Here is a 70238-nt window from a genome sequence, read left to right as displayed (position 1 = left end):
CATGAACACATTCTTGTTGAAGTAAAAATATTTTTAGCTTCTCAAGCATTTTTAGAGCTTTATGGCACGAAAACTTTTTGTATTTTCGTACTATCATCCTTAGGATTATTTCCTTTATCTTTTTATCTAATTGTAGCAATAATTTCTTCTTCGCTTAAAGCATACACGATTTGTTGTTCATTTGAATGATTGAAGAAGACATTAATATCAATTTGATTAGTATAGTGAAATTGTCGAATCTGATCACTCAATTTTGCGATGACTCCTTTATTTTCCTCGTCCACTTCATTTGTAACTTACAATTCATCGAAATTGGGGGTCCTAATTTTACAATGCTTAAAATTATTGGCAATTGTCTGTGGCTTCACATTAGTTGACCATGCATCAACTGTATTTATAGTTCCATCAATGACACTTATCTTTACTAGTTCCAAGATAAGATCTTCTATCCATTTCAAAAGTAGGCAATTAAAGGACTAAACTGAAATCCTAATACTACTAAAATATGAATTGAAATCCTAATACTATACTACTAAAGTATGAATTAAAAAATAAGAAATCAAAATTATACTTTTTGTAATTACACCTCCATTAAGTTATAACCTCCTTATAGTAATAAAATTAGCTGGTCCCATCATTATGACTATAGAGAGGTTTTACTGTATATATATATAACAAATTTAATAATATAATAGTTTTATTAAACCTAAATTAATCACACATTTGTATTGATCATATATTAAAATAAACCGTCATACCACAATTGAATGTACAAGTGTTGAGACAATATAATATATATATATATATATATATATATATATGACATAATAGAAGTAAGTGGATCGATAAAATGTCCGAACTCTAAAGAAAAATAATTATTGATGGTCCAAGTCCAAGACCATACGTATTGATAGATACAACTGCTATGTATTTGATGAATAGCTAGATCGACCGAAAAAATCATAACTATACTTAACAATAAAATAATAGGAAAAGCCCACATATGGCGAAGATTTTTTGTTGCTGTCGGAAAAAGTAGAAGTCCCACTCCTATTAACATAGGAACTGATATATATATATATCACTATTGTCTACATATATATTTTGTATCAACACCTATAAATTCATTGTGGTATGACGGTTTATTTTAATATATGATCAATACAAATGCGTGATTAATTTAGGTTTAATAAAACTATTATATTATTAAATTTGTTATGCTATACATCACTTGATTATACAATATGTTATGTTTATCAATTTACCATATTATATTTATTGTTTATTAATTGAAATGCTATCTTATAATATTTAATTATTGATTACATTTGGAAAAATATGAAGCTATTATGTTATTGGATTTATTATATTATATATCACTTGATTATACAATCTATTATGTTATTAAATTTGTCATGCTATGTATCATAATAATTTATTACTTTTTAATCAAAATGCTATATACTTATATATTTAATTATTGATGACATTTGGAAACAAAAAAAATCCAAACATATTATATATATAAGAAAAACAAAAGTATCATAATATTTTATTATTGATTACCATTAAAAAAATTTCATCCAAACTAAATCAAACATAATATAAAAATGAAAAAAAAATTAAATTATAATAATGCATAATATGTTTTTCGAACATAAACGAACGAATAATCGAACGATTATTCGCGAACGGATGGATCAGTCGAATGTATAATGTTCGCGAACATAATCGAACGAACAACCCCTGTTCGAACTCGATTGAACATATTATCGAACGAATATCAAACTATTCGCGAACAAATGTTCGCGAACATTATCAAACAATAATCGAACAAACAACAAGTTGTTCGCGAACTGTTTCGTTCGTTTGCAGCCCTAACTGATCCTAGCCCTTCATTCGTTGAGCGATCTCAGCCCTTGGACGTGGCCACCTATTGACCATCCACGAGGTGCGACGAATCGAAAATGATAACCGTCGTCGCACGACGCTCACACGTGAACAATTGTTATCATCCATGCGTGACGAAACATAACTGACAAAGGTTGCCGCATTTAATTCAACTGACCATGTGGAAATTCCATTTATACCCTGACTTTTTGTATTCTGAATTTTGACAGGTGGCACAAGTAATAATGTCCAAGTGTGAAGAACATCCACCAGACGTAAGGTCGATCGTGGAAGCCCAATTGAGTATGCACTCAGAGACTCACTATTGAAGCCGAGCTTGGTGTCAAATCGAGCAATAGTCTTCGAAGCCCCAAACGAGCATCAAACACTAGGGGGTAAATGTTGAGTGTGGTTTTTCCGCCAAGCTCGGGCCAACGCGAGGATATAGCTTAGCCTAGAATGACCTTAGTAACTATGATTGATTGACCCAACATAATCTCGTCAAGTCGTAGCTTGACCCAGCACAAGCTAGTCGCGGACAATATTAGGAAATAATCAATCAATCCCTAGATTACTTCAGATCTCATATATCGTGGGAATGACTGGATCAACGGTTATCATTGCGCGATCATAGCGCTCAATCGCAAGGATATCATAATTGTGATTCAAATCATTTGTAATCCCCTTAATTTTGCTCTTTCCTTTATGTAAATCTTGTATATATACCCCCTAAAACGATGAGGAGGGGGACACGAATTCTGGATTACAACTATATTATAAGCTCTCACAACATATACACAAAACACAGTGGACGTAGGCAGTTAACTTCGTCGAACCACTTTAAAAGTTCTCTTTGTCATTTACTTTCTGGCATTATCATTCACTCATTGTTGATTACCCGTAATCACACCCACATCAGTTCCGATCCTGACAAGGTCAATCGGATCTCGTTGGCTGGTACAGATTTCTGTGTTATATATATACACACACACACACACACATTGATTACCCGTAATCACACCCACATCAGTTCCGATCCTGACAAGGTCAATCGGATCTCGTTGGCTGGTACAGATTTCTGTGTTATATATATACACACACACACACACACAAGGATGTAAAAACTGGAGGGTTAACGTTCATTTATAAAATGCAAGCTCGAGCTTTATGTTTTTAATACTCGAGCTTACCCCGGCTTTTGTCCGGAGTTTGTCATATAACTTCATAGAAAATAGTTGGTTGTAGTTTTTCAATTGTTATGTATAATTTTCTAGGGGTTATTTGTGACTTTTATAAAACTTCATGTAATAATTCTGGATCTAGACGGCCACATAAGAGACCTTGGAGATGAGTTCCAAGTTGGTAAGAGCTCCAAGTTGCGAGTTGGGAGATGATTTCTTTCGAGATGGTGTATGCACATAAGAGACAAACTACAACGGGTTTAAGTTGTAGGTGGAGAGGTTCTCAAATCTTGGCGAGAAAATTTGGCATGGTTACTATGTGACTTGGATGCTAGAAAAATTTGACATAGTTACTCTATGACCTAGATGCCGTGATGGTGGAGTGTTATCTTCATCATGTTCATCGCAGTGAAGAAAAACTCTCACGTTCATCGCTGTGATGGAAAACTTGCCAAGGTAGAGATTGTTGGGATATTGTGGCTCACTTTCCTATTTGTTTCCATATGAAATTATTTGTCTTAAGGAAAACTACTTAATAAAGAATACAATTGTAAATAGGAATAGAATTTAAAGGTTCTATTAGGAATTGAAATATGAATCCTATTAGGAAAAAAATATCTCATATACTACCTATAAATATAGGGGTGAGAACCAATTTAAAGTTATGAGAGAATGTGAGAATACAAGGTATTTGATGTAAGGGTTATTAAACACCATGGGTAAAGTGTCTTAGAAATTGGGATTGTTTCCGCCTAGATACTAGGTTGAGCGTGGTTAGAAACTAGGGTTGTTTCCGCTCTGTTAATTATGTACTAGGTTTATGGTATTGTGTACTCTTGTATATCGTGTTCATGAAACTATAGTGGATTTCTCTTATTCATGGATGTAGGCAGGTTATGCCGAACCATGTAAATATCGTGTCTCTTTCTGTGATGTGATTTTATTCCTATGTTATTTATCTCGAATGTTGTACGGGCTAAAAATCATTTTGGGTCTTATCAGGCCCAAACATGAAACACCTACTATGTGTTCGAAGCCATGGCCCAACTCTGGTTGGGCCTACATTAAGACCCACACTATGGGCCAACCCACTACACCAACCTGGCTAGTTATAAAGTGAATCATCCAATCACTAAGGCCTCACCCCGAATTGGGCCTTACCGATTGGTTTACTTGGGCCTAAGCCCATCGACCCAAGATCACTCCAAGAACCTAGAGTTCTACTTAAACCTTCTTTCATCCACTTCCTATTTTCATCTACATCCTAATTCATCTAATATCCTGAATCTTGCTTGAATTGCGACTTTTACTCCTACGAATGTAAGTAAATCAAGTCTTTCCTATTTACTGGAATTCTACCACTATGGAGTCAGAGTCTTGCTAGGATTCAAAAATCCTATGAACACTATATAATTAGAGGTCTTGCCTCTGATCCATAATTCAATACCACCTACTGGCTCCCAAGAACTAAACACCTTCGTCGTAGCTCTAATTTCTGATCAGACTTCGGTAACCCTTCCTCCCCTTAGCCCTCACTAAATGGTCTTTTTCAGCCTTGCTAACTTAAGCGTCAGAGTGCCTACGACAGACACACCACACCGGTGTTTTACGTGAGCTTCACGCTTGTTCTTAGGTTCAGTAGATCGTCAGTGGCCTCAACCTCATAGGATTAGTCCGTCCATAACCGTAGATTTTACCGTCTACAAATGTATGTTAATACAATTAAACAAAAAAAAAAAATGATTAAAATAGATATCAATTCTTTGAAGAAAACAATAACACTAAATTAATATGTGAAGCAATTAAAAACTTACAATTTTATATTGCTTGTAACTTGATATATCCTATTGTAAACCTTCTTCTTCCATTAAACTATCTTCTTGTTCTAATAATATTTTGAATAACTAAACAAAATTAAAGTTTACAAAATAAAAGTGGGGTGTCAAAAGCATTTATAAAGAATGTGAAATTAAAGATAAATTTAATAATTTAATATAGAGATAAATTTGTCATTATAAAATTTATCAAAAAGTGGGCTTCTATAGTCCAGTAATGGGCTGCCAATAGATCCACTCTAAATTTAGTTTTGAAGTGGACTTATTGGCACTCCACTAATGAACTGAATGAGCCATATTTCTTAAGACACCCTATTTCAAATTTTAAAATTAAAATTGTTTTTCTTCTAGCACCCCATAAATTCCATAAATGTCTTTCATTCAAATTTTGTTTTTTTTCACTATTTTAGAAAAGTTAGCATTTCATTCCCTTGACTTATGTTACATACCGCACCATCATTATTCAAAAAATAAAATTTTAGATAATTAAAAGAAAGTTTAGAAAAAATTGAAGCTAAAAATGTAATCTTTACAAATAATCCCAAGAGCATATATAATATAGTTAAACAATACAAAAAATATATGGATTAAAATAGTTACCAAACTTAGAATAAAAAACAATAAAACTATATGTGAAGTAATTAAAAAGTTACAATTTTATATTGCTTGTAACCTAATATATCATATTTTAGATCTTCTTCCTCCATTAACTATCTTTTTGTTCCAAAAAGGATTTGAATAGCTAAAAAACAAAAAAAAGTTAGGCTTCTTTTGTCCATTAATGGGATGCCAATAGATCCACTCTTAGTTATGAGATAACTAAATGCTATGGGCTTCTATTAAAGATGGAAACTTAATAGATCCCTTTTTCCTAATCCACTTCTATGTAAACCCTATTACAAGGCTTGACACAACAAAAGAGAGAGAAAAACAACTAGAGAGAGAATACCCAATGCAAGCTACCACACACATTGAGGATGAGAATACCCAATCCAAGCTTGTTAATGGTTCATTTGTTCATTAACTCCTTTTGTGTTTTGTGGGAATATTGTAAATAGTAAAAAAAGAAAAAGAAGGTGGATTCAAATTAAAAATCCTAGGCTCCGTTTGGTTGCCAATTGGGAATACTACTTTTAGTATTCCCAAAAAAGTTAAACAGTAAAATACCCAAAAACTTTGATTTTTGGGAATACTACTCCCAATATTATTCAACTTTTTTTAAAACCCTTAAATTTGATAATTTAATTAAATACTCCTAAATATTTTTTAAAAAATTACAAAGACACCCCAGTAATTCATATTTACCAGATTCCGGCCACCACTGCCGGAAAATAGCCGGAATCTGTTAGGATGGCGCACTACCGGCTAAATCTGGCCGGTAGTGCGCCGATCTAGCCTTTTTCGGTCAGATCCACGGTGGATCTAGCCGGAAAAGGCTAGATCTAAGGCCAAAGATCTGGCCGTTGACGGCCAGATCTTTGGCCGTAATGGTTTATAACGACGGCCAACAAACGGTCGTCGTTGACCATCAACGACGACCGTTTGTTGGTCGTCGTTGACGAGAAAATACGGCCAGATCTAGCCGTAGATCTGGCCTTTGTCGGCCAGATCCACCGTGGATCTGGCCAGCAAAGGCCATATCAGCGCACGATTGGCAAGATCCAGCCGGTTATGCACCAATACGGTGAACCCGGCCACCCTCTGGCGGTGGTGGCCGGCTGTCCGTATTTGACATTGGGTTGGGGGTGTTTTTGTTAACTTTTAAGATTTTATTATAGGGGGTGTTTTATAAATAAACAAATATAGGGGGTATTTTATTAATTTATAAATCCTACATCGTAATACCTGCCCAATTCAACTTTTTTTTTACTTTTTTCAGAAAACTTTTCCCAAAAACACCCAATTGTGAACCAAACGAAGCCCTAACCACTTAACTTGTGGCCAGATGACAAAACTATAGGTTACATAAAGGTCTTATGTTTGAATCACACAAAGTGGTCACCTACCACATTTGTGACTTACCTATCACCTAACATATCTGTGTCTTACTTAATCTATTGGGCTTGTAGAATGTTTAATAGACCCTAAGGACTAGTTAAGATGATCATAAACAAGCTCGGACACCCTAGAAAAAATTAAAAATCCTCCCATAGGTAACAAATTGTCAAAGGATCAATATTTGACTCGTAGCTATGTTGAAAAAAATTGTCCTAACCCAAAATATTAAAGCCTAGATTCCCTAACCCACATCAGTTAAAGGAAAATCAGTGGATAATTTTAAGGAGGCGTTTGGTTGGAGGTAATGGAAGATTACTGGGGTTATGTCATCTTATATTATTTGATTACCATGTTTGGTTGTCAAGTAATATAAGATTCCGGTAATCTTGCATTACCAATAGTTGTTAATGTTGGTAATATTGAAGGTAATCTGATTACCTCTATTTTCTGAAGTACTGTAAGATTACATTGGTAATCTTATTTTCGTTACACTTTTACCCCTTATTAATAAAAATTTTGGACAATAATGCCCCTATTTTAAAATAAATTTACATTAATATACCATTTCAATTTTACCTTTGTTTAATTAAATTTTTGGACAATAATACCATTATATTTAAAACAAATTACAGACCACCACTGCCACCCAGCCACCACCACCGACAGCAGGCCAATCACCACAGACCACTGCCGGAAAGTCGCTGGAGTCCCCAAAAAATACTGAGATTCAATGGGAGGCTCCAGGAGGCTTCAATATGGCCGTTTTCGGCTATATTGGTGGCCCAAAACGGCCATATCAAGCCAGATTTGGCCGTTACCGGCCAGATCCCTGGCTATTAGCGACTAGATCTAGCCTGATGTGGTCGTTTTCGGCCATCAATATGGCCATAAACGATCATATCGGAGCCTCATGGTCATGGTGAGCTACTCACGGTGCTTTTCAGAGACTTCCGACGATGGTTTGCAGTGGTAGCAGGCGATGGCAGGGGGTGGGGCTGATTTCATCATAAATTAAAGTTTTATATAAGCGGGAGTGTTTTAGCTAAATTTGAAATATTGGGGGTTAAAAGAAATTATTTAAAAATTAATAATAAAAATAATATTATATTAATATTAAAAAAATGGACAATTTAATAATTTAAATAACATATCCACCAATTTATTCTCCCTAACCAAACATATTAATATAATATAGCCACCAACTAACTAAACACATTTTCTTAAAGATTTCCAGTAATCTTCAAAGTAATATAAGATTCCAGTAATCCAACATTCCTAGTAATCTAGCATTTCCTAAACCAAACACCCCCTAAAGGAAATCAACATGCCAACAACAAGAAATTTGTTTGGGACAACCAAAACATGAGACCCCAATTAAAATGGGAAATAGACCTAAGTATCATCTTATTTCCTCTCTCATGACACAAACTTGATTCTTATGAAACACAATTTCCATCGTCCTTAAATGTAAAGAGAACATTCAATGCCACTATACTCGTTACACCAATTATGACAATTTTTCAAGCAACATTTTCAATGGGAATAAATTGCCAAGAATATGATCATAAACATCCTAAAAACGTCTCCCACTTTTGAGGAGGCCAATATTGTAAGGTTTTTCAAAAGAGGCCGACTAAGGGTAAGCCTAAAATCTGCACTCACCCTCTTTTTCATCAAATTGGTTCATTTACAAACTTAAAAGTATCAAACGATGTTAACGAATCTTGTTTTTTTTTTTTTGAAGAATAACAAATCTTGTTTATTGTACCCTCTTTACATTTTTGGCATAAACACATATTAATAAGATTTCATTAATAATTATATTATAAGTCCACAGAGTTATTCCGATGTATCAATAAACCTGAAGAGCATATTATGATTACTTCAATGGTGAAAAACAATAAACATGGACATATATAGAAGGAATTGGAATAGGGTTTAGGGTTTTTGTGTCAATTTTAATACATCACTTTGTTGTATTATATTTCATTGTGTCATAAAAACATTATATTATAATAAAGATACTGAATTTTGTGGAATTTATTAAAGATATTAGGAGAAACATAGTATGAGAGTTATAAAGTCAAATTGAAGATTATTATATAAAGCAACATGAGATAGATATTTAATAGGAGAAAGTGTGACATTTAATGCCTTTGGGAAGTGCAAATGGACATAATTCCTCCAACATAGAGGACCAACCGATATGGGGTTTTTCATATATCCCCCTGATATATTAAAGGCCCCCGAATTTACAAATTATTTATACCTCCCTAACTTATCATTTCTCATCAGGGGGTATCTCTCAGGGGTTGGGGAAAACAGAAAACCCAATAAACTTGTATCGAAGCTCTCTCAACATACCCATTTTTTTTAATCATCACATGCCGCAAATATCTAATAATATTCCGAATTATTTAAAATAAAAAACTAAAATTAAATTAAATTAAAACAACTTACCATATATAACATAACATTAACATCCAAAATTTATTTACCCAAAAATATTATTCACACTCTTCTCTCCCCCGATTACAGGTTCTCTTCTCACTCTCTCTCTCTCTCTCTCTCTCTATTGAAAATTTTCGATTCGATCTGAAATTCTAATCTCTGTTGATTTGCGATTCGCTGGCGGTTCGGATTCTAGGGTTTCGTTTCATCGCGGCGTGTTTGGTGGACTGGCGATTAGGGTTTTGCGGTGTTCAGATCTGAATTTGGTGGTCGTTTCGGTGTTTGATTGCGAGGATGTTTTGGCGTATGGCAGGATTGTCTACTGCGTCTCCGGTGAGTTTTCGTTTCTGTTTTGTTTATGTTTTGGCTGTTTCGTTGCTTGATTTGTGATCTGTTTGTGCATTTGTTGGTGCCTTTATGTTTACGTGGAAATAGAGTTCGTTGTTTGGATTACATTGGTTATGGATTGAGTTTTTGTATTTTGGATATGTATATTTATATGCGTAACTATTCTACTCGTTTTGAATTGAATGAATGATTAGTTAGGTTGTGGTGTGTTTTTGGAATAAATAGGAATCGACTTTGTGATCAAGGAAGTGTTTCTTTCGGCAAAACTGTAATGTGATAGTGATATGGTGAACTAAGTTAAGAGTGTTATCTGTTTGGATTTGATAAAATAGTTTATTGTTTTACTCTTTTTCATAGGATAGCTCGTCTCTTTTAGGAGATAGTAAAGACAATTATGAATTTTGAGAACATTAGAAATGTGTGGGTTAGCTGATGATGGGCAATTTGGGCTCCAGTTAATGAAGTTTACAGGGTTCTATAATGAAGCTATTGGATTGCTTAATTTAGATGCTAATGTGTGAATCATTCTGTAGGAGAACATAGGAACTTTATAATTTTGCGCTACATGTTGCGTGGCTTGCAGAATTAGTATTGTTCTCATAATGAGAGATATGTAGAGATAAAATTGTAATTGGTTCCTTCCAAAGAAATTTAATTTGCTACCAGGATCAGTAACTACGACTGTTCAGCATTTCCAAGCAAAGAAGATGAGAAATTTAAGAGATAGATTTAAGAAAGAGAAGGGAGAAACTACAGTAATGATTGAAACAATTTGAGGGAAATTGACTGATGCTTGAGTATTTGACCACCATTGATGCTGCATACTATTCCAGAATGAACTTCCAGTAACTTTTTTTTTCACGTTGTATTTTAACCCATTTATTAGTTTAAAGAAAAGAAAATTGGATAAAAAGAGTCAATTTTTTTCGCACTACACTTTGATCCATTTTGTCAGTCTCTTGGTTCTGGAAACTATCAACCTTCAGTTTTTCAGAAGAAATCTGTGAAGAGAGGAGATGTTTCAGTTCGCTTATCTTTTTGACTGATGTGTTGTCTATAACTAGAAAGCTAAAATTGGTCAAGTGGGATGAAGATTTGTACTTTGATGTTAGATCTATTCATGAAAAAAATCCAATTTCTAGAGCATCTCACATTCTTTGAAAATCTTTTGCTAAATGAGGTTTTAAAAGTACTGTGTTTCGTGCAACATGGTTTGGATCTTTTAGACTATTTCATCATAATGTATAATATGCCATCTCAGAGACTTCATCCCAAACCGGCTATGTATGAGGAAAGCTTTTGCTTGTCTTGTTATGATGGAAGCAAAACTTGTGGTTTTGCTTTAACCTGAGTTTTTCTTCATTCCATTTTTGGTCATAACACCTGCTTGTCTGTGTTATATTTATAACCTTGCTTATTCAGTTTTGGAGTTTCTAAAATTATTTATCCAAACTGTTTTTAGGATTTTTTTTTCCATTCATTTCGCCTTTTTTTTTTTTTTTGGGGTGTCCTAAATGCAGGTAGAGACAATTTTGGATAAGGAGAATTTCACATTGGAGGAGCTTCTTGATGAGGATGATATAATTCAAGAATGCAAAGCTTTGAATGGCCGACTTATAAATTTGTAATATATTTTTTAAACTTCTTCATGTATATGACATCTTTATGTATTTTGTCTTCATTTCTTTCATTGCTAATGAGTGATTGATTTCTTGGAACTTCTGCCTTCCGTTTATCTTTTACTTTTCCTTGTGAATTGTGTCTTTGCATTGTTATTGTCTCTCTGAGATCATTACTCTTCAATATATCATGATACATTAGGGTAATTAGCAAAGATTGATTTTGGAATACAGTTTTAAAAGTGGAAGTGTTATTCAGGGGTTGATTCATTTTCTCATATCTTTTAGTTGAGTTTAAAGTTAAATCAGTATAGACATAAAATAACAGAGTGAAGTATAATTAGTAGTGGTTTTTCTACAGTTCGAAGATCTGTAGAAATTAATCGTAACTATTAGGCTAACATGGTTGATTGTACTAAAAATCACAAATGAATAGCTATTTTAATTTAAGATATACGTCAGGAAATATTTGTTCTGAAATCTTAAATTGGCAACATAAAATGAGCACAGAAAATTTTGAAATAGGTGAACCATATTTTAAATATTGACTAGTTTGATCCAGGATTTATATTATGAGATTGCTAGAAATCCTTCTCTAAATTATATGATGATTTGGTGGACCTCAATTGAAAAAAGTGAAATGTAGCCTTCCTCTCTTTAATATAGTTGCAATTGGCCTCTTGTTTCCAAAGGAATGTTGTCAGAAAAAAATACTGTAATTATGGTGGGCTTTGTTGCCACAAATTATTTTAGTATCTGCAAGAGTTGGTTACAAAATGGTGTCTATTTGTCATGAAAGATTTACAATGAACTAGTTGTGTACTTCCTTGTGTGCTATGGCTGTGATCAATTAGTTTCTTTTCATTGATTTGCTGCTTCATTTACTGATGATTGCTCTATTTTCCCTTAGTTGATTGTTTCACTCAGTGCTTCTCGCGCACTAGGATGTTGCTCCTTAGCACCTTTAATGTAATTAATTTTAAAAATGAGGTATTTGAACTTACAGGATCTAAAGCTGCTTAATATTTTTCCCTTTGCTTTTGCTTATTTACATGAGGGATATTCCTTTTTGGAGTCTCCTAGCATTTTTGCCCGGCTTAAAATTCTAATCCCTTGCCAATCTTCAAGGCCTTTCTCTCATCTTATGCTTACTCATGAGAGTTTCTGTGTTTAGGATATATTGTTAACGCCTTGGTGCTACATGGATGCTGACTGCCCTTGGATAATGACTTCTAATATTTTTATTGACAATAATTATCTTAAGTATACAAGGAAGGATATCTTATTTATTTTCTTTTCTTTNCTAACCCTTCAAAAGAAATCAATACACTGAAATGAAGAAAAAAGATGCATAACATACAATACAAATTAGGAAAACATCTAGCCAGTATAGCCAAAAGAAATAAAGCAAAACCGGTAGGAAGAGAGTCCCACCACTAGCAGGAATTCAAACTCAAATCCCTATTGACTAAAGTATGTGCAGCAAAGTTCTCTTCATGAAAAGTATCGGTGAATTTAACCTTCATGGGATTAATCAACACAAAGCAATTGGACAACTTCACCAAAAGCTTCCATGGAAGATTGTACTCTTAATTGGAAAAACATTGGATGGAGGACATAGGACTCACTCTCAATCCATAAATATAGCCAACCAATTTTTATACCCCAAATCAATTGTTACAAGAATATCCATAAGCTCTGCATAAAAAGTAGACAAACCCAAAGCCATACAAGAGCCACCAAGACTTTACCTCTGAAATTTCTGAATACCAACAGAGGAAGCCGGTCTACATTTTATTCAGCAGTGACTCAAATTATTTTTTTATTTTTTTAAAAAAGAAAGAAATAAATCTATCAACTACTCAGCCCATCAATAGATGAAATACCAATCAACTGCAAAATTAATATTCTCAAGTTAAAGAGAAGGACAAGCATGTGAAAAAACCAACTAGAATACAAACCTTAAGAGATATTCAGCACAATGAATTCCTGTGTCTTTCGAAATTAGGTAATCAAGAAGCACTTGATGATCATAGTGTAACTGCATAAAAGATAAGCTCATAATGTGCTCATTTTTCCATTTTGATAATTTAGAAGAAATGCCATATTATACAAGACTCGCCTCTGCAAGAAATAGATGGAATAGGTGTACAGGATTGAAAACGTGTGACAGGTGAAAAAGAATATCTTCCTTTACATCCTGAAAACTCCAATTCCTTCTGTCAACACTACATCCAATCCAAAAGTCTGTTAAAAGAGTACCTAATACGTTCATTCAATGAAAAAGCATCTAGAATTTTTTCCTCACTTTTTCTTTCCACAAAATGGTACATTAAGCAATTGTAGGAGCATTTTGAACAATTCATCGTCCTGTAGTTTCAATGGACAGATAAAACAGTAGAACTTAGAACACTAAGAGAGCATAAGTAGGAGAAAAAATAAAACAAGTAAAGCATAATATTATGCACCACTCAACAAAGAGACAGAGTCAAACTGACAAAAATAGAACAACTGCCATCACATATGCCTTTTGAGTAGAATTTGCATATAATTTGATCATATGATGATTTTTTATATGGCCAAAATTTTTCAATGTTTCAGACAGATGAATAAATTGCCTCAATATATTTATTAAGCAGAAAGTACATGCTCTTTCACATGAATTAGCAACCTTGACTCAAGTCACACGACACAGCCACAATTTGGAATTAACCGTGACCACCACTTTCCTCACAATAGATATTATTTGAGATGAGAAAAAAACACAAATGGATATTATTTGAGAAGCATGGATTTCTATCAGCGGCAGAAACAAGAAATTATGTTTAGGGGCAAGGTGGTTAAAATGTAATGTTTAATGAATGAGGGAGACAAAAGTACACAAAATTTATTTAGAAATTGCATTTACGGGGGACAAAGGTAAAGTTTAACAAATAAGGGGTGCACAGAAAAAATTATAACTTTTAGAGGATGAAATTGCTATTTTATAAATGAAATCTTAAAATTTTTGTAAGGTCTGCAGTCCGCCACTGATTTCTATACAACTAGACAATATTATACAGCTCCTTAATGTAGAAGATTATTGGAAAAAAGGGTAGGAAATGTGATTACAGTAATTAAATTTAAGGCAAAAAATTTATCAAGAAATGTCATACAATCTTCGTATCTCATAGAAAAGCAAACGGAAAATTGCTTTGGGGACAGAAGACAAACCTCATGCATATATAGCTGGAGGAAAGATAAGGAGAAGTTAATACATTTCTCCATGTACGTTTCATGCTCCACAAGTTTATCTAAGGGAAGATGCCCTTGAAGCCACTTATAAAGCTCTAGCAAACCTTTCTTTCTACCACAACAATCTAAATCAGAAATTGTGTCAAAGGTCAAGCAAGAGTCAGCAGCTGAACATGCACAATGCTTTTTGGTGTCTTCTTTCAGGCTGATTAAAGTGAAGGAACACCTCAGGAAAAGGAAAACAGCTTGTCTCTGTAAGTGGCGTGAACACATATTATATAACTCTCCATCAGTACAACTCATTAAAAATGGAGAGCCTTCTAAACAATCATCCTGAACAGACTCAACTTGAGTCATAGGTTGCTGCAACAGCTCTTTAAAGTAATTATGAAGAAGCTGCAACCATGAAAGAAGAATGCAATGATCTAGACGAGCATGGAAACTCAGCCTAATCAATAGAACCTGCAAATGTTTAGTTGGACTAATAAGAGTTATATTATATAACAGAAATAACTTGTCCTGAATCAGCGGCATAATCAAATAGATTTGCACTTATACTAGCATGTAACAAATGTAATCAAAACAATTGTTACCATTCATTTTATTCAACAAGAAGATAGATGAAAATAACTATTCGCTCTATTCATGGTACATGAGAAGGTAAATGTTTTGGATCCTTCCTTAAGAGTTTAAGAAAAGGATAAAGAATTGAAACTTATTTTATTAATATAAAATTTTCAGAATAGGTAATGATGTTCAGAAAACAATAACTTTAGAAAAACAATGGCACAGCAAACAATACAACATCCAAAATAACTGCTGCATTGCATACAGTAAAAAGCCAATCAGCAGATTTACGGATGCTACCTTGAAATAACAATATTTTATATGTAAAATGTTTCTCCAATTTTGTGGCACTAGTGTCTAGCTCCTTGCTTTCTTTTATTTCTTTACTCCACAAATCAGAAAATATCTTAAAAAAGTCTTTCTAAACGCAACTAACCGCGCTCTTAGAAGCTTCCAACCACCAATACTTCACTATATTCCAACATAACCTTTTCCCAACCAAAGTTATTGAAGAGCATTTTAAAGACCCAAATCTCTAGATTAATCAAGAAAAATACTAGATAAACTCTTACCAGCAACTTGTGTCTAAAATACTGAGAAATGCGAGTTCTAACACATTCTCCTGGTTCATTGAGGCACCAAAACAAGAGTTTTGGTACAAGTTTGTTGACTACACTAAGAATCAGATACTTATCCAGGGAAGAACCCATATCATCCACAGAACTGATATGCTCAACCAATGAACACAAGAACTGAATAATATTCCCTAGAAACACAACCTTTGACTGCTCTTCATCAGCAGTTCTAAGATGTAAAACACCTGCAGAACAACTACTTTGAGTACCACAAACCAAATCCATGGAATCCCAAGGCACAGTTGAAAGACAAGAATAGACTGAATGTAAATACGCTTCAGTGAGACTATCATCATAGTCATACTCTTGCTTCAAACTTTTCAATATGTTCCGTAAGATTCGAACAATTCCAGCCAAACTTGACCACCCAGCATATTTCAATCTAGGTTTTATGACACCTACAAAACTAGATGAATCAAAATGTGAATTGCCCGATTCAGCTCTAAAAGGTGCTGAAGCAATGGACAATATATTGATAATTGCCAATTCCATGCAACAAAACAAGGAACGAATAAGAAGATTCCAGTTGCTTCCCTGCAAAAGAAATAATACTAAAACCATGAAGCTACCATCACAATAATCTTCACATGTACAAATACAAAGTAAAATATGATATATTGGCATACAGATGTAGAAAGAAGCTCAGAGATAACCACTAGAATGTTGGCAGCCAGATGTTGAACAAAGTGACTCTTAACACCAAGCAAAAATACCTGCAACAAAACACAAAACATGGAGACCTCAAATGTGGTTGTGAACCATCGGTCACTGTTTTCATATACTATAGAATTTACAATACAGTTATTTAACTCTTCAATTTATCACTATCTGTTTACACACTTTTACAGACAACAGAATAACATCTCCAGTAAATATATGCCTGATACTCCCATTTTCATTACGTTTATGGATGCTAAAAAGAGAACACTGTTAGAGAAAATGAAAACCTGCAGACTGGAATGTTTTAACCAATCGAACTACCCTGCAATCAAGCAACAGGTGGCAGCTGACTCAGCAGTACCAACGAAGCAGGGCAGCTTTACACCATCCTACTACAGCTGTGCTAAAGGTTGCATTTGAGGAAGACTTATCTGTATGGAACAGATTCAAGAAAGATCCAACGTGTGCATAAATAAGACCTCTTCTACTGATGAAAAAAAAGATTCGGCTCCGTGCAAATATTGTCTTGAAGTTCTATATTTAGCTTCATTTTATCTGTTGAACACTAGCTCTAATTCCTAATATAGCAGTGACTAAAATCTCATTAACACTATTATCATCTATAAAGGTACGCATCACAAGGTGAACAAAGTATCCACTCTATAACTGAATTAATTACCATGTCAGCTATTATCTTGGATAAATAGAGATGGTCGTCAGAATGAGTTTCCAGTTCATCGGAAGAATCACAGTCAAGTTCGCGAGTCCATAGCTGCACTTTTTTCAAAATCTGCAACAGAAGTAACCCTATAAATATTTACAGAGGTATATAAATGTGTTGAAAGCAGAGATGTTAGGTTGGATAAAGAATAGAATTCCAGGAGAACCTGAGAAAGTGAAGCGAGAAGTTCTTTCTCCTGTTCTTTCGTTAAAGAAACTACCTCCGATTCCTACAAATACAGTTGTAACAGAATTTAAAGAGATGAACAAAATTTAAAATATTGACAATAATAAAGTGAAGAGATATCATAGAACTAACGGCGTAAGGACGGACAGAATCATTGATCAGACGGTACAGCCGCAAGTATTCAGAGCCACGAGACATTTTCAGCCTTTTTCAGCCTTCAAATTGGCTTCGAATTTGAAATGTTTCAGTTAAATGGTGACTGACTGCGTTGAGGCTTGAAAAAAAATATGTGATTCAAGGTGAAACACGCATACAACAAAACGATGCGTTTTGGTGTTTGTTAACGGCTGCATTGGCGAGTGAACCGCTAAGAGTAAATTTCAACAAATAGCCAGAGCTGCGCAATCCTTTCTCTTTTATGCCGCCATCACATGAACCCTCTGCTGTAGCAACTCTCATTCAAATATGCAGCTCCATAAGCTCGCTAAAAAGAGCGCGTCAACTTCACGCTCTCATCCTTACTACTGCCACACCCATCAACGTCCAAACTCCATATCTACTCAACAATGTAATAACAATGTACTGGCGGTGCGGCTCACTGAGAGACGCACAACGGGTGTTCGATGGAATGCCAAGCAGAAGTCTGGTTTCATATAATGCCCTCATTGCAGCCTATTCTCGTGATCGTAATTGTGGAAATATGGCCTTCAAATTAATGTCCCGAATGGAATATGAATGCATGACGCCTAATGGCTCGACTTTCACGAGCCTGGTACAGGCGGCTTTGTCGCTTGAGGATCGGTTGATGGGATCATTACTTCATAACCAAGTAATGAAACACGGATTCTTGAATAATATCTGTGTTCAAACATCTTTATTAGGGATGTACTCGAGTTGTGGAGATTTAGCATCCGCCAAGAGAATTTTCGCTTGTATAAATAATAAAGACGCCATTGCTTGGAATAGTATAATTTTTGGGAATTTTAAGAATGATATGATAAATGAAGGGCTTTATCTATTTGGCGCAATGGTGAGGTCGGGGGTAACTCCTAACCAATTCACATATTCAATGGTTTTAAATGCTTGTAGCAGAGTTGGAGATTATAATTGTGGAAAATTTATTCATGGCCGAGTAATCATATCAAACTTAAATGCTGATTTGCCTTTACAAAATGCCTTGCTTGACATGTACTTTAATTGCGGTGCCACTCAAACAGCCTTTAGTGTTTTCAGTCGCAGTGAAAATGTAGATTTAGTTTCATGGAACACAATGATTGCTGGGTATATGGAAAATGGAGATGGGGAAAAGGCAATGGATATGTTTGTTCAGCTGCTGAGACTGTCGTTTCCTGAACCTGATGAGTATACTTTTGCGGCCATCATATCCGCAACTTGTGCTTTCCCGGCTTCTTATTATGGGAAACCTTTGCATGCTTTGGTTTCAAAAGCTGGATATGATAGGAGCGTTTTTGTAGGAACTGCACTATTGTCTATGTATTTCAAAAACGGTGAAGCCAAATCTTCTGAGAAAATATTTCACTTGATTTCAGAAAAGGATGTTGTTCTGTGGACAGAGATGATCATTGGTCATTCTAGAATGGGTGATGAGGAATGTGCAATTAAATATTTCTGTGAAATGTGTCAAGAAGGCCACAAGATCGATAGCTTTGCTCTTAGTGGAGCTTTAAGTGCATGTGCTGACCTTGCAAGTTTGAAGCAAGGTGAGATGATTCATTCCCAGGTTATGAAAACACGATATGATGTTGAGATGTCTGTTTGTGGGAGTCTGGTGGATATGTACGCCAAAAATGGTGATCTTCAAGCTGCTCAGTCAATATTTAGTCAAGTTCGGGATCCTGATTTGAAGTGCTGGAATGCAATGCTTGGTGGATATAGTCAGTTTGGAATGGCAGAGGAGGCATTAAGTTTCTTTGAGGCGATCCTAAGACGAGGTCTAAGACCAGATCAAGTAACATTTTTGTGTCTGTTGTCTGCTTGCAGCCACAGTGGGTTTGTTGAGAGAGGGAAGGTTCTGTGGAATCATATGAAGGAATATGGCATAATTCCGGGGCCAAAACATTACGCTTGCATGGTAAGTTTGTTAAGTCGAGCAGGACTGCTAAATGAGGCAGAAAATTTGATTATTGAGGCCCCTTATAATGAAAACCTTCTGGAACTGTGGAGAACTTTGCTAAGCTCATGTGTCAATAATAGAAATTTCATGATGGGAACTCATGCAGCAGAGCAAGTTTTAGGATTGGATTCTGAGGATAGTGCTACATATATCTTGCTTTCCAATCTTTATGCTGCTGTGGGAAGATGGGACGGTGTTGCAGCAATGAGGAGAAAGATGAGAGGTTTGGTGCTGGAAAAGGATCCAGGTCTGAGCTGGATTGAGGCTGGAAGTGATGTTCATGTGTTCTCTTCTGGCGATCAATCACACCCCAAGGTTGGCGAAACTCAAGCTGAACTACATAGACTACAAGGGAACATGCGAAAATCCATAACAGATGAATTTGATGCCAACTGTTATTAACATGGTACGTAGGGAAGGGACAAGTTGCAAGTGAGAAGCCGGTAAAATCAATAACTGGCAGAAGCACTAAAGCTCCTCTTCATGAGTCGAAATTGGTGATGATCATCTGAAATTCCTGCATAATCAGAGCCCAGGCCCCAATTCAAAAGAAATGAACAATTGACCTGCCCTTAGATGCTCAGCTCACCAGGGATATGAATACGTACTCCCATGTTTTGGAAATTCTAAAAGGTCCCTTTGCTCAGCCAATGAAGCATAGTTGAAGTGCAATGAGAGGTCGATTGATGCAGTCTAAAGAAATATTTTGAGAGAGCATGCAATCAAGGACACACATGTCCAGTCCTTCTGGCAACCCGCCACTACCAGATCCAATTCTATCAGTGGCTTATTCTATGACGTAACCATCAACAATTAACTTTAACCAAATTGCAGATTTGGTACCCAGGCATCTTTTTTCAGCTTTCTTGTCAGATTGTTAATTAACTTCACAATATTTACATTTAGTTTTTTATTTTATAAAATTACAGCAAAATATATAGTAAACACTGATTTCAATCATTGGTAGGCCATTGCGAAAGCGAAATCCAATAAACAAATAAAATCAAATACAGGTAAAACTGACTAATGAGCGTTTATTTTGACATCTTTTGTATCTAGGTAGATACCCGACTACAAGATTCATCATGGTAACAATTACTGCACCTAAAAATGTATTCTACAACATTACAGCAACATAGATCTCATTCCAATATTGTGCAACATATCCACAAAGGAATGAAGATATTTAAGACATTACAATGCACAAGTAACCCAAGCCCCCTTGGATTCAAAAAATTAAGCATTGCAGATCCATAAACTTGAGAGCAAATGAAGCTGATATTAAGACAATGCCAAGGGCATAGATGCCAATTTGACATGAACAATGGATTGCTTTAGAAGCAAGTAATCATCTAAGCAGGAGAGGTGTTACTCCTAATTTCAAAATCTGAAGCCACACAGATTAGCGTCGGGTAGTTCGCGGTTTGGGCCTAGATGGTCTCTGCAAGGACAAAGAAGACAGGTGAGAAAACTCAGTAGTTAAAAAATGATAATGTCTGGACTAATCTTGGTAGAAAGTAGCTGCCTTCTATCTACAGACATTATAGCCGCAAAGATATAAATTAACCCTAAAAAACTGGGTCCAATACAAAAATTTTTTCCTACCGAAACATAAATAATTGAACTTGAACACCCCCCCACAAAAAAAAAAAAAAAAAAAAAAAAAGGGAGTGAATGTTTACTTACAGATGTGCCAAAGCTCGCCCCAGATGCTGTTGAAACACCTGGTTATCAAACAACAAAACAGGACAAAATTTATCATTAACTGCCAAAGTTAACAAGGGTTCCCAACACAAGTATAACCATTTAAGAAGTGCACTTGATATTCAACAGAAAAAACCCTTTCCTTCTTTCTTTAAGCAATAATATTGTGCACATACGAGATAATTAAATTTACCACCCTGGGGTTTGGGTCTACCGTGGTCCAGATCCTGCAAGTTTAAACTACTGGGATAGACTCCCCTGATTCTAATAGTCATTAAACTACGTAAAGGCATAACTGGTATATTTTATGTTCTATCATTTTTTCAGAAAAATTAGGTCAATGTCACCTTAAGAGCATCTTCGTCTCTGCATAAACAAAAAGTTGTTTCAGAGTTAGGATTTAATTAACGGTTGTTAGTTTGAAGGGGGTATTTCCTAACATTTGAAAGGTGAGGATCTTGACCTAATGAACCAAAAGCTCAGGGTAGATTAAGTCTTTCTCTCATGCAGATATTAGACAGTAGTACTTTGTGAGAACAACTAACATGACGTATGGGGATTTTCCTTCGTGCAAGTAAAACTTTAATGACAGTATCTTTAAAGTATTGATTTAATATGTCATTGTCAGTTTCAACAACTAAACAAATGGCTCACATCATAAGTAAAATCAAAACTCAAGATATTTGGGATTTCAGTATTTCACAAGCCAGCTGGCAAAATCAAATTCCTAAAGTAACCAGGTGGTAAGTACCCTAAGGTTGTTCAAATTCAGATAAAAACAACAAAAAGCAACGGATATATAACTCTTGGAGAACATCTTACACTTTTTTGCTGCACAAAATTTCAATCCTCTTCCAATTTAAACAATGGTTGCCAAATTTAGTGCTGTCCCAAACACACCTACTTTTGTAGTTTTCAGATATCTTTTTCTTTTTAACCTTTAATGTTAAAGGGGACTAGACATAGGATGCTAATTTTCTGATATCAACAGAATATGATCTATCCAAACAGACTTCTTCAACACAGTCAGCTGAGATTCAGCAGTAACCCCTAGCCTTTGAGAACAATGCTTTATTTTTTAACACAGAGAAAAAAAAAAATGCTGATTTAAATGTAAGAGACTTCAATAGAAGACTATATGATAAAAAAATATCTGAAGCAAACAGCGTTGAAGAAAGAGAACCTCCAGCAGCGGTGGTAGATGGAGCAGGAGGTTTGGAAAATGGAGAAGCAGCAAATAGAGATGTTGATATCTGAGGTGTTGCAAACAGAGAAGACGACATAGAGGAAGCTGAAGTAGAGGCCGGCGTAACAAAATGAGAGAACCCACCCCCTGATGAAGCTGCTGGTGATGTCTGTGGAGCAATTGATGCCCCAGGCATTGTACTTGTAAGCAACCCTACCACTTGTGTTGATGGTTGTAAATTTGTAGGTAAATGCAAAGTTGGATGTACCCTCTTAGCAGCAGCTTCTTGTTTGGCTGTTTCTCGTCGATCAGCCTCAAGAAAAGGGTCATTAAAATCTCCTCGGCGACGCTGATCAGCAAGATAAGCTGTTTTCATAGTTTCAACATACTGATGAATGCTTTCCACCTAAAGAAAATACAAAATATAATAGATTACAAATCAAGAGTAAAATTGCACACCTAACCCAAACAAGCTGAAACCACATAATCTGTTAAGGAAGCTCAATCTACAAAAGCAGTAAGTAATGATATGAGCCATAAAATGGCAGCATCTTTTGTTTGTGTGAAAAATTTGGCATATATTTGAACCACTAACCAAATAATTTTTTATACACTAGAAATATACAGTCCTTTAGCAGTATTTTTCAAGGGATTACAACACTTTCTCAAGGTGTTAACTTCATTAGTTTAAGATTTCAAATAAAAGAGGTATACAGCCAACCAATATTCCATAAAACAATCTCTCCCAAAATAGAGTTATCCAGCACAATGGCTGATAAAAAGAACTCAATTTGATTCATCAAACTCTTAATACCAACCTTAGATATCAAAAAGTATTTTGTTCTCGACAATTAAGCTTTTGTCCCTCACGTTGAAGCATTTTAAATAATTCTAGGTTGGTGTAGCATATAGGTCCCTTACAATATTATAGGCTGTGAAAGTACAAATGAGTATAAGCCATTCTTAGCTAATGAGAATTAGGGACACTATTGTCTTTTACCTTGGAAGCCACATGAACAAAAAAGCTGTGCACATTTGACATCACCATTGGAAGGGAATGCAATAAAGATGATCCAGGGTTGGAAGAGTTCCGGTCAGAATCTAATAGGAGCAATTGCTCTAACTCTTCAATCCATTGGCGGCACTCACACAGATATTTCTCAAATCTGGCAACAGTTTGCTGCAAAAAAGGAGATGGTTTCCTTGGAAGTCCACAATAAAAGTCAAAAACAGGCACCACTGAGGTAGCTGTTGATTGGCCAGTGGAACTTGGCGCTGGCGCTGGTGCTGGTGCTGGTGATGGTGCTGCTCCAGGAGTCTGGAATGGTGTGGTAGCACTAGAAGCACCTCCTGATTTAGGATGAAGAAACCTTGGGCGTACCATAAGGAAAGAACGAACAGCTACCTCTGTGTTCCGTAACATATCTTTCACAGAAGCCATCAACTCTTGCAGCTGAGCTTTCTGTCGTTCCATGGAAGTGCTGATTCCCCCAAGTTCCTTTAGAAAAATAAAATAAAATAAAAAAATCCCTTATTAAACCATTAAGTATAGCTTTACAATTAATATAATGCATTTAAAAAGCAATAGCACTGCCATTGACACCAAGAAAGAGGTAATAAAAAAAAAAACTCTGGGAATTGGGAGATTTTTGCTGCTTAGGGAGAGGTAATATATCGTTAATGACTTAATGATTAGCTCATAAACACAAGATTAAAACTTTACCTGAACAAGAAGAAGATTGGAAAGGTAATCCCTAATACTAAATCATTGAACCTTAGTCTTAAACTCTGCGTTTGTCCATATTCAAAACCAAAAAGGCATTATGGTTGAACACTCTTGTTTTATAGAAAATGACAACAATCTAAGGTACAAAAGTCACCAGGTAAGCATGTATTCTTCCAGACCAATTGATCTCAACAAATAATCTTCAAGAGTCAACAGTCATATCAAAGTAATTTGATATAGACTTATTGAACTAATTATAGTGTTTGCAAATTAGACTGCAGGTCTAATGTATCTAATGTGTTCAGTGAAAAGAGGTGGACAGCATGTAAATACACATTATCAAGATATAAATACAAATAATGAATTGTCATGAATTAATAATGCAGCATACTTGAACAATATGGTTGGCATCAAGCTCAAACCCTTCATTAGAAATCGAAGAATCATAAAGGCGGCTACATTGATCAAGCCTCTGACTCTCATCCCTGTATTCCAGAATCCGCTCCCTACATGCATCACCTCGAGACTATCAAATAATTATTCTAATTAAAAAACCTAAAAATAATTCAACTCAAAATAAAAAACATTTTTTTTAACTTGTATAAAACCATAAACACCTCGGTTGCTAACAATGTATTAGAAAACAAATGTTTTTTTGCCCCCTAACCCCAAATAAAGTTTAGAAGAAAAAAGAAACCAACTTCCCTAACTTAAGCATACCAATTTGCTTAATTTCACATTAAAACAAGAAAAATGAATGAATATTAGTGGAAAAAGAAAACGCACTCGATCTGAAGTAAGAACTTTTGTGAATCCGGATGAAGATCCGCCCATTTGGTACCATAGCTCGCCGGAGACTTGTCGTTGGTAAAAAGAAACAATTGCTGCTGCTGCTGTTGTTGTTGCTGCTGTTGTTGCTGCTGCTGCTGCTGTTGTAGTGACTGTTGTTGTTGCTGCGGAAATAGTTGCTGCTGCTGTTGTTGCGGCTGTTGCGGCGAAAAAAAGGGGCTACTTTGAAAAGGTTGTTGCTGCTGCGGCTGAAAGAGTGACTGAGGTTGTTGTTGTTGTGGGGTTGAAAACATTGAAAACGCCATTTTGTTTTCAGTTTTCTCAAATCACAGTAGGGCTTTGAATTGGGGAAGCGATTGAAAAACCCTCTTTAAAAGTTAAAACCCGCCTTTCGTCATTGTTTGGGAACGGGAAGCTTGTTTTGAAGGGGTGACATGTAATAAGGGAAATTATGAGACTTTTTTGGTAATTTACCTTCTGTTTTTGTCCACGTTATTTCAACTAAAACCCTACAATTAATGATGTTTCATTTAGTCCCAAATATTTTTAAATTTACAGCTCGAAAACAAATTGAAAAAAAACAAAAATCTGAAAATAAAAGAAAATGGGCGGATCTTCATCGGGATCCACTAAAATATTGTAATTAGCTTAAACATTGAATTCTACATAATTTGGAATTAAAAAGAAAAATTTGGAGTTTATGTGGTATTTTTAAAAATATTATGGGTGCGTTTGGTTTAGTATTTTGGATAGGATTTTAGGGATAGTATTGGGTTATTGGATAGGGGAGTATTACGAGGTAAATTTTAAAAATTTGTGAAAAAGCCCTAAGGTTTACTAATTTAACTAAATACCCTAACATATAAAATGACAAAAACACCCCCACCACCTGCAGTGTCAGATTCCGGCCACCACCGCCGGAATCTGGCCGAAAAATTTCGTTACGGCACAGACCAGTCGGATCTGTGCCGTAACACGTCGTTATGGCCTTTTCCGGCCAGATCCATGGTGGATCTGGCCGGAAAAGGCCAGATCTACGGTCTGTTATGGCCGTCGACGGCCGGAAAAGGCCAAACGAGGGCCATCTTTGGCCGTCAACGACGGCCAAAGCTGTGGCCGTCGTTGACCTTCGCTAACGGCCATTTCTTTGGCCGTCGCTGACGGCCAGATCCGTGGTGGATCTGGCCGGAAAAGACCACAGCGGTGAACTTCCGGCCATTTCTGGTCGAAAGTTAGGCCGTTTGTACAGATTCCAGCTATCACCGACGGTGGTTGCCGAAATCTGACAAGTTGGGTTGATGGGGGTGTTTTTGTTAATTTTTAAACTTTTTTTCAGGGGGTATTTAGTGAAATTAATAACCTTATGGGGTTAAAATGTAATTAAAAAAATAGGGTAATATTTCTGGAATAGTGTGCCAAACATTATTTGGAGAATAGGATCCAGAATAGGGGTGAAAATATTAAGCCAAACATGCAGTATAATATTTATATTCTGAAATTTGTTGTTCAACTAGTTAGGTAGTTTGGTCATTCGTTTGAAATTTTTAAATTTATTATTTAAAAGGTTTTTAGTTTGATTTTTTGATCTATCTCCACAACTATATCAATAATGAGTAGTCACTAAAGGTTTATTTACCTGTTAACTTCAGGATTCAGAGGACTAATTGAGATATATGTAAATTGATTCAAACACCTCAAATAATAAAAAAATAAAAAAGGTTTATTATTCATTTTTTGGGCCGCCCCTTAGAATCAAAACTGCCTTAGGCTTCCAAGAAAAGAACTCAAAACTCTTCTTTGGTTTTGATGTAGTCTCACCATTTAGTTATAACCAGTTTCATTTGATCATTCTAACCGACTTTCCCAATGCATTCAGATTAAGGATAAAAATACAATTTCAGTAAACTTTTTGGACTTTCCACGAGCTGCGACTTGATCTACAGCTCATATATTAGCCCAATTTACACTATAAAACCGACACTTAATTAATTATATAGAATCATATTCATGGCAGCACATAAATTTATTTGTGATTAACAATTACTTACTAGTCCAAAGATCAATTAAAACTCTTGAATATATTATTAAATAGGTTATATATTCAATTTATTTCTTACTATTAATAAGAATAATTACTAAATGTATCTAGAAGCTTTAAAACCCCATTCAATCAGAGAATCCTTAGATTTGATTTGACAAGAAGACATAGAACTTGAAAGTTGGGCTTGAGAATTTTGATCTTATGGCAACCAGTTGTCAATTTTCTGTAAACTGGCAACAGAAAATTCAAAATACAACAGTTTCTGAGGTCTCCTTTCGCACAACAAAAATTAGTAGTTGGCAGTGAACAAACTCAGCTGAATCAACAGTTGGGCATATTGTAAATATATACACACGGTGAAAGTTTACCACTAACCAGACAAATAATACTTGTTTTACAGAGAGCCAGAAATGGGGTATTCCCCTGTAATCCCAAAAAGGGTCAGAAAAATAAAGTAGAATAACTATCATTACTAAGGAAAGATTCAACGATTACAAAGCAGCGAACCTGCCATGTCAGTGAGTCACACAACAATGCATTTGAACACAAAATCAAAGTAGTGAATAGAGATTAAAATTTTACTTGAGACGTTGCTCCTTAGTGTCTCTAGCAAAGTGAAAAGCTTTTAGTTGGAATGAGGTTGTTCCATGATCATTCTGATTATTAGTGATTTTTTTCCATGAGTATACAAAACTCCAGTTATGCTAACTGGCTGACTGAGAAAAACATTTACCATTGAAGAAGGTGTGATGTTTAAGGAAACTATCAATAAAAGATGTTTGATATTCAAGCACCGAGAGAGAAGAACACACTGATTAGTACTTGCCATGTCCACTGCACAAAAATGGTACAAACAACCAAACCACATGGCATACAGTCACAAAGAAGAAGAAGAATAATTAAAAAGAGAAAAAGTCATATAGTTCCTTTCTTTCAATTTAAGTCCTAGTTTACCCTTCACTCACTAATTAACTAAACATATTCCAACTAAAAAAGAAGAAAAACTAAGTAATATTACAGAAGAAGACATCACTTGAGACCATTTCCAGGGGTAGAAATTGCTAGATCAGGCCAAGCAAAGCAATCAGCACCAACAAACCCGTTAGTAGTTTCTCCACTCTCATACTGCCAAGTGTTTCCAACTCCAGTTGCACCACCAGTACCAGTACCAGTACCACCACCAATATTAGCTGTGGCAACAGTAGCACCACTACCAGCCTCTCCCACACCAGTAAAACCCCAGATTCCTCTCCCAAGCCCACCAAAGCCCACATCCCCAACAATCCCAGAGCCCAGCCCAAGACCAAACCCACCCAAAGCCAGAAACCCAGGTGCCTGAGTGTTTAACAAAGAAGTAAAACTCCCGGAACCCTTAACGTCACCCCCACAAAACTGCGGATGATTTCCCCCGAACGGCAACAGAATAGGAGTGGAAGTCAAAGGATAATCCTGTGCGAGGGCATTGGCGGTGATGATGGAAGAAACAGCGTTGGCGGTGGTACGAGAGCGTTTAGCGTTCTTGCGGGTGCCGCCACCAACAGGGATGTCACGTAGAGTCCCACCTTGGGTCCAGTAACGGCGGCAAGCCTTACAGAAGTGACGTGGCTGAGAGAAGTTGTAGTTGTTGTAGTAACAGAACTTGGTGTTAGTAGAGTCACAACGTGGACATGGAAGTTGCTCTTGTTCCGGTGGAAGTGGAACTGCAGCGTTCTTGGCTACTCTCCTGCTGGGGGTGTTGCTGAAGGTCGCATTGACGTTGTTGTTTTGACCGGAGTCTGATGGCATTTCTAATGATATTTTTTTTTTTTTTTTTTTTTTTTTTGTTTTTTATTGAGAAGAAGTTGGTGAAAGAAGAGAATGAAGAGAGAATGAGATTTATGGAGAGAGAAAGAGAGAGAATGTGGGAAGGGAAGGAGAGTGAAGCATGTTCTGAGGCGTATATGACTATATGAGCAGAGAGTGAACAGGCTTTTTACAGTGTTCTGTTAGGCTGTCTTAGGCACGACATTTCAGTCGGCTAGAAGAGGGGCGCGGGCGGGCTATGGCTCGCTCTGTTTTACCACTGTTTTGAGTCGGCTCTACTCAGCTAGGTATGCGGCTTGCGTTTTATTTATTTATTAAGTGGAGGGAGCACCCCTAGTATGAATAGTCAAACGTGGGACCCTGATCCTGACCCTGTTTCCTTTGTATTTCATTTCTTCTTCCTGTTATGATGTAATATTATTATTAATTTACACTTGAAAAAGAATAGGAGGGAACAAAATTTAATCATTTTTTATTTTTTTTCATTTAATTTAATCTTATAATGTAATTAATAATACAACAAACAACACTTTCTAGATTCTTATCTTATATCGATGATAATAAGATAAAGAGTCTTATTAAATCGAGCTATAGGTATGTACTAGCTACGTTTCAATAATGCTGACAATATGTTTATTGAACCTCTTATTTGTGTACATACATAGTAATAGGATGTCCCTTCTTGGAACTGTTAATTTTCATGTATTTAATAAGAGTAAACTGTAAAGGATTTTTTTCCACCTAATAACACAGTCTCACCTAAAAAAATTTAAAATATCATTTTTTTTCATTCAAAATTAATATTCTTTTATTACCTAAAATTGATTCTGACCAATTTCGATAACAAAAATTATCTCTATCATTACTATTTGAATTTTCGGTCTCATATCTACAAAATTCTTTTTACTCTAACACCTAATTTTTTACGGATTATTGAACCCCATAAAACATTAATTAAGATAATGATATTTTAAAACTTTTGAAAAAAGTCGTTTACTCTATTTAATAAACAACTGTAATGTCTTGTCTTCCATTTCTTTATATAAATGGTTGTAGTTGCAGTACGTAACAATTATTATAGAGATCAAAACATAGATTGTAATAAAATATTAATTTAGAAACAAACGTGTTAAGTCATCCGACATAATTAAGAGTATTTGATTCTCTAAAAATGATTTAAGTTATAGGCGGCATGTATTTGCATTGTCGTTTTAGTTAAGTCAATATGAGTCTAATGTCTTAAAACAAGTCTTCTATAAAATTATAATCTATATCATTCCATTATCCAACTTTTAAATTATTTTATACATCTTTAAAGAGAGAGCAGATAATATAGGCGGCGTTATGTTATGCATGCATGAACCTAATAAGCTAAAGGTATAGGTCACAAAATTTTCTGTCCTATAAGATAAGAATATCATAGTCATACAAGAAGAAAAAATAATTGAAATGATTGTCGCTGGTGTCTTTTTCACCGTCATTTAGTCTACAAAAGTATCGTTTTCGCAAAGACTGATTAGATAAACAATTACGACTTTGTGGGTTGGTATGGTATTTGTATCCCTCTCATGGAATTATGTTCTGAAACATTTTTGACATGAAAGTTGCAGGTGGAGGTAGCAGGCGGAGGCATTGGTTATGTTTGAAAGAGAGAAGCGGCAAAGCAAAAAGTTTTGGTATGTAGCGTGAAAGAGGAGGATAGAGATTGAGGAGGATTGATAGTGGGTGAGACAGGACCGACAGAATCATGAATGTCGGACAGCGTGGGCTACAATTATTGGTCTTCCCTCTGATTTCGGACGCGTCATGTCCGCATCAGATTCCTCCTCCGTACACTCCTCTAATCTCTTTCCGGATTTCCCGCTTACTGTTCACATTATCTTACATACTGTTTGGCTTTCTTTTAAACAAAATCACCAGTTTATAACTTCATCTCCACCGTTTATTTCTTTTTCTCCTGCTTCACCGATCACCACTTAATGTCCACTGTTCACTTTGAATGGATTGAATTTGATTTTAATGAATTGAAATCTGAAATGTGTTAGGTTATGGTTTTCAATTTACTTGTCTTCATCATCTAAAGGAGAAGAGTCAAACCATGCGTATTGATATTGTGGATTTGCTGGAGTCACAATGTGTACAAAGAATTTGGATTGGTGGCTTGAGGCTTGATTTTTCCTTTATAATTGACAAATGATAAATCCACGTCTCCTTTCATTTCAGTAAGACTTTTATGTGTAATTAATTGATCACCAATTAACAGGGTATAAACCGACAAATTAACCTATTTCTTTTTTCAATCGCACATGAGAAAAACTAAAATTTCACGGGTAGAGTTTAATATTTTTTCAACATAAATTATGAAAATAATTGAAACATCAGGTTTAAATGAAGAAAATGGAAGATTTTCTCTTATAATTAAGTTAAAAACTTGTATAAAATATGCGACTTATTACAGTCCATGCATTGCACACAAACCATCATAAGGTCCACTCATTCAAATGTCTTATTTTAACCACTCATTCTCTTCATCACCTACACTGCACATCATTGTTTTTGCAATATCATTCTTTTCATCACACACGAATGGAGAAGTTAATGATGGCAAGGGGTGTTGGGACAGGCCAGCGTACCTCAATTAATTTCTTAAAACCCAAAAATTGTAGGTTGGATAAGAGTTTAAATGATTATTATTTCTATTAACAATTGAGAAGTAACTCAAAAACTCATAATCTCTTGGTTAATGCATTCAAAAATACTATTAGACTATAAAAAGATAGGCCAAATATAATAATGATGAGATTTACTGTAAAAAATAAATTGAAAGAAAAAATGCGAGGAACAGAAGTTATTCATGTGAGAAGAATTGCATGAGTAGAGAGAGTAAAACCAAAAAAAGAGTCCAACCTTAGATTAAAAGGTGGGGTCGTGGAAATAGACAGAGGCAAGCGTCAGGCAAAGAAGGGTGGTGTCAGGCGGCACGCGATGGATGGGTTCAGTAGCAATCCAAGTGTCTCCGCCACTTTATCATGTTTCATTTTCATTAACACACATATCCTCAAACCTCTTCCGCTTCTTCCTTCTGGCTTCTACTGACATAATTGCCTCCTCCATTCCATCCTCTGGCCATCTCTCTTATCACTTCTTTTCAGTCTTTTCTTTTTAGCTTTTTCCTGTTGCTTCTTCATTCTGATTCCTTCACAGACGCAGATATCTCTACTTTTATCTATTTAATTCCAATTCCATGGTCTTCATCTTTTATTGCTATTATTACTTCAATCTTTCAAGTAATTTCACTCTCTCTGTCCACATCAAATTTACTGCTCCACATTTTACTTTTGCTTATACACCAACTGCTTCAAATCCAATTTTTATTTCTAAAACAATAATATAGGTATTGTCCCGTAAAGTTTCCTACGAATTTTGTCATTTATTTAAGAGTAAGCGAATTTTTTCCACTCAAATAATGATTTGATGATATTTTCTCACCTATAAATTTTTAAAATACTATTTTACAACCTAAATTTATATTCCGTTTTCGATTCCGACATCGTTGCGACCCTACACTACTACCATTCTCTTTTCCTATCATCACTGACCAAAACCTCTCAAACCCTACTCCCGTCAATCGTCAGCAATCTAACGATTAGGGTTTGCATAGCTGCCTTCTCAAGTTAAATTTCGATCAATCCTAACTAACAAAACCCAACATTCTACCACAAAAAGACTCATCGGTCTTCCTTCTTCAAAAGCTCTAATAGCTTCGATTGATTTTACTCTCTATTCGTTGTCAGAATATAAATTTGGATAATAAAAGGTATTTTAAAAGTTTGTAGATGAATGTAATTAAACTATTATTTGGGTGAAAAAAAGGTCATTAACTCTTTATTTAAAAGAGTTATGCTATTGATCTCCCGAATTTTATGTATTTTATCTCAGTAGATTCCTCTTTATTTTTTTTATTTAATTACAATACTATCCTGCATAAGAAAATTACTAAAGAGGGTATAAATTCTTTTTATTAACTTTACATGTTAACCTTTGTACTATTAATCTAAAAAATTTCTTTTGTCTCTTTTAATCATAAACTCTAATATAAACCCTAATCCTCGTTGTTCTTCTTATTTTGTTTTAGTTTTAGTTTTTTTTTTTTTCTTCTATTATACAAGAGAAAGTTTTATATGAAGGTTTTTATGTTGACTGTTGATAATCTTAATAACATATCCGTTAAAAGAAAGAAGTTCAAATCCTATAATGTTTCAAATTAAAAGCAAGAATTGATATTGAGAGATAGAGATGAAGAATATATAATTGATAAGGAATAAGATTTGCAGGGGAAATACAAATAAAAGGGTTATATTGGAAATAGGTGGGGTTTCTTTAGATATTTATATATACTTCAAAATTTTAATGTGATGAATTTAGAAATGAGGTCTAATAAGATAAAAAGCGGAGAGCTAATAGAACTACTCTATTTAAAATTCAAAAGTTCTATATTTTGTTTTATTTTATTTTTTTAATATAGATAGGCTGATAAAACGAATCTTATAAATCTAATGTGGGAACTAATGTTTATTTTCTAATGAATTTTCTCTATTACTAACGTTGTCTAGAGGTGTGTTGGAAATGTCACGTTATGTTACTGAGAGAGAAAAAATTTGTGAAATTCATTTATCAATTTAGTATTGCTAAAGAAGAGAACTCTTGAACCTTTTCGCGTAGCCCTGTCCTCTACTATAAATTGGTGATGCTCTTATTTAAATATGTTATTATTCTGTCTAGTTAAAATGAGACAGATCGCCACTATGCAACATAAAATTTATTCATAATAATAACATTTTAAAAGAATTATTGGTAGAAATAGCAAATTCTTAAAGTCTCTGAGTTAGCTAGATTTTAGATCAATCTATATAGTATTCGTGTGGTCAATTTAATTAAGCCTTAAGCAGCATACCCTCTTTGACAGTTGCACTTGAACAAGTAAAAAGCATTCGTGTGGAATTCATTTTTGTAATAATCTAAGCGGATCAACTACCACCACCTATATTAAATTTAACAGCTCGAATTTGATTAAATTCTTTAAACAAAAAATTCAACTCAAAACTCATTAGAAACTTGAAATAAACAGACAAAACAAAACGTAAAAAATAAATCCCCCACAGTAATAAAAGGTAGTTCAATTAATTAAAACGATGTCACTTCTGGAAGAAGCAAGCAGGAGAGAGGAACATAATGCGCACAACATTAGTTACATTATGATCACAACTAGATATCTCGAAGCTGTCGAAGATTGACAGGGGATATGTATTTTTTGTCTCCATCGAGGAGTTGTTTTGCAACAATAACATTAGCGGCTTCACTTGGATGATAAGGGTCCCAGAATACGTGCTTGGACCGATCTTCACACAGACTAGACGTTGGTCCACAAGGAATTATCCCTGCAAATTGCCCCCCATTTCCACAACAAGCTTTACTTGATGTTGTAAATCCTGCATCAACCGCATTCATTTTTAACCACTGTCATTATTATTAACTTCACAAAATGTTGAATGAAAAGTGCAGCATGTCTTTATTTTGATGGGCATGATGGACTTACCGTAAGTTTTGTAATTTGTGATAAGTTCCATAACGAGATCATAAACATTGGCATGAACAAATGTGGATCCAGGGAGTTTTTTGTTTAGTTCTTTGAGTAGATCCTTCAACCTGCCATTGTACTGTAACGCTAGCTTATTAGCCAAATCGACACATTCATTTTCGTTCAGTTGGTTTATGGTCTTTTGATAAGGTATGCAACCTATTGGACCAACGTTTCCTATCACAAACTTCCGAGCATCCATTTGGTAAAGCCTCTGTCATCAACAATATATCAATTATGACCATCACCAGCAGGACTAAATTAATAAAAGATCGAAAAATTTAATAAGAGAGATTGGTTTCATCTACTTACTGTAAGTTGAATCTTTAAGTGATCGATCATGTCGTCAATAAAACCATCTGGGCTTTGAGATATTCTAGCTCCGATAGAAAGAACTGGGAGAAGATAATTGTTTAGAAAATCATTTGCTCCAATTGTGATAGAGAAGATGGATTTCTTCATAATATAATCTCTTGCCTTGCTTGGACCCAATAATTTATCAAACTGTTTTCTCGTGATATTGAAATAATCAACCTGGATATCCATTCCTACCCTATTAACCTGCAACATATATAAGGTATAACATTATTATTAGATTACGAAAATAGGAAGTTCATCACGTCATATATAGAATGAAGTAAAAATGATAATATTATATAGAATGAAGTGCAGACAAATATTCTTCCAGTTGCATTCATGATCCCTCCTCCTCCCGAGGCATAATTCACACCATATAATATAGCTTTTCCAGTGGAATTTGGAGCCAAAAAGGGAACCGCATAGTTTGGTTGTCCCAGTTCTTCTCCTGGAAAGTGAAAACAATAATAAATGAATTAAATACAAACAAGGAAAACTCGAATAATAACATGTTTTCTTGATATTTAATTAAGAGCTTACCTATAATATCACCAATGGTTCTTCCATTGGTATACCTGCCAGTAGGGTTTCCATTAGATGCTTTAAAATCAATTCCATTAGGACGAATATTTGCCTTAGATAACGTTGGTAAATAGTTATTATTTCCAGCATCAACTAAGGAATCACCAAAGATAAAAGAAGCCCCGAGTGATCCATTATCATTAGCTGCTTCTGTCAAATAGCTCAAGCTGACGAAGAAAAGAACCAAGGCCGCCTTGTAATATTTCATATTCATGTCTAGGCTAGCTTCTGTATTGGATTTGGTTATGAAATAAAAAAAAATAAAAAAAAAAAACCCTTGTGAACATGTTAGTTTTCTGGTGTATAAATACTTTGCTCCTCGCAAATAGAAACAAAAAGAGAATCCATGGATAAAACTTGTAAGCTTGTGTTTAATGAGGTGCGTTTGGTTTGACCCAGATAGGACTAATTGCTGATAGAATTTCCATGTGGTAGTTCATCAACATTGTGTATTTTCTCAACGTGTTATGAACTTGTGGATTTTGCTTTTGCAATAAGCAAATGTGTCACAAGGTCAAAGAAAGCCCTTTAATACATAAGTTACAAAGTCTTTTTATTATAATTTTTTGGAACAAGTAGAGTGCTTTAAATCAATCATCGTGACGTACTGGTAAAGCTGAATTTAGATTTGAGAATGCTCTGGCTTCTAAGAGAACATGGTGGCTTTGGGTCTAGTAGTTGAAAAACACTGAACAAATTCTTACCACTATCTCGTTCTAAGCACCTTCCCCGTATCATATAACATCAAATTAGCAGTCTTCATTTCAATAAATAAATTATCAGAACAAGATCAATTTAATATTAAGTTAAACCCGACAGTATTAAGGGACATCATAGCCAAATTGAAGCAATAAAATGAAGTTCAAATTTGAAGTATTGAATTTCGATAATAAAATCATTAATTTTAAATAGATAAATTGGTGGATGTGAAATCTCATAGCCCTAGATTTCTGTCACAATTAAAATCATAGAGAGTTAGAGACATAGAATAGAATGGAATTGGGCTGGAAGTTGATATAAGTTGATGTGACAATGGTGAGGTTACCCGATAAAAGCCCAAAAAAGTAACCATATAAAGCAATATGACAAAGCCCAACTGCCCAAGAAAACTCTTACAAACAAGTCTGGAAATGAGCCCAACAGACGCCTGCTGGCATTCCATCCTTCCTTCGACCTATCCGAAAGAGAATCGATACTTATTCTTCTTGACTGTGAATATCGGAATAGGGCGAACCGTCCCATGGATATCTTTCCTTCAGAACAAACATATTCAAATTAGGCTCGGTCAACTAGAATGTGTACTTATTATCTCTTTTGTCGGAGACGTTCAAATCGAAAACGCTTTAATAATTATACAAACTATTCGAAACCTCCTTCCTGTTAGAGTTTTGTTCTTTTTTAAAAAAGTATGTTTTTTTTTTTTTCGGATTATTCTCTCTCGCACATCTGTGAATGCCCAATTAAAATAAACGTTCTTGAGTACAAACCCCATTTTTCACCACTCACATCATCCATTTTTTTTTATATAAATACAAGTACACATCTAACATGGTGCCCTTTAAAAAAGTTCCAAAAAACAACCAACTTCTATCTCTACCTTTCCCACTAAATCACAGGAATAACATTGGTTTTTTGGGAGATTTTTTTTGAAAGAATTTAGTTTTAAAAGGTATATGAAATGTCAAAAATATGTTTAGTATATAAAAAACAAAAAAAAAATTGTGTTAATTCAAATTGGGTTGAAAATTCACTTTTTTGGAAAACTGATGAACAAATTTGAGCAAAATTGAATAAACTCGAGTCGTTCAAGTCCATTTACTCGAGTCTAATCGCTCTAACATCGCACGCTTGTACAATAGGTTAATATCCTTATACTCCACTTGAGCAACTAGACTCGAGCGACCGAATTCGAGTGACTCAAGCGACTGAATTTGAGTGACTCGAGCTTTTGCAATTTTTCTAGAAAATCAGTTTTTCTGATTCAAGTGTTAAAAAGTGAGTTTTATTTTTCTTTTTCCCCTGTATATGCAATATTTCACTTATATTAAAAACGCATACAAACATGATATCACTAAGAAAGAAAAAAAGAGGAGAAAGGAAGAAATAAAGTGAAGTGATTTGAAGGAGAAGGGCAAAATCATTCAGAATTTGCATCAAAGGTCTTACACTCTTACTTACAAAGACAATTAGAGATGAGTTATTTTTTTAGTTGGATTCTTAACATAGGGTCATCATAAATAATTATTTCTTAAATTTGCCCGAATTCATTGTATTGGTAATTTGGTAAGGGGGTTTCTAATAGTTTCTGATAGTTGCTGGGTCATCTTGTGGTTAGCAATATATTAGGGGGCTGAAGGGTCCTAAATAAAATTTGAATTTTTTCGATCCAAATGAAATTGAAGGTCTGTTTGGTTTGGTTAATAGGAATGGCAATTACAGTAATTTACAGAACCCAATGCAACTTTCCAGTTTGTCCCTGTCCTTCCTCCGAATGTTGGTGGCGTTTCCATAACCAAATGACCAGGCCCCTGCTCCTTATTTAAGTTGAAAAACTCGACCGTTAGATAAACACCAAACAACAGCAAGAGAAGGAGAAAGTGGGAGTGAAATCTCATAAACGCAGCGATGAATAAACACCCTCAAACCCACCACGCCGATGGCCAAAACCCCCCTGCTATCTCACTCTATGAACAGTCGAGGGATCAGAGAATCAAAGAGAACCTCCAAAAGATGCAAAAGCTTGGCCTTGGTGACCTCTCTCTCAAGCTCAAGTCTCTTACTACTCCTAAACGTACACCCAGAAACACGACTATCTCTCATTCACCGCGAAACACTGGACCCGTCCGTCGTTCTTCCAGGTCACTTTATTACTCATCTCACTATCTTTCACTTCATTTTCATGTTTGGTTCCTTCAATGTTTTCTATTTTTGGGTTTAAATGTTGAAACAGTTGGAAGACAAAATTTTTGAAAACAAAATAATAGGTTTTTTGGTTTTTCTTATTTGGTTATATTAGCGACAAAACAAATGATATTATAGTTTTGCCGATTGACTGGCTTTCAATGGTATTTATTACTTTTTTCTGTTTCTGTTGTGGGTGGTTTAGGTTGCAAAATGTGACACCGATTAGCTACTCTGAAGTGGTGTTGTCCAAGAAGGATAAGAGTTTGGAGGACGAGGATGTTAAGTTAAGAGAGGGTCCAAAGCCAGAGGTTTATACAGAAGAGCATGAGAAACTGTTGGGTAACACTGAGAGAAGGTGGACATGTTTCGTGGATGGGTATGGAGGAGATGGAAGGAGAATTTATGATGCAGTGAAAGGAAAAACTTGCCATCAATGCAGGTCTGGTTTACTGCTCTGTGCTAAAAATTGACGATGTTATTTGTGGATTCAGTGCTTTGAAGCTTATTAAAAATATGCTTTCTGTAACAAGAAAAATATTGAAAAAGTTGTGCAAACATATTTTAACCTTGTTAAATTTGACTTTTGACAGCCTTATATGCTACTAATGATCTGAAGTATACTTTTGACAGCCTTATATGCTACTAATGATCTGAAGTATAAAAATTGCTAAGGTTGCTTTAGAAGAAAGAGAATTATTGATGACAAATTGATTCATTAGTTTGCCATATTTCCAAATCTCTGATTGTTTATGGTTAACAATTTTTTGAGGTTCCTAAGGTTTTAAGTACTTTTATTACAACTAAGTCATAGATATATTTTACTAAAATGGGTCGTAGTGAAAATTCAAAACACAAACTATAGAATTTATATGAAAAAGAACATCGGCTTTTTAGGAAGAAAAAAGTCGCAGAGATTTTAACTTTTGAATTCATTCATCTATTTCTTTCTTTCTTTCTAAGAGAAAGATTGTTCTTTTATTTTATTCCTTAGCTAGGAAAGATTCAACAAATCCCACAATCGTGTAAGGAAGATATTTTTATCGAATGTCATATTTGAGAATCTATTTCCCATGGCTTTTGGAAAGAGAAGTGCACTAACCTTCTTCACTCATGTGTATCGATGGTGGGAAAAAGATTTATCAACATTTTACAACAGATATGATAGGGTGATTTGATAACATGGATCATGACTTATTAAACTGCGTGGTGGAATAGTATTTTAGGAGTATTTAATTTGAGATACTTTGTTTAATACTAGAAGTTGCCATTTATTTCTGTTAGTGTGAATATTGTACACCTGTTTACATAATTTAAGGTTAGTGGTACATGAGATCTATACCCTTGACCTAAATGAATAAAATTGGTTTTAACTCATCCAGAAGGTGAATGCTGTTTTGCAGGCAGAAAACTCTTGGTCATCGTACTCACTGCAGTCAATGCAATAAGGTCCAAGGACAGTTCTGCGGAGACTGTTTGTACATGAGGTATAACTTCTTTGTTTTCTGTCTTGCACCTTTGCATCTCAAATCTCAATACTATGAATTCCTTAAATAGGGCTTGGTGAACTGATGGAATAAAATTTTGAAGCCCAATATTTATGTCTCATATTTTTAAGCATGTATTCCTATTATTGATTGATTCCCAATGCCATAAATGTACTAAGTCGTGAATTTTTTTTCTTTCACTACTATATTTTTTTTCTTTAATTCGTAGATATGGAGAGCATATTCTTGAAGCCAAAGAGAATCCAAATTGGATTTGCCCTCCGTGTCGTGGCATATGCAACTGTAGTTTCTGCCGGCAGGATAAAGGATGGTGTCCTACTGGCTCTCTTTACAGGAAGGTATTCTCTTAATGAATGTGATATTTCTCAGATGCTTTATCCTTACTTTTGAAACACCTTAGCTGAGCCGTTTTGTCCAACATCCAGATTTCGAGTCTGGGCTACAAATCCGTTGCACACTATCTTATTCAAACTCGACGCTCACAAACAAATTTGGAAAAGGATCCAGAAACTGAAAATCAAGTTTCTGCAAAGCGATCACTTCCCTTTCCAAACACAGAATCAAAGGATTCTCCGCAGTTTGATGAAAATCTGCTTGGAACAGTTGGGCTTCTAGCTGAAGACAGGAAAAAAGAGGATGTAAATATTGAAAAACACAACAAAGTGCAAGTCAATCCGATCTCTGCTTGTAACTATCAAATTTCTACAAAGAGATCATTGCCTTTTTCAGATTCAGAAGAAAAGTCTGTGAATGATAATATCTCTGTGTTTCAATTGGAAGACAACCTAGACAAGGGTGTCAAAGGTGAGCAAGAAAGGAAATTGAATGACACTGATGAAAAACATTATTATACCAACAATATTCCATTGGAAAGTTGCACCAAAGCCAAAAAGAAACGTGCTGCCATTGAGCCAAACCTGGACAGTATTGCTGGCAGATTAAGGCGTAGAAAAGTTAATGACCATGAAGACATGGATTCAACAGCGGTGAACAAAATGAATTTGGATGTTAATCAGGCTGTGAGCAACATTTTGTCAGAGAAAGAATTGGAGAAAGAGAAGGAAATGCAAATTACTGATGATAACCATGGTTGTCCAAAGCTTCAGAGCAAACCTGCTGTTGCTATTGGAAGCGAAGACCGAGATTGTGAGAGGTTGGCAGATGTTAATGATAAAACATCTAACATAAAGTAAGCTGTTAATGATATCTTATTAGAAAAGGAAGAAAGCACAGTCCACAACACCTATCCAAGACAGTATTGCTAGAAGATTGAGGCCTAGGATCAAAGCAGCATGAAGATGGATGTTAACTTTTTCTGTTGATGGTAACACTATTCTTAAAATCCTGTTGCCACTGGATATAGTGTTTAGGGTGTCTGCATGACTGGGTCATGCTAAACTCATATTTTGTTGTCACTAAATTTGGATAGAAAATTGACTTGCAGGAATGTCAATTACTTATTGTTACTAATAAGTGCGTTTCTGGTCATTTCAATAATCAATCTGCCTGGCCTCCTCTATGTGGGTAGAATACAGATTTAGGATTGACAAGTTGTGTATCAATGCAGCAAAAAAATTATAAGCACATTAGGGGTTCCTAATTAAATTAAGTATCAGGTTATAACATGCTCCAAGGAGACAAGTATTGAGTGTATAAATTTGCAAGTTTTGTGAATGTAACAAAATATAATACTTGACCAAATATATTCACAATTTGAATAAACCAAGCTCCGACTTGCAAAATATATTTGTGAGTAAACTTGTAAACGTGTTAACATTAGGGGTGTTTAGAAAAATGCAAAAACTGAACTAAATCGGTAACCAAACCAAATTTTTGGTTAATCGAAAAGCTGGTTCGGTTTTGGTTCATAGAAATTGAAAAACGGCATTTTTGGTTATTGGTTTGGAAAAAAATGCAAACTTGTTTTATTAACCGGTTTACAATATTATATATATATTATAATATAAAAAAAAATCCTTAAACCTAAATCTCATTTACATATGTATGAATATTTAATTTTTATTTGTATATGTATTGTTGATGTTTACAATTTAAATCAGGAAAAATAAAAAAAATAAAAAAATTAGTTTAAGTCTTAAGGGAAAAACCGGTCAAAACCGGTTAATCGGTTTTTTTTAAACGGTTAATCGGTTTTTCAGTTAATACTGATTTTTTCCTAAACTGGTTCAGTATCGGTTAAGAAAATTCTTGAATTGAAAAACCGGTCCGGTTCAAGAAAATATTTAACCAATTTTGAACACTCCTGGTTAACAACTTAACATGCCAAGATTTGCACATAAAACCTGACTTTCTTATAAAACAAAAATAGCAGCCCAAGAGAATCGTGATCATGGATATGGGCCTATCCCATAGTTGCCAATTTCGAAGGTGTTTTGGTTTTAGAAATTAAAAGCAAAGCAAAACTACTTATTTAAAGTAGAAAGGTCAATGACATGACCAAACACAGAATGAAGTAATGTTAAACACAAAAATAGTATAAAAAATATGTTTGACAAACGCACGGAAGGGAACCCTTGTTCTAGTTGTCAAAAACATGTTTTAATTGCATGTGTTATGAGAAATATGTTTGTAAAAAATGTCATTAAAAACATTAAAAGAGTAGTTCAAGTCGAGTACTTAACCTAAGAAAGTTAACGATGCCAGCATATTGTAATAAAGAATATGAAGTATGAAAAGGCGAAGCATCAAAAAAGTATAATGCATATTCATCCAATTGAAATCTTTTTGGTATGAATTGGGGGGTTATCAAAAGAAGAAAAAAAAAAAAAAAAAAAAACAAAGGTAAATCCATAAAGCAAAAGACATGAATGATTACAAAAACAAAACTCATCCCACTACGCAACTAATTGTGATTTCAATCAAAATGACTTTTAACAAAGGTTGTGTTCTTATTGCCCTTAAAGTTGAGCATTTCAATTACATTGCACGGACAGAGACACCACATCCTCCCACTTTGCCCATCCTCAACCGCTTTTTTTCTGCTCTTTGTTGCAGGTAGAGGTAGGCATATTGAAAATATTCTGAATTTAAATCCTTACGACTATTAATAAAAGGTAATTATTAAAGGTTTATCTAACCGTTAGCTTCAGGTTTCGGAGAATTAGTTAAAATACGGATAAATTGACCCAAATAACTTTGAATACCAAAAATGAAACAAAAAAAAAAATTCACTCAGCATAACATAAATAAGTCTATTGTTCATTGGAAATGTTAATAAACAAGCATATGGAAAACGTTTACAATTAAAAATATCCGTAGCTGTGGCTTGACTAAGTTACAATGAGTGAGTAACCAAAAGATTTTTGACTGGTTCATCAAATCACCATCATATCATATCTCACTGCCTGTGTTCTTCATCATCATCACAACTCACAACTCACCGTAACCACACGTGCTGTCCACCTTCTCTTTGATTGATGGATTATGCCGTTGACTTACCTTATCATTAATGTTTGTTTCCCGGGAAATTCAGAATCTTCTCATCACATATATGAAAGGAATTGGTCATATTTTCCATCATAATTTTTGTTGATATCTTTCTTCCGAGATTATGTATCCTTTTTCTTAGGACGTGAGAGGCATGGCATTGAGACGAATTCAGTTTTTAAATAGTATGTGAATCTTTGTTAAGATTTTGTTTGATGCGCTTTCTTTTAATATGGTTTTTATTAGTTTAATTATTTATTATAGTGTCCACCAGTGGCATTAAATATCATCGTGAGAAAATTATTGGTTTATTTTTTTTTTAAATAGTATTATGATACTTGAACCACTTGAAAACATATATTATTGTTTAGTTTGATAGATTAAAAACATTTAAATTATTGGATTTTGAAAAGAAAAGAGCATGAAATTATGAAAGAAAGGTTTACATAGTCAATAAAGGATGGCAATAATTTGAATTTAGAACAAGTAGGAATAATCTCCATAGCTTGGGATCAACGCACTACTTAACAATAGCAAGCTTCTTCCTTTTAAAATTCATTATGATTTGCCAAAAGTAATTAGTTANTTTTTGTTGATATCTTTCTTCCGAGATTATGTATCCTTTTTCTTAGGACGTGAGAGGCATGGCATTGAGACGAATTCAGTTTTTAAATAGTATGTGAATCTTTGTTAAGATTTTGTTTGATGCGCTTTCTTTTAATATGGTTTTTTATTAGTTTAATTATTTATTATAGTGTCCACCAGTGGCATTAAATATCATCGTGAGAAAATTATTGGTTTAATTTTTTTTAAATAGTATTATGATACTTGAACCACTTGAAAACATATATTATTGTTTAGTTTGATAGATTAAAAACATTTTAATTATCGGATTTTGAAAAGCAAAGAGCATGAAATTATGAAAGAAAGGTTTACATAGTCAATAAAGGATGACAATAATTTGAATTTAGAACAAGTAGGAATAATCTCCATAGCTTGGGATCAACGCACTACTTAACAATAGCAAGCTTCTTCCTTTTAAAATTCATTATGATTTGCCAAAAGTAATTAGTTAATTAAAGTTAATGTCAATTTGATTAGCATAATGTTTTCGGACAAAACAAGTCAATTTGATTAGCAGAATGTTTTCGGACAAAACAAGTCAATTAAAATCATCAACACAGTAGTATATTGATTACAGTTCAGTTGAAAAATACAACTCAATCTCACAACATTTTCTTACAATCCTAACGTGATAGCAGAGTTAATATTGTCACGTCAGCTTTCATCATATCCAAGACATTAAATGATTTTGACTAAAAACAAACGATCCTTCCTTCATAAAAACAATCGTCTCTTATGAAGAAACAACTATTCCTTCAATTAGGTATGACCATTTCTTCAATTATAAGGAACAACCGTTCTATAAGGAATGAACGACCATTCCTTCAATAAAGAATTATCATTCCCTATGAAGGAACAACCGTTTTTTAGGTCTAGTCAAAATTATTTTATGCCTAAGTGTGGTGGAACTGACGTGACAATGCCAATTCAATTACCACGTTGGGGTTGTAACATAAATTTGTGAGAATTAGTTGTGGACGTAATGTTTCATGTACAACTGTTTAACCTCGGAATATGAACATAGTTATGTGATAGCTCTTTTGAATTTCCGACTTTACTGAGCTAGTAAGCTTTACTCAACTTGCACCATCCAAATAAAAAAAAAAAAAGTGTGATTTGGCTCACCCCAAATTTTTTTTTTTCTTTTTTGGGTTAAGTAGCTCACCCTATTTCTTTTGAGTCAGTTTCTGGGGTTTTGTGCAGCTGTTGAGGAGATGGAATCCAAAGGCAATATGTTTGAATTATGTATTAATGTTAACAAGTAAGATCAAGAGCTTGTAATAAAAATGAAGAAAAGTGCATAGGAGAAATAAAGTTGATAGACTTTTGGGGTGAAATATGTAGTGGGTGTCATTGCTTTTAGCTTTGACAAGAACAAATGTAGCAGATAAAGTATTATGAGATACCAGATTTTATGTACATTACAATTTGGAACAAAACATTCTACTTTCAATTTCAATAGGGTCAATAACAATAGAACGTCTGAAATCTTTTTCAAAAAAGAGACAAAAGAGTCCCCACTGCACCTAACATCTTTAATATTGGATTAAAGCCATCACATTTTTAACTACTTTCATTAATAAGTGAGATGCACTTTATAAATAAATTCATCTAATTTATTAAATATAACCTGCTATTCTAAGAGCTGTCAGTCCTATTTTAGGTCCAAGACAATGTAACATTCCATTTTTACCAATCTTCATATTCATCTTTTCATGCCAAACTAAAATCGAATGTTTACCTCATAATTATTATTATTATTTTTTTTATAATCGAGGTGTTTGAGATAACTTACGCATAGCTTAACTAATCTTCTAAAATCTTGTAAGATTAGAATTATCGACTGGATAAGAGTTTTAATGGTTGTTCTTATTAATAACCAAGATAGGACTCAAACTCAAGACAATAAAGTTTACATCATAATTTTTATCCTGGATGCTTTAAAACTTTTTTATTAGAGGCTAGCATCTTGGAATATAAATTAAACAAACAAATTCTTATTGTTTTTTAATCCCTCTTGCTAGAGTTGACTATAAGTGTCGATTTCTATTTGTTTATCAGTTAATAATGGACTAAAATGTTTTTAAAAAATATTGAAATTAATTTGTATCCAACTTGATGTTCCCATCTATAATAAAAAAAAAGATATTATTTGCAAAAAAATTTGTCTTCTTCCGGAATTTTTTTTTTTTGACAATTTTCTTACTCCTGACCTGGCCAAAACTCAATCAAAGCTCATAAAATACACACCACCTGCCACAAGCTAGAACCAAAAAACTAATTTTATACTAAACACCAGAAAATTCTGGATTTAAGATTTGATAGGATTACGCAGATGACATGAAATTCACTGAGAATTATCGTAAACATTCATGCAGAAAAGGCGTATAGTCAAATCATGATAACATTTACATCTTTTTTTGCTCTGACCTGTGTGTATAAATAAAACTAGTTTGATGAGTCAAATGAATAGCAGTAAAAAAATGGCAACAATGACAACAATGGAAACAGTTTAAAAACCAACTGGTGTTTTGTAATTGAAGCAATTGAATTGAGAGATTTAAAGGTGCCTAGTTGGACAGAAAACAGCTTTTACAAGCCAGCTGATTATTTGACTTTTAGCTATGACTGTTCAATGTTCATAGGAGAAGAGAATAGCATAGATGGGTCCTACCATAACCCATAATAATATAAAATAATAATGAAAATTTGCACAATAAATAATAACTGAATAATAAATTAGGAAAACAGTAACAGCACTTAGCGTTTTGGTTTGTGAAAGTCAATGTCCTTTCTCACTGTTTGTTAAAGAGAGGTTATCGTGGAAGATTTCGGAGAGAGAAATAGTCAATGTGAGTGGTGTTATCAATACCAGTATGTTTTTGGATTTTCTTCCTCTTCTTAAAACTGAATGAGCTTCGATGCATGTGCAGTGGAGAGGCTTTTTCTTAGCTTTTATTTCTTTTGCAGTGAACACATAAAAAGGGACAATTTTTCTTTTATTTTTTCTATCAAACCATTTTCTTTTTTCTACATTCATTTTTCAGAGTGTTCTCATGTTGGTTGTGAGTGTTTCTCTGTAAATTTTGGGATCTGGGTTTTGTGGTCTAGGGTTTGAGACTTTGACTCTCTTTCTTTCTTCCTTTGGGGGTTTGACTTTCTTACTTTCTGGGGCATTTAATTTCAGTGAGTTTTTACCTGAAATTTGTTGAATTTGATCCACTGACTCACTTGTGTCAACGTTTCTGGTTTGGGTTTTTCTCTAAATGGAATTCTTGTAGATGGGTTTCTGAAAACATTTATTTTTAGGGCTTTCTTGATCTGGGTTCAAGATCCGTTATTTTTGTTTCCTGGGTTTGTTTTAGATGGGCTAAAAAGCGAATTTTTTTAGTTTTTGTTAAACTTTACCTGATTTTCTTTTCTGGGTTTTCTGTAAAGTTAGATTCTTGATGCCAATGCATCTTTCACTGTGGAAACCTATATCTCACTGTGCTGCTCTAATCTTGGACAAGAAGAGCAGCAAGAAAAAAGATGGGTCTGATTCCACAGTTGATATTAAGAAGAACCCATCAATTCTTCGTAAACTTGAGGAGAACAGGCTTAGAGAAGCGCTTGAAGAAGCCTCCGAAGATGGCTCACTCATCAAATCACAAGATATCGAGTCCGAGTCTCTTGCCAATCAAGAGGAGAGCTTAGGCCGATCAAGATCTCTTGCAAGACTCCACGCTCAGCGTGAGTTCTTGCGAGCCACTTCTTTGGCTGCGGAGAGAATTTTTGAGTCAGAAGATAGCATTCCTGACCTCAGTGAAGCTTGGAACAAGTTCTTGACAATGTATCCCAAATATCAGTCATCTGAGAAGATTGATCATTTGAGGGAAAATGAATATTCACATTTATCACCTAAGGTATGCCTTGATTACTGTGGATTTGGCCTTTTCTCTTTTGTCCAGACTTTGCATTATTGGGAATCTTCTACATTTAGTTTGTCTGAGATAACTGCTAATTTAAGTAATCATGCTCTTTATGGTGGTGCTGAGAAAGGAACTGTTGAACACGATGTAAAGGTTAGGATAATGGATCATTTGAACATACCTGAGAATGAGTATGGTCTTGTTTTCACTGTGAGCAGAGGCTCTGCTTTTAAATTGTTAGCTGAATCCTACCCGTTTCATACCAACAAGAGATTATTGACCATGTTTGATTATGAGAGTCAATCTGTGAATTGGATGGCTCAGAGTGCTAAGGAGAAGGGGGCAAAGGTTCAAAGTGCATGGTTTAAATGGCCAACTCTTAAACTTTGCTCTACTGATTTAAGAAAGCAAATTTCGAGTAAGAAGAGGAGGAAGAGGGATTCTGCAGTTGGCTTGTTTGTGTTTCCAGTGCAGTCTAGAGTTACTGGGGCTAAATACTCGTATCAATGGATGGCACTTGCTCAGCAGAATCATTGGCATGTCTTGCTTGATGCTGGGTCATTGGGCCCTAAAGATATGGATTCGCTTGGATTGTCATTGTTCCGGCCAGATTTCATCATCACATCATTTTATAGGGTGTTTGGATATGACCCTACTGGCTTTGGATGCCTTCTAATTAAGAAATCTGTGATGGGAAACCTTCAGAATCAATCTGGGCGTACAGGGTCTGGAATGGTGAAGATTACCCCTGAATATCCTTTGTACCTTAGTGATTCTGTTGATGATCTGGACAGATTGACTGGAGTTGAAGATAATGAGGTTGTTGCGAATGGTGATAAACCATCCGAGATTCGCCCAGGTACTCAGTTGCCAGCCTTTTCTGGTGCATTCACATCTGCTCAGGTGAGAGATGTATTTGATACGGAAATGGATCAGGACAACAGTTCTGACAGGGATGGAACAAGCACCATATTTGAGGAAACTGAGAGTATCTCTGTCGGGGAAGTAATGAAAAGTCCAGTTTTCAGTGAAGATGAGTCGTCAGACAACTCATTGTGGATTGATTTGGGTCAGAGTCCGTTGGGGTCTGATAATGCTGGGCACTTGAACAAACACAAAATTGCCTCTCCCTTACCACCCTTTTGGTTCAGTGGCAGGAAGAACCACAAGCGACTCTCTCCAAAGCCAACATCAATGATGTATGGCAGCCCAATTTATGATGACAAAGAGGTAAACCTGGGGCCAAATGGTGACCACCATGTGCTCTCATTTGATGCTGCCATTCGATCAGTTTCGCAGGAATTGGACCGTGTGAAGGAAGTTCCTGAAGAAGAGCAATTTCCAGAAAAAACCCCTAATTCTCGAAGTAACAATAACGGTCTAGGCCGTCCACCTGTTCAGGAAATTCAGGAAGAACCTGGTATCAGCAAGCCACTTTCTACTGAGTCTGCATCCAATTCTGCTATAAATGGTTCTCTTCTCAATAATTCAAGTTCTGCTCTGCAGCATCACAGCTTAGCAAATGGCTTGAGCTCTGAGATTTGCCCTGAGATCAAGGAAAGTGCGATAAGAAGGGAAACAGAAGGTGAATTTAGGTTGTTGGGGCGGAGGGAAGGGAATAGATATACTGGGGGTAGATTTTTTGGTTTGGAAGATAATGAACATCCAAGCAGGGGGAGAAGGGTATCCTTTAGCATGGAAGACAATCGCCGAGATCGTTTAAGCCATACTTTGGAGCCAGGAGAAGTATCTGCTACCAGCGTTGACGATGAAGACTACACCAGTGATGGGGAATATGGTGATGGACAAGAGTGGAACCGCAGAGAACCTGAGATTATATGCCGGCATCTTGATCATATTAATATGTTAGGTCTTAATAAGACCACTCTCCGGCTATGGTTTTTGATCAATTGGCTCGTGACCTCATTGCTGCAACTAAGGTTCTCTGGTTCAGATGGTGAGAGCAGAGCAAATCTGGTTCACATCTATGGCCCTAAAATAAAATATGAAAGGGGTGCAGCAGTGGCCTTCAATCTGAGAGATCGAGAAAGGGGGTTGATCAATCCAGAGGTTGTTCAGAAGCTGGCAGAAAAAGAAGGTATATCTCTGGGCATTGGTTTCCTCAGTCACATTCGGATCTTGGACGCTCCACAAAAGCAGCGCTCGGGTCTCGAAGATACAACACTGTGCAAGCCAATGGAGAATGGTCGACATGATGGGAAAGGTGGATTCATTAGGGTTGAGGTAGTTACAGCTTCTCTTGGTTTCTTGACAAACTTTGAGGATGTTTACAAGTTGTGGGCTTTTGTGGCAAAGTTCCTTAACCCTGCCTTCATCAGAGAAGGCGGCACACTTTCAACTGTTGAAGAAGATTCAGAGACATAAGTTATGTAACTGTTGTAGATGAACTTAGTACAGTTTGAAGAAAGATGGAATCTTTTGTGCACGGAAAATCCACATAGGAAGTCTAAGAGTTGAAGCTAAAGATTCAGATTCCCCCAGAAAGTATTACAGTATTACTGCTGTGTGGCATGGTTTTTTGGTTCTTTCTCAGGCTCTTGTATGCAAGAGTTTGAGTCGAAGCAAAAGATTCAGATGCTCCCAGAGAGTACTAGAAAGTTCTTACTACTGCGGCGTGGTTTGTTTGTTCTTCCTAGGGACTCTTGGATACAAGGCGGGTGAATTTGCTAATTCAGTTTGCTGCTTGATATTTACTTTTTTCTTTTTGTTGGGTAATTGTAGAGTTGGCTTTAGATGTATGTATCATCCCAGAAAGTCTTCTCAGAATCAGAGTTATAAGGGCACAATCTTCTTCATTTAACTTCCTGCTTATGCCCTACAGAAAATGGAATTCCTTGCTATTGTAAACAATTAGTTTATTTTGCCTGCTGCAGTTTTATATAATATACAGTGGCATGTTCACTACCTTGAATTCTAGTTTCAATCTGCAGATTCGTAGTCTACACGTGACGGGAGTTGTTATACTTGGAGGAGGCTCTTAAATTTGATGTAATTGGACTCTTCAAGTAACATTTTTCTGGGAGTCAATTTGAATTTTCTTTGTTTAAATTTCTGGTCTTCTGACAGGGAAGGAACAGATCTTATTATATGGTAAAGCTCCCAAGTATCCTCCATTGCTCCAGAACGTTGTTCTATCATATATGGCTGGGTACCGTAATTTGCACAAAATAATGTTCGGTCTTTTGACTAATATTAAGAGTTTGATGGGAAAATCTGTCTTAATAGTTTAAATTCATGATAAGCATTATGTCTTAATCAGTCTAACACATATATTCATCAGGTCTTAATCAGTTTACGTAAGTTGAAGTTGCTGATACAAGAACACGACTTGCACAAGATAGTCGTTGTTACTGACGAGTTTTCTAATTGAACCCGGCTTGAGCTAGTATTATTTGAGGATAGATTAGGTGAAATCAAAAACCAAGGAAAATGTGACACGTTATTGAAAAGAAAAAGATATTCCTAGCATGATATAAAGCTCATCATCAACCTAGAAAAAGTGAAAGAAACTAAAGTTTGGCTGATTCAAGGTTATGGGGTCTCTTTTCTCACATCAATTATCATAATTGGGCCATACCCATAAAGTTTTGTTTCCCATTGTCATAATAATTAAATGGTACGTATCATTCTACTTCTTTTTCTCTCTTTTGCTCTAGCCTCTAGTAGATTCTTGTGCTCCAGGAAAGCTTCAATGGCTCTGTTTACACAAAGTTCCATTTGTTATGAATATCTACTGCAAACTTTATTTTTATTCTGGGGCCATCCACCGCAAACTTCTTTTGATAACATGAAAATGATTATAGACCTACTTTCGCATAAAAGAAACAAAACCGACAAAACCTACTCTCTTCTACTGGATCTTGTATTTTTCATACGGTAAGTAAACACTATTATGTTATTATAAACAAGATTGCATAACGGGACGAGTGATGCCAAATTTTTTACCTGTTTTGACAGCCCCTGGTATGGACATGGTAAGCTGTCTTCTGAAGAGAGCTTGGTGGTTGGTGACAGTGAACCGTTGACAAACTTACGCAGCTGGCTAAATTTAGCATGTCATCATCGTCAACATCATCAACTAATATCAACCAAATGAATAAAAATTCAAAAGGGGATAGTAAAAGCTTCTCGAATTATATAACCTGTTATTATTTTAATTAAAAATGAGTACATAAATTAGATTGATATCAATATGTACAGATAACTAACTTACAACTCAAAACATTTGATAGCAACTGACAACCAAAACTCAGGTCTAATGCGTGCACCATCTAAAAGCCTTTAATGTTTTCTTTATATTGGTTGCTTTTGCAAAAGGAACCAAATTACATTTGCCAGATCGTCCAATATCACCAAAAAAATGTGGATTCCCTACATTGAATTATTCTACTGTGACCAAAATGGGACCTAAATAATGTAAACGATGCATTACTTTAGTGCCCCTGAATTTAACGTTACAACAAATGGCCAAATCAACTGATTTGGTAGGAAATGTTGGTAGTAAGGTTAGTCCTCCATCATCTTTATGAGAAATGCAGTCTCAAGTGCTGACTCCTTGCACTGTAGGTATCTGTTTTCTTCCACTATATCTGTTGTTAAATTGAGCAGTATTGGACGTTTGGGGTCATAAATAGAAGAGTCGCGCACTCTTGCAACCCATTTTGCAGCTTCCCAGACCCCAAATCTGAAGCACACCAAACATTAAAGATTAATAATACCCCAATAATTTAGAACATGAAAGAAAAAAGCAAAAGTAGAATAAATTATTATATAGAGATCAAAAGCAAAATTTTCATCATAGAAACATGTATATCTATCAATTCAGGCACACAAAAGCATTGAATAATAAAGCCCTACTGGCATACACAAGCCACTGATACGGGACTTTAAGGCAAAGCATATCTTCGAATGGAAGTACATAATATATATTTTTTGTTTAAGATTCAGAACAATCTTCAACCACATCAGCAGATTGTTTTCAACATAACTCAGCTGTGAGCCTAATTTAATAATCAGAGTAAACATAATTTCTAAATGGATAAGCCCAACCATCCCCATTTCTACAATAAACAAGCTGTAATTTACTTTTAAGGCTTTACTATTTTCATATGGCTTATGGATCACGAACCTGAAAAATCTTTAATTAAGACATGAGATCACAAATGAACCCTCCATTGTGGAACTGGGCTCCCATAAATAGATTAGGAAAAAATCACAGCGGTTGGAAAGAGTAAAGAGTAAAAAATTACAAAAGGTGCTCTCCTTCTCTTGTCACTTCCACATGCTGTAAGTGAATTTACAAACGCTAGAAGTTATCAGGAAGTTATCAGCATAACAATCTCTAAACTTCAGACAGTTTAGAGATTAAGCTAAATTCTTATAAGGGTTCAGACAGTTTCAACATTAAGCTAAATTCTTTGTTTACAGACACAGAGAGTGATGTTACCATCACAGGTATGATTGATATAAGCAATAAAGACTCTAAAATCACCTTTAGAAATCATTAGCTTTTCAGCGTTATGATTTATCCTGTTTGACCTCATCATTTACCTTCAAAAGTTTTGCATATATATACACACACCTTTGCTAATCACATAAATGCAAAATTTTTGAAGGTAGCCAAGTGAAAAATTAGGTCAACAGGATGGACTATAATGCTTAAAAGTTTGGCTTGCAAAGGTGGTCTTTAGTGTGCGTATATATATAGGATCAAGATTCTGTGACTTAATTTTTTTGACATAAAATTTAGACAACATTTCATAACCATCCAATTAATTCAATCCAATGGTTGAAGAAAGGAAGTTAAGATGTATTCACTACAATGCCAACTCAACAACTTTCAACTATTAGATTGAAATAAATGAAGCGCTATTATTTATATACATATGTGTGTGTATGTGTATGTGGATACATATATGTGTATATACATATATGTACATGTATATATTACATATATGTATATGAATATGTTACATATATGTATATTGCTAGGAGGACCTTACACTATCACGTAGAAGCTGCAATGCTCATGAATCTAACCCTTTGGATAATCTTATAAGGGTTTCAAACTTGTTAAAGTTATCACAAACTCTTTGAGCTCCTCTCATGCTTCTATCTATATCATCTCACATCTAGAGAGATCAAGAAGGATACCAGTCATCAAAATCTATTTCCTAATCTTAACCATAATCCAGTGACGAAGGCAGTCATATGCTCAAACTAAAGATATTTGTATCGGTCCACTTCTTTAATAAAAAAATTAAAAAAAAGAAAAGAAAAGAAATAAAAGTCCACTTCTATCAAGCAAAGAGAGGTTAAACAACACTAAGAAGAAAAGGTAGGGACAATAACAAATTTCTAAAGTCAACACAATGCACGAAACAACTTATTTTGATGTAACAACTCTCTTAATACGATTAACACTCACAACTCTGATTGGCAGACTTTTCACCTGGCAGTTCTTATAGTGTTGCTACTTCATAACATTAGGAAATTACCGTGTATTGAAAGATGATGTCACAAATACCGCTGGATACAGAACATCCTTCTGAATGTTGTCATAGGGAGAATAATTACGGATGGCATGAAAATCATCAATGTCTCCGGGGTACCCAAACTCTTCATAGTCGGCAGCTATGAGTGGTAAAATGGGATACAGAAGAGTATTGGTTGCATCTAAAAATGGAACCTGGAACAGATACAGTTGTACAAAGTTAAAAAATCCATCCCAGATTAAAAAAATTGAGTCCTAAGTACATAAGATTTATATAGATAAAAAGTCTCATTACAGCAATGCATTTGCAATCCATTACTTTGGCTCCGTTCAAGGAGCTTAATACAAGAATTGGGCCCTTATTTGTCAAATTTAGCTTCAGGATCAAGTGATTAATTAACACGGTATTAGAGCAGAGGTCTTGTGTTCAAATCCCCCATGTGATATGTATTTGCATGCATCTAAGTTTAGTCTAATCCATGTTACATGTGAGGGAACACGCAGCAGAATCTTGATACTAATGCTGGCTCTTACCTCCAAAGCTTAAATTTTTGGATCTAAGTGATTAATTAACAGGTTCCACTCAGTTAAAAACTGATGATACTCAACCTAATTAAGCCTCAATCCAAATAAATTTTGAAGAGAGATAATAATGAATTTTAGCGTAAAATTGTTCCATATAAGAGTAGTGAAACCCCATGCAATAAGTAAGCAGAATAGAGCAAAGCTACAATGACAAAGCAGTACATTTATGTATACCTTTAAAACAGCAGCCCGAAATAAATCAGGTCGATAATTGATGGCTGAAGCAACCAAAAGTCCTCCAGCACTATATCCCCAACCAGCAAGTTTGTTTTCCTGTACAATCTCTTTCTCGATAAGGAACTTGGCACAAGAGATATAATCTTTGATGGAATTCAGCTTCTTTGTACTTCTGCCATCATGATGCCATTTTTTACCCCCACCACCTCCGCCTCTGGGAAAAGATCATCCAAATAATCTTATTAAAAGGTAGGTTATCAAAATGCTTAGTAAAAATTGCAAGTTCAATTTTAAAGAAGTATTAGCACTTCATAACAGGACTTCAAACACGAATAAAAAGGCAGCTTCCCAAAAGAAAACCTTGCACTGCTAATTCCCTCAAACCTACCTAACATCAGCATAAGCAATAACCCAACCACGATCAAGAAGGCTTTTCAACTCACTGCGCCACCGCTTGTCAAGTAATTCACCATAAGCTCCGTGCCCATGAAGCAATCCAGGATTTTGATTCTCTTTTCCATATTTGCGAGAATATACAATAGTTAAAGGAACCAAAGTTCCATCATATGAAGAGACATCATGATGTTCACAAGCATAAAACTCAGATAGGTCATTCCATAAGTTATCTTCATGTTTTACTTCATTCTCAGAATTGCTACTCTTGATATTCATTGATTTCTCAATGATGCCTGCAGAAGATGCTGTTCCATACAAAATTCTTGTCCTTTCATGAAGCATATTTTGCTGTTGAATGATATTCCACTTTCCATTTGATAAGTCATAATCAACAACAGCATCAGGCATCTGTATAATATTTGGAAGAATGGATTTGATAGTAAGATGCATAATGTTATTCGGAATAAAATGAGAAAAGAAACTAATATTTGCATGGCTTTAAGGATAGTAAAAAAGATAGCAACAAATCAATCTTTTTTTTTTTCCAGAATAAGTAATACCGCATGAATCTATAGAATGGATTCAATCTTTATCAACTAATGCTCACTGGACCTAACCTCGACAACTAAAACCTTATAAACCCAAATCACATAGGTGCCCAAATGAACAGAAAATTTTAATATCTGTTATCAGTTGTTTAATAGAAGGATCAACTTACATAGAATACCACAAAGTTAAAGGTCCAAATCACGGTTTTGATAGTAAAGCCACTTCATAGACACCTACATGTATTTATGGAACCCTGCGAACCAATTCACATATCTTCCAACCATGTTTATGTCATAATTCTTATACAAAAGTGACACTATTACCACTAACTAGATATTATACAAACTAGATGTTATATGAAAATATATCACCTTAAAGCATGCTGAAACTATCTTCAGAAGGTAATGGTCAAGAGGGCTCACATACCACAGGCGATGATAATGTGAAGCGCATAGTTGATGAGTAGTAGTCATAATTAGGTCCTGGTGATATTTGAGACACATATTTTGGAAGTGGAAGGAAATGAGGGTGAAGCTCCTTCAAGTGAACAGTTCCCTGCCAGAGCAGGATGGGATGATATGAGAATAAGAAAAATTAAGAGAGTATGACAACTGTATTCATGGTGAAAGTGCTGCAAAGAATGCATTATAAACATGAAAGCTCAAGATGGTTGTTCTAGTTGTCTCACCTGTCCAACAGGAAAAGGTAGAGCAACTGAACAAAGTCTAAATTTCTGACCTTCCCTTATGATAAGCGCCAAATGCGTGTTGCAGAAATCAACATCTTCTACAACCAAATCTTGGCCATCATCAAATACAGTCTGCAGTAAATATGATAGTCGATTATTAAAAGAGTATAGCAAGTGAAAGTAACAACAGAAAAAAAGCATCTAAATATCTAAATTATGCAAAAATAAGCACATACTAGCTAATATGACAAAACTTTTTTCATCAAAGAGAATATGCAGATAAAAGAGTGCATTTAGAAACTCAGAAAGAAAAAAAATGAAGAAAAACAGGTGGTCTTGAGCTACAAGCAGTATGCAAGTGATGAACATGGAAGCACTTCCTTGGACAATTACAATTTTTTAGGACCAAGTCAGAACAAACGTAATTACATATAAGAAGAAACAGAACTAACCACCAACCTCCCAGATTCTAGGACTGGAGGGAGCATCGACAGGAGTACGAAGAAGATAATGATGATCAACAACTTGACCATCTTTGGCAGCATCTGTAAATAAATAGATGTACCTTTGATGATGCTCAACTATGCAATGGGCCAGACCTTCACACTCCCAAACTAGTGTCATGCCAGCAAATGGATCAGCTGCATTGATCAGAAAGACCTAAAAGATGATCACAATTATTATAGAGACTTATAACTGATGTAATTAACATCAACGGAACTTAAGTTGACAGCAAAATGTTAAAGTGGCACCTTTGATGAAGTAGTTGAAAATGTATTTACAGTCACAAAATGGAAGTCTTTTGTGTGTCTTATGTTAACATAAACGTTTTCATCTGGTTCCTCTAGAAGCAAAACATCCTCATCAGTTGATCCAATAATGCTACAGTAAATCCTGAATTTAAAAAAAAAAAAAAAAAAAGGGAAAAAGTTTCAGCTTTATACTGCTCAGTTTAATAGGCAAGTGGATACATTATAAAACGATGAGACACACCGGTACGGCCTCTTATTGTCATCAGTAACAACATAAAGCAATGTCTGCCCATCTTTGGCCCATGCTATATTTGACACCCGAACTGCTTGAGGCTTACTACATAATGAACCGGAATTCAAATTCCTTACAGATAGTTTAAAGTAGTCATTGTCTTTATCATACATGGTGTATGCAAGGAACCGATGATCCGGTGACACTTCTGATAATTCTTCATAAGCATATCCTATAAAAAAAAATTAATATAATGAATGAAGACATAATAGCTGTCCAGAAAATAAACTAAAAACCAGCAAAGGAAAGATTCTCATAACTACATAGTTTCATCCAAAAAAGCAACTCTTTCAATTCTCTTTCAGTTTTTATATCCAAGATTCAGAAAAATGCAAAAGTGACTGTCATTACAAATTAATTTAAAGCCATCCTTCATTTCACTTTTCTCTATATCATGTTTATCAGCAACTGAAGAACATTTTCGAAAAAAGAAAGCAACAGTACCTCCAAATCTCTCAGCTTCATGATTGTAATCAAGTAGCTTTTGCTCAATTTTCTTCCCAGAGGTAAAATCAAAGCCAGCTGCTGGAGATTTATGCGAAATGAATTCTTCATTTAAGCTTGCTAATCTCCGACACAACACAGAATACTGCTTTCCTTCTTCAACCCGCCGATAGTACAACCTGCGGTGATGAAGATCCACACCTTGAAATGGTAAAATGACTCTTCAGATTCTAAAACAAGAAGGGTTCTTAAACGGAACCATTAATCGTATAAGTTTCCTCTATCTGAGGTCCAAGTTTTTTTTTTTTTTTTTTTTTCCTTCTCTCTTAAAGACCCCTTCTCTCAACAAAGATTTGAATAAGTACTTAGCATAAGATATCCATTTTTTTTTTTTTAAATCAAAACAACTTAAATTATTTCATCCAAAATACCATTCTCAAATAACCAAATGTGCTTGAAGAATCTTAGTAATTTATTAGTTTTTCCTTCTCCTATATTTTTCCACAAGAAAACCAACAAATGAAATTCAAAACTTCCAATTCATTTCATCGCAGAAAGTAAGTACATTTTTAACATGTATCAAACAAACAAAACGAATCGTATTGTTACCAAGGACCCCAGCGGAGGGGAGGGGTGGAAAGGTCGAAAGCCAGGCGAGAAGCCATTTCGGACTGGAGCTTAGACTGAAGTCTCTCAGTGTCCGATAAAACAGCTTCAGTGTACTTCTCTTCTTGCTCCATGTACACGTCCATATGGCGCATGGCCACTTTGTCGTTCAGACTCGACATCCAACTGTACGGGTCCTCCCACGTGTGGTCATGGAATGTAAAGCTCTGCAATTTTTTCGGGGGTTTTGGAGGGGAGGGAGGGGCCGGAGGTTTTGATGGTTTCGGTGGCTTGTAGTGGCGGACAAGGATTAAACAACGGTGGCGGATGGTGGTTAGGAGGAGGTGCATGGTGGCGATCGCTGGGTTCAGGGTTTAACAGCCCGTGGACTGTGGTGAGAACTCTTGGGTTTAACAGTTTAAGAGTTCTGCTTGTTCTCGTTCATACTTAAAAGGAGAGAACTGGTCCCTAATTTTTGTCAGAAGTCTTCTTTACGCCACTGTTTTCAGAAAGTAACACATTCATCCCTATATTTTGAAAAATGTTACGTTTACAACCCATTCTCACAACTTTTTTTTACAACCCTAACGTGTCAGCAGATTGGCACTGTCATGTTGCTCCCACTACAACCAAGGCACCCAAGACACTACTAAAAACGAAGCAGATTGGCACTGTCACGTTGCTCCCACTACAACCAAGGCACCCAAGACACTACTAAAAATGAACGACCATTCCTTCATAGGGAACGATCGTTTCTTTGGTGGAGAGCTAACATGACAGTGTTAACTCAGTTGTCACGTTGGGATTATAAGAAAAGTTTGTGAGAATAGGTTGTAGGCGCAGTATTACTCCTATATTTTATGTACATTTATAATAGACAATAGGTGGGCTTTTTGGTCTCTTTCTATCAACTTTTAATTTTCCAGATTTTCTAAATAAAAAATTGTTTTAATAATCATATTGATAAATTTAAAAATGATAGTGTAAAAACATTAGGCTAATGTAAAACACAATAATAACCATTTCACCACCACCCAAAACTATTTTATAAAGAAAAAAATCATAAAACATATATTTATTCTATACAATAACCATATGCTAAAAGATTAAAATAAACAATTATTAACATTAACTTTAAAAAATAAAATTATGTAACACACTTCACTTAAATCCTTGTATAATTATTCTTTTTTAAACTATATATATGTATGTGATACAGTATTAGGTTAATGAAGGTGTGTGAATGATTTAAATAGTAATGACATTATTGATGATGTGTCGAGCTTTACACATTGCCTCCAATGGGTGAGCTTTGGGCATGGTGAGCCCTTTTCCTTCACTCATGTCAATTTCTATTTCATCAACTTTCTCCCACTCAAAACATTGGATCAGTGCCCCCAATGTCAAGCCCACAAAACGCTGGCCCAGCCCAAACCCAGGACAAGCTCTTCTTCCCATACCAAAAGGCATTACCTTTTGAATGTCACCTTCTCCGTTATCAAATCTCTCTGGCTTGAAACTTGTGGAATCAGCCCATAACATTGGATCCCTGTGAATGGCCCATGATTTAACTAATAGAATTGTGTCACGTGGCACATTGTAGCCCCCTACCTTGCAAACATCAGATGCCATGTGAGGGAGGAGAAGTGGAGTTGGTGGATATAAACGAAAGGTCTCGGATATGATATTTTGAAGGTAATGTAGCTTCCCAAGATCTGCTTCCTCAATCAGCCGTTCTTCACCAACTACACCATCTAATTCAGCTCTGGCTTTCTTCAATACTTCTGGGTGGTTAAGCAAATTTGACATTGCCCATTCCAATGTCACAGATGACGTGTCGGTTCCCGCTATGAGCATAACCTGCAAGATGACATGTCATTTATGCTTTGAGCTAAATATAATTTATAAATATTATGTCATTTCATTTTAAATAGTACCTTCGAATTATTATTTCTCAAGTGATGCTATTGTCATCGTTCTTACTAATTAGTTAATGTTATTATATTATATGATTTGATATCTCAAAGTTTCAATCAAATGACATTTTTGTAGTATTTCTAATATTTTACTGAAATATATATCATTATCCCCCCAATCCACCAAAGGATGATACCAAGATAACAAAAAGATGAAACAAGATCACATCAAACTAACAGATATATATATACTGCCACGGTTAAAGAAATGAATATAAGAATTATGTATCATAAGTATTAATTAGTTTAAAAATATTAAGTTTATAACTCAATCTCACAACCTTCTCTTACAACTATAATGTGTCAGCAGAGTTTGCATTACCACATCAATTGACAACCAACAAGAGTCATTTCGAGATCATCATGGGACGACAGTCAAACACACCTCTTTCTCTAGCCACATGCTATGATGGGAAGAGTCCCGCAGCCTTCAGGTTAGCCAAGTCATGGCACGAATAAACTGAACTTGCTCGTGCAGCTCTACATAAGGCAGCAAAGAGAATGAAAAAGTGGGTAGACAAGAAAAGGAGGCACGTTGATTTCCAAGAAGGTGATCTTGTTCTTGTAAAGCTATTGCCCCAACAATTCAAGACACTAAAAAAGGTGCACAAAGGCCTAGTGCGCAAATATGAAGGGCTCTTTCCAGTGATACAACGCATCAGCAAAGTTTCGTATCGACTCTAACTTTCTCCGAAACTGAAGATACATCCGGTTTTTCATGTAAGCTTGCCAAAGCCATTCCATGAAGACCCAGAGGAGCCATCTCGAGGAGTCTTTAAATGAGCACCAACAGCCGTTGTAACATCCTTTGACAAGGAGGTTGAAGAAATACTTGCTAATAGAGTCATTCGCCGACGGGGTGTGCCAAATTACCGGGAATACTTCATCAAATGGAAGGGACTTCCCGATGCCGAAGCCAGTTGGGAGACCGAAGACTCATTATGGCAATTCCAAGACTCAATCCTGCGCTATAAGGATAATGCGACGAGGGCGTCACAGCATTAGGTGTGGGAGAATGTCACGACCGGTTTGCTTGTTGACTTAAGTGTGTTGCACGTTGCTTAATAGTTAAGTAAACTTAGTGGTTAAGTATACTTCATAGCTAAGTAAACTTAATGGCAAAGGAACTTCAAGGATAAACATTATCCATTCCCAAAGTTGCCACCTAGTGTTACTTAAGGATTAAATATACAATGTATCTAATCATATGCTTTGAAGAAGTTTAGCCTATAAATAGGCCACTCCCCTTTGTAAAGTTCATAAGTTGTAATCCTTCAATATAGAGTTTACATTTTCTTTATACTTATCCTTCTCATTTGCATACTGTTAGTCTTTAAGTTTGTGTGAGTGTTAGGCTACTTAACACATTTCTGAAGTGTTAAGGCCGCACGGACTTAGCAAAGAAGTTAAGTGCGTGACAAGTGGTATCAAAGCCTCGGTTGGTAGAACCTCCGTTTTTATTCAATGGCAAAAGATACCGTCGTTTCAACAAAGGGATCCAAGACGGCCAAGATGGAGACTTCCTAAGAACGTGATCGTCCGGAGAGAGTCGACCCCAACCCCAACCCCAACCTCTCAAGGCAGAGAGGTAAGTTCAAAGACTTTATTTCCAGTTTTGACTCACGCCTATCTTGTATAGAAGAAAGGGTGAGCGCACAGTCGGAAGAGCTAGATCATCGAGTGGATGATCTAGAGACGGAGGTTACCGAAACCCACATTGTCGCGAAAGCTATGCTGCTTCAATTAGAGGAGTCATTAAGGACCGAAATGGGGAAAATCCGTGAGGAGTTCGTAGGGGAGCTTGCCAAGACCCGTCATGTGTTCCAAACTGAAGTCAATAGCACACTTGTTCGCTTAGATGAGGTGCAAGCTGATGTAGCGCACCATGGTTGCAAGGACCAGCAGCAACGTTATTGAAAGTCAAAGGATTGACATACCAAGGCATAAAAGCTTTGGTGGCTCACGCAAGGCACAAGAAGTTGACAACTTCTTTTGGGGACTAGACAAGTACTTTGGGGTCGTAGGCGTCACGGAGGAAAGCTCGAGGATTGAAACTATAGTCCTCTATCTCAAGGACACAGCAAGGCTATGGTGGAAGAGAAGAGAAGGATTACAACTTATTAACTTTACAAAGGGGAGTGGCCTATTTATAGGCTAAACCTCCACAAAGAATATGACTAGATACATTGTATACTTAATCCTTAAGTAACACTAGGTGGCAACTTTGGAAATGGATAATGTTTATCCTTGAAGTTCCTTTGCCATTAAGTTTACTTAGCTATGAAGTATACTTACCCACTAAGTTTACTTAACTATTAAGTAATGTGCAGCACACTTGAGTCACCAAGCAAGCTGGTCGTGAAATATGAACAGTCATTCCTTAGAAACAAACAAAACCTTTCCTTAAGGAGGAACGATCGTTCTTCATAAAGAATGATTGTTTCATTTATAAGGAACAATCATTCATTTATCCTTATAAATGAATGATTGTTTCATTTATAAAGAACAATCATTCATTTATCCTTATAAATGAATGATTGTTCATTCATAAGGAATGATCATTCCTTATGAAGGAAAGTCTGTTTGTCTCTAAGAAACAACCGTTTGTGTTCAGTCAAAGTTATTTAGTGTCTTGAGTATGGTGGGAGCTGTGAGAATTGTCAACTCAGCTACCACATTGAAATTGTAAGAGAAGATTGTGAGATTATGTTGTGCGTGTAGTATTACTCTAATTCGTTATATGAAACAATCTTTATGTTTAGTATTACTCGAAACAAGAAACATGAAAAAGGATGAAAGATTAGCTAGCAACCGACATTCGTTCCTAGAAGAAAAGTATTGGTGTGTTTGTTTTATTATTTATACCCTGTCCTACCAAAAATATATATTTGTTTCCTTACTCAGAAAATCCAATTCTATTATATTCAACTATTTTTAAACCCCCTAGGTTTGTTAATTTAACTAAACACTCCCAACAAAAAAAAGTTAATAAATTGACAAAAACACCCCCACCTACCCACATTTGCCAAATTCCGGCCACCACCGCTGGATTGTGGCCGTAATCTAGTGTAATAGCGTACTACTAGCTGGATCTGACTGGTAGTACGCCTATCTAGCATTTTCCGACAAGATCCACCGTAGATCTGACTGGAAAATGCCAGATCTATGGCCAAAGATTTGGTTGTTGATAGCCAGATCTTTGGCCACATCTGGTTGTCAACGATGACCAGATCTGATCGTAGAGTTGACTGAAATCTATCATAATGACACACGACTGGCTAGATTCTTTCGGCGATGATGGCTGGAATTTAGCAAATGTGGGTGGGTAGAGGCATTTTTGTCAATTTTTAATTTTTTTATTATAGAAAGTATTTAATTAAATTAATAAACTGAAGATGTATTTTTGTTAATTTTTAAATCTTACCTTGACTCAACTCAACTTTTTCAAAAATCATAATCCATATAATAAAACAAACGCATAGTGTTCTGGAAAGTCAACAAATTAACTTTCAGATGATTGAATTTAACAGTCACGCAACCAATAGCCAAAAGGTAGACTAGTCAAATGGAGCGAAAAATAATAAAAAAAAAATTCTTTTATATTTGTTGTAAGTGAAAATCTGAACTAACCAGTATAAGCCCTTTGATTATCTGATCAGTGTAGTAATCAGGTTGTGATTGTTGTAAAGAAAGTAGATGATCAATCATGGTGTTTCTAGTCTCCTTTTGTAATCGATGCTCTTCTATCAAACCTCGGAGAAATACATCCACCTTTTTACCAAGCTTCACCAACTTCTTCTCATAACCACCGAAACCCATCCAACCCAAAATGGGCAAAAAATCTACTGGATGCGACGCCCCACCATTTTCCGTTACCTCTGCTATAAGTTTCCTAAACTTCTTTGCCTCTTCATTATCACTCACGTCATCACCATAGTATCGCTTCCCTGAAATCATTCGCATAATATTATTAAACGTTAACTCAGTCAACAATGGTCTCAACACTACCTTTGCGAAGCCGTGGAGCGAATTATTGGACAACGTTTTCAGCAAGTGCTTTAGTTCGTCTTTTCGAATGTTTGAAAACGAATTAAGACGGTTGGATGAAAAGATTTCGAGTGTACATATGCGTCGAAGGTTGCGCCAGTAGTCGCCATAGGGTGCAGCCACCAAGGTCGAGCTATTGTAACCTATATGTTTGCCTGTGAGTAACAAAGGGCGGTTGGCGAAGATGGTGTCGTGTTTGGTGAAGCATTCCTCAGCGAGTGAGGATGAAGATACGATTACCACTAGGCGGGATCCGAACCAGAGGGAGATTATTGGACCGTATTTTTGTGAGAGTTTGTGAAGAGTGCGGTGTATGGGTGGTCTACGAAGATATTGGAGATGGCCGATAATTGGAAAAGAAGGTGGGCTTGGAGGGAGGTTTCTGTATTTTGTTTTTGATCGTAAACACAAGTTCAAAACTAGAACAAGAAAGACGAGAGAAATGGATAAGTAAAGGACGGCGGCCATGGCTAAATGCTAGCTTTGGCTGAATTTTGTGGATGATATATGATATATTATTTTAAGAAGCCGTTGAAAGCCATCGCTCTACCTAACATTTACTCACTCCAACTCTCCAATAAGCTATGGGATTGGCAGGTGAAGGGAACAAACATTAATTTTATATTTAGTGATGCTTTGACTCCATCTGCTTGTCTAAGTTCAATTATGTGCATGATGTCATGGAGCCCGCGGTGGGCCGTATGAAAAAGGCACGACAAGGCACAACAAATATAAAAAATAAAATTCTAATTTTTTAAAAGAATTGAAAATAAAGATGTATAATAATTCTTAATCTTAATGTTTAAGTTTGTATTTGTAATTTATAATTATAATAAATTCAATTAATATTTTAATGTCTTATTATTTTATTATATTTCTTAGAGATTTTATATTTTTTTATTAATATAAATACAAAATGTCACTAAATATAAAATATAAAATATTTTTATAAAATTATTAATAATAAATCAAAATTATCAAAATTTATAAATATTAAAATTAAATATTTTTACGAAGCACGTTGGCCTACCCATGGCACAACCCAAGGCATGACAGATATATATCATATATCTTGTCGTGTCTTGGGCCGTGCCGTGGGCCTTTAAATTTGGTAGGCCGACACAACACGATAGGACACAAATTTTTGTGGGCCTTGGCACGACACAACGGGCCTTGAATATTTAGGCACGACACGACCCATCACGAGCTCTACATGATGACAAGAAATGAAATAATTATAATAAATCTATATAGGTGTATATGTATTTTCTTGTTAATTTTATATTTAACGATGTTCTTAGTTGACGTACATGAATAATATTACATGCACAACCTAATCTCATAACCTTCTCTTACAACCTCAACGTGACAGTTGAGTTAACAACTGTCACGTCAACTCACACTTAGGGCTGTACAAAAAAATTCGATATTCGATCCGAAAATTCGGATCGGAATTTTAAAAAATCCGAATATTCGGATCGGATACCGGATCAGGAATGTTAAAAATCAGATATCCGAATCCAATCCGGATTTTACTAAACTACGTCGTTTTGAGTGTAACAATAACCCTAAGTCTAACACAATTAACTCAATTACTCAACTCTCTGTCTCTCTCGTTGGAAGCCTGGAACACGCAGTCACGCACAGTCGCACAGACCTCACACACTCTCAGACTCTCTCACTGGAACACGGCAACACGCAGTCACGCACAGCACAGACCTCACACACTCTTTGTCTCTCTCACTCTTAGTCTCTCTCGTTGGAACACGCAGTCACGCACAGACCTCACAGTCACGCACAGACCTCACAGTCTCACACACAGTCACTCAAACTCTCAGACCAGATCTCAGCTCAGTCTCTCACTCTCTCTCACTCAACTCTCTCGGTCTCTTTCGCTCTAACAGGCACAGATGCAGACATACACACAGTCAGTCAGCCACTCAAACTCTCTTAGACTTAGATCTCAGTCTCTCTCGCTCAACTCTCTCGGTCTCTCTCCCTCGAACACGCACATCGGCCAGTCTCTCTCGCTCAACTCTGTCAGATCTCAGTCTCTCTGACGATTGAAGCCCCAAATCGATCGTAAGTTAATTTCTTTAGAATTTAGAGTTTCTGAATGTTTGGTTCGTCGCCATTTTATTTAATGTTGTTTGGTTTCTTGGCTTGTACAATTTTCTATGGGATAGGATGCGAGCTATCCGGATGGACATGAGGATGCAGCGTATTTTTTAACCAAGAAGCTATTACTATGCTGGAACAAATGGTGTATACTTATTATGCAATCTTGAGTTTCTGTTTGTATGATATTTAGGTTTTTGTGATGTGATACCTGTTAGTTTAGCTGTAAGATCTCTTGTTAGTGTACAAGCGATCTTGCACTCTATTGTTTAGAGGGGTTTGGTTTAAATTTATTAGTAGATTTAAAAAAATATATCTATATATTTTAGAGATAGGTGTATGGAGCTTGAAGAAAGTGAATTAAATCTTGACACCAGACACGGAAATTACTTACATCCATATGATTGGAAGTCAAAGTTAGGGAGCATTTTGATATTGTAGCCTCATGTTGCTGTTCTGTGTTCTCTAAGCATGTTGGGCTGATCTTTCTAGCACTTGCTTCAAGTGATGTCAATGACATATTAACTCTGGATGGATATAAAGTTAAATAATGCTTTTTCTGATTGTTTTAGTATAGAGTATTTCTGGTTGGAGTCATGGTATTGCTTGCTTGTGGTGTGATCAAGTTTAGTATATGATTGGAAGTCAAAGTTAGGGAGCATTCCAAATGCATGTTGCTTTAATCGGTTTATTGAGCATATTTTCATTTTCAGTATATTGATTTTGTTGTTAATATTAAAAGTTGTTTATTGAAATGGTTTATTTGTTTTGTTTTGTTTTGTACAAGAGGATGATGACGAGTAGTTAAGGCCTAAGGGAGACAAAGCCATCTAATATGAAGATAAGCATAGCAATTTAGGCAGTTGGTCAATTCAACTAGTTGTTTTAATAATTTGACACATCAGGTGGAGCCTTGCGTCCAACAATTTCATGTTCTTCCTACTGCGCGGTTTGATGGCATGTTGGTCCAAATCTGCTGGTGTTAGTGGCTCAAAATCACAGTCATTGTCAACCAAAGAGTGCATATACAATGGTTAATCTGGTAACAAGAAACCATGTGTGAGGCGAGTAGGAATTGGCAATGAAGAATTGAAGATAGCATAGTCATTTAGGCCGTGACAGTGTTTGGACAACATAAGTTAAATGTTTTGTGCTTCATGTTAATTTTTTTAGATACTTTTATCATGAAAGGATGAAGATAGCATAGTCATTTAGGCTGTGACAGTGTTTGGACAACATAAGTTAAATGTTTTGTGCTTCATGTTAATTTTTTTAGATACTTTTATCATGTAAGGGAATTATAATTTCAATTTTATTTCTAGAATTATTTGATTTTAATAAGAAAATTTTAAAATTCGGATCAATTTCGAATATCCGATTATCTGATCCGAATAATCGGATATCCATAAAACCGAATATCCACATAATTCGGATCAGGATATAGCCTGATCCAAAAATTCAGATCGGATCAGGAAAAGCCCTATTCGGATCAGATATCCGGATTTGCACACCCCTCACACTACACCAAAAGCACTAAATTACTTTGATTAAGCACGACCATTTCTTAGGGACGAACGACCGTTCCATCATAAGGAATGACTGAGGGAACTCAACTATTTCTTATGAATGAAACAGTCATTCCTCATTAGTGAACGGTCGTTATCCCTAAGTAACGATCGTTCGTCTCTAAAGAATGATCATTCGTCTATAAGGAACGATCATTCATGTATTATACCCAAAACACTAAATTACTTTGATTAAGCACGACCGTTTCATAGGGACGAATAGCTATTCCATCATAAGGAATGGTTGAAGGAACAACCATTCTTTATGAATGAAATAGTCATTTCTCATTAATGAACGGTCATTTGTCCCTAAAGAACGATCTTTCGTTTATAAGGAACGATCGTTCATGTTTAATCAAAGTTGTCAATTGATGTAATAATACCTACTTTGTTGCCACGTTAGAGTTGTAAGAGAAGGTTGTATACTATATTCACTACATCAATAACTATAGAGCTTTGCCGAGTTGTAGTTGCTATATGTAATCAAGGATCCTGCAAAGTGCTAAACCATTTATAGCTTCAAAAAAAGGGGGGTGGAGTGGGGCACGAGATTGTGAGGTGAGGGGGAGGGGGGAGGTGAAAATGAGACCTAGAAGGCTAGAAGTAGTAGTAGGGAAACGTCCTCCTCTGGAATCAACTCTTATCTCTCCCGTAACAGTTCTACGCAACTGGTATTCTTCTTTACTCCCATGCGCACTGATTAACTCCAATCTTGCTAAGAAGGGCATGCTTGTTAACGTGTGATGTTTTTGTTGTTTTTTAGCTGATAATTAAGTAGACTATTCTATGTGTGATGGAAGCGATTTTAAATGATCGATAAAAGAACCATTTTTCCCCAAGAATTTTAAGAAAAAAACAAGTACTTCTTGGATCTCAAACAAGTGGTTTTTGGAGTGTTATTGATATAATCCACTATGCCTTTTAAATGCAGGGCCGTCTCAAGAACATTTATGACCCTAGGCAAGAATTACTTTGGGGCCTTCTAATAATATAAACATATATTAAAAAAAATATTTCAAATTTATTTTCTTGCCTTTTGAGATGCAAAATCACTAGGAGAGGTGGACGACGATCGACAGGCTAACTGGGTCAGGTTGGTGGGGGGTTTTAGAGAGCAGATGTTGGAGAAACGATGGGTGATGAAATAAGTAATTTCCAATGTCTGGATTGGCTAGAAAAGCTTGAGAAGTTGCAACCCAAAAGGTTTCGATGGCTGGCGATTTGACGGAGTAAACATATGAGGTATGATAGGGATTTTGGTGAAAGGGTTGAGGGGAGGAAGATGGTGGTGTCAGGGAAGGCCAACAACGTCGGGTACATGCTGAAAAGGTCGAAAATGGTTGTCGTGCACGATGGAGTTGGGTTATGAGATTCGTAAAAAATCGGTCAAATCGAGAGCTATCAAGGCTGGAAAAACACTTGAGAAAATGATAAAGTGATGATTCCAGTTAATTTTGGTGAGAAAATTGATGGGAATCAACTCCAAACGGCTGGTGGCGAAAGAGGGGTGGAGATAATTTATGTGAATGTCGAAATTTGGCATGGAATTAGGGTTGAGTAATTTGAGACATATAAATGATTATTTTAGTCTTTTATTGTTAAAAGAAATTTAATTTGTTAATTTAGGGGTGTAAATTGGAATATATGAAACTAGAGGTACAAACTACTATTTTACCAAACTTTGGGTGGAAATATATGTAAAAAATTTGGGTCTTTTTTTCTCCTTGTCCTGGATAAAAAATCATACATCATTTTTATTTTTGTAATATATTAAAAAATTATAAAAAATTTAGGCCCCTATTTTTGGGGGCTCTAGGCAGGTGCCTCACCTGCCTACCCCTTGAGCCGAGCCT

The 70238-nt window shown here is 35.5% G+C and overlaps 9 protein-coding genes across 9 annotated transcripts; 3 read left to right on the top strand and 6 right to left on the bottom strand.

Annotated features, from left to right (window-relative positions):
• Positions 1–12992: 12992 nt before the first annotated feature.
• LOC116120553 lies at positions 12993–17527 on the bottom strand. The gene is made up of 10 exons (XM_031406504.1): positions 17458–17527; positions 17306–17368; positions 17098–17208; positions 16385–16471; positions 15696–16292; positions 14536–15018; positions 13631–13692; positions 13445–13550; positions 13284–13363; positions 12993–13020 (listed from the first exon to the last, which is right to left on the bottom strand). The coding sequence occupies exons 1-10, from the start codon at positions 17521–17523 to the stop codon at positions 12993–12995; spliced, it is 1683 nt and encodes a 560-aa protein (XP_031262364.1). The 5' UTR covers positions 17524–17527.
• Positions 17528–17595: 68 nt separating this feature from the next.
• Positions 17596–20342, top strand: LOC116120512 (pentatricopeptide repeat-containing protein At3g50420). The gene has a single exon (XM_031406456.1). The coding sequence runs from the start codon at positions 17744–17746 to the stop codon at positions 19859–19861; it is 2118 nt and encodes a 705-aa protein (XP_031262316.1). The 5' UTR covers positions 17596–17743; the 3' UTR covers positions 19862–20342.
• A 131-nt stretch (positions 20343–20473) lies between these two features.
• On the bottom strand, positions 20474–25285 carry LOC116120513 (nuclear pore complex protein NUP58). The gene is made up of 6 exons (XM_031406457.1): positions 24862–25285; positions 24467–24581; positions 23350–23847; positions 22347–22755; positions 21146–21183; positions 20474–20900 (listed from the first exon to the last, which is right to left on the bottom strand). Exons 1-6 carry the CDS (start codon positions 25167–25169, stop codon positions 20862–20864), a joined length of 1407 nt encoding a protein of 468 aa, XP_031262317.1. The 5' UTR covers positions 25170–25285; the 3' UTR covers positions 20474–20861.
• A 2244-nt stretch (positions 25286–27529) lies between these two features.
• On the bottom strand, positions 27530–28690 carry LOC116120552 (dof zinc finger protein DOF3.4-like). The gene has a single exon (XM_031406503.1). The coding sequence runs from the start codon at positions 28688–28690 to the stop codon at positions 27935–27937; it is 756 nt and encodes a 251-aa protein (XP_031262363.1). The 3' UTR covers positions 27530–27934.
• Positions 28691–33870: 5180 nt separating this feature from the next.
• Positions 33871–35571, bottom strand: LOC116120611 (GDSL esterase/lipase At2g23540). Its single transcript, XM_031406577.1, has 5 exons — positions 35244–35571; positions 35021–35151; positions 34659–34907; positions 34305–34560; positions 33871–34197 (listed from the first exon to the last, which is right to left on the bottom strand). The coding sequence occupies exons 1-5, from the start codon at positions 35497–35499 to the stop codon at positions 33974–33976; spliced, it is 1116 nt and encodes a 371-aa protein (XP_031262437.1). The 5' UTR covers positions 35500–35571; the 3' UTR covers positions 33871–33973.
• A 2140-nt stretch (positions 35572–37711) lies between these two features.
• On the top strand, positions 37712–41064 carry LOC116120614. Its single transcript, XM_031406579.1, has 5 exons — positions 37712–38143; positions 38392–38628; positions 39590–39673; positions 39903–40032; positions 40120–41064. Exons 1-5 carry the CDS (start codon positions 37911–37913, stop codon positions 40885–40887), a joined length of 1452 nt encoding a protein of 483 aa, XP_031262439.1. The 5' UTR covers positions 37712–37910; the 3' UTR covers positions 40888–41064.
• Positions 41065–46631: 5567 nt separating this feature from the next.
• On the top strand, positions 46632–50547 carry LOC116120518. Its single transcript, XM_031406466.1, has one exon. The coding sequence runs from the start codon at positions 47215–47217 to the stop codon at positions 50059–50061; it is 2847 nt and encodes a 948-aa protein (XP_031262326.1). The 5' UTR covers positions 46632–47214; the 3' UTR covers positions 50062–50547.
• A 1322-nt stretch (positions 50548–51869) lies between these two features.
• On the bottom strand, positions 51870–59081 carry LOC116120607 (dipeptidyl aminopeptidase BI). Its single transcript, XM_031406573.1, has 11 exons — positions 58683–59081; positions 58074–58252; positions 57579–57801; positions 57338–57479; positions 57045–57245; positions 56586–56717; positions 56324–56452; positions 55341–55756; positions 54950–55166; positions 54195–54385; positions 51870–52381 (listed from the first exon to the last, which is right to left on the bottom strand). The coding sequence occupies exons 1-11, from the start codon at positions 59027–59029 to the stop codon at positions 52204–52206; spliced, it is 2355 nt and encodes a 784-aa protein (XP_031262433.1). The 5' UTR covers positions 59030–59081; the 3' UTR covers positions 51870–52203.
• A 739-nt stretch (positions 59082–59820) lies between these two features.
• On the bottom strand, positions 59821–65300 carry LOC116120583 (cytochrome P450 81E8-like). The gene is made up of 2 exons (XM_031406534.1): positions 64286–65300; positions 59821–60539 (listed from the first exon to the last, which is right to left on the bottom strand). Exons 1-2 carry the CDS (start codon positions 65168–65170, stop codon positions 59928–59930), a joined length of 1497 nt encoding a protein of 498 aa, XP_031262394.1. The 5' UTR covers positions 65171–65300; the 3' UTR covers positions 59821–59927.
• Positions 65301–70238: the final 4938 nt, after the last annotated feature.

Source organism: Pistacia vera, unplaced genomic scaffold (genome assembly GCF_008641045.1).
Source record: "Pistacia vera cultivar Batoury unplaced genomic scaffold, PisVer_v2 Contig94, whole genome shotgun sequence".
NCBI classification, from domain to species: Eukaryota; Viridiplantae; Streptophyta; class Magnoliopsida; order Sapindales; family Anacardiaceae; genus Pistacia; species Pistacia vera.
The sequence above is the reverse complement of the archived record's forward strand: the minus strand, read 5'-3'. Positions and strand labels throughout refer to the sequence as shown.

What these genes read in the sequence shown, in the direction of transcription:
- LOC116120553 (XM_031406504.1), bottom strand. Translation starts at nt 17,523, where the DNA reads ATGTCTCGTGGCTCTGAATACTTGCGGCTGTACCGTCTGATCAATGAT. An exon ending in TCCAGCTATATATGCATGAG is followed by an intron (nt 13,693 to 14,535) that starts GTTTGTCTTCTG and finishes TTGAAACTACAG; the next exon opens with GACGATGAATTGTTCAAAAT. An exon ending in CCATTTTGTGGAAAGAAAAA is followed by an intron (nt 13,551 to 13,630) that starts GTGAGGAAAAAA and finishes GATTGGATGTAG; the next exon opens with TGTTGACAGAAGGAATTGGA.
- LOC116120512 (XM_031406456.1), top strand. Translation starts at nt 17,744, where the DNA reads ATGCCGCCATCACATGAACCCTCTGCTGTAGCAACTCTCATTCAAATA.
- LOC116120513 (XM_031406457.1), bottom strand. Translation starts at nt 25,169, where the DNA reads ATGGCGTTTTCAATGTTTTCAACCCCACAACAACAACAACCTCAGTCA. An exon ending in ATGCCAACCATATTGTTCAA is followed by an intron (nt 23,848 to 24,466) that starts GTATGCTGCATT and finishes ATTTTTCTAAAG; the next exon opens with GAACTTGGGGGAATCAGCAC. An exon ending in GGGCGAGCTTTGGCACATCT is followed by an intron (nt 20,901 to 21,145) that starts GTAAGTAAACAT and finishes TTGTCCTTGCAG; the next exon opens with AGACCATCTAGGCCCAAACC.
- LOC116120552 (XM_031406503.1), bottom strand. Translation starts at nt 28,690, where the DNA reads ATGCCATCAGACTCCGGTCAAAACAACAACGTCAATGCGACCTTCAGC.
- LOC116120611 (XM_031406577.1), bottom strand. Translation starts at nt 35,499, where the DNA reads ATGAATATGAAATATTACAAGGCGGCCTTGGTTCTTTTCTTCGTCAGC. An exon ending in ATGCAACTGGAAGAATATTT is followed by an intron (nt 34,908 to 35,020) that starts GTCTGCACTTCA and finishes TATATGTTGCAG; the next exon opens with GTTAATAGGGTAGGAATGGA. An exon ending in CACAAATTACAAAACTTACG is followed by an intron (nt 34,198 to 34,304) that starts GTAAGTCCATCA and finishes CGGTTGATGCAG; the next exon opens with GATTTACAACATCAAGTAAA.
- LOC116120614 (XM_031406579.1), top strand. Translation starts at nt 37,911, where the DNA reads ATGAATAAACACCCTCAAACCCACCACGCCGATGGCCAAAACCCCCCT. An exon ending in CCCGTCCGTCGTTCTTCCAG is followed by an intron (nt 38,144 to 38,391) that starts GTCACTTTATTA and finishes TGGGTGGTTTAG; the next exon opens with GTTGCAAAATGTGACACCGA. An exon ending in AAAACTTGCCATCAATGCAG is followed by an intron (nt 38,629 to 39,589) that starts GTCTGGTTTACT and finishes GCTGTTTTGCAG; the next exon opens with GCAGAAAACTCTTGGTCATC.
- LOC116120518 (XM_031406466.1), top strand. Translation starts at nt 47,215, where the DNA reads ATGCCAATGCATCTTTCACTGTGGAAACCTATATCTCACTGTGCTGCT.
- LOC116120607 (XM_031406573.1), bottom strand. Translation starts at nt 59,029, where the DNA reads ATGCACCTCCTCCTAACCACCATCCGCCACCGTTGTTTAATCCTTGTC. An exon ending in CCCCTCCGCTGGGGTCCTTG is followed by an intron (nt 58,253 to 58,682) that starts GTAACAATACGA and finishes TCATCACCGCAG; the next exon opens with GTTGTACTATCGGCGGGTTG. An exon ending in TGAAGCTGAGAGATTTGGAG is followed by an intron (nt 57,802 to 58,073) that starts GTACTGTTGCTT and finishes TTTTTTTTATAG; the next exon opens with GATATGCTTATGAAGAATTA.
- LOC116120583 (XM_031406534.1), bottom strand. Translation starts at nt 65,170, where the DNA reads ATGGCCGCCGTCCTTTACTTATCCATTTCTCTCGTCTTTCTTGTTCTA. An exon ending in TAATCAAAGGGCTTATACTG is followed by an intron (nt 60,540 to 64,285) that starts GTTAGTTCAGAT and finishes GTCATCTTGCAG; the next exon opens with GTTATGCTCATAGCGGGAAC.